Source organism: Tachyglossus aculeatus, chromosome 12 (assembly GCF_015852505.1).
Source record: "Tachyglossus aculeatus isolate mTacAcu1 chromosome 12, mTacAcu1.pri, whole genome shotgun sequence".
In the NCBI taxonomy this organism is placed as follows: domain Eukaryota; kingdom Metazoa; phylum Chordata; class Mammalia; order Monotremata; family Tachyglossidae; genus Tachyglossus; species Tachyglossus aculeatus.
This window is the reverse complement of record NC_052077.1, coordinates 18160895-18232809: the sequence shown is the minus strand read 5'-3', so window position 1 is coordinate 18232809 and position 71915 is coordinate 18160895. Positions and strand designations below refer to the sequence as shown.

At 43.2% G+C, this 71915-nt stretch overlaps 2 protein-coding genes across 8 annotated transcripts; both read right to left on the bottom strand.

Annotated features, from left to right (window-relative positions):
• Positions 1-127: 127 nt before the first annotated feature.
• On the bottom strand, positions 128-23389 carry C12H4orf51 (chromosome 12 C4orf51 homolog). Of its 2 annotated transcripts, XM_038755264.1 has the most exons (7): positions 22767-23389; positions 19262-19338; positions 12181-12239; positions 9006-9063; positions 8314-8387; positions 1920-2008; positions 128-348 (listed from the first exon to the last, which is right to left on the bottom strand). In XM_038755264.1, the coding sequence occupies exons 1-6, from the start codon at positions 22997-22999 to the stop codon at positions 1964-1966; spliced, it is 546 nt and encodes a 181-aa protein (XP_038611192.1). In that variant the 5' UTR covers positions 23000-23389; the 3' UTR covers positions 128-348; positions 1920-1963. The 2 variants fall into 2 exon arrangements, with proteins under 2 accessions (XP_038611192.1, XP_038611191.1); XM_038755263.1 differs by lacking the exon at positions 1920-2008 and having other exon boundaries at positions 22767-23379.
• Positions 23390-31895: 8506 nt separating this feature from the next.
• On the bottom strand, positions 31896-59894 carry MMAA (metabolism of cobalamin associated A). 6 transcript variants are annotated; one of them, XM_038755428.1, is made up of 7 exons: positions 59777-59894; positions 41687-42187; positions 38574-38696; positions 37468-37638; positions 37205-37290; positions 34709-34858; positions 31896-32257 (listed from the first exon to the last, which is right to left on the bottom strand). In XM_038755428.1, exons 2-7 carry the CDS (start codon positions 42129-42131, stop codon positions 31970-31972), a joined length of 1263 nt encoding a protein of 420 aa, XP_038611356.1. In that variant the 5' UTR covers positions 42132-42187; positions 59777-59894; the 3' UTR covers positions 31896-31969. The 6 variants fall into 6 exon arrangements, with proteins under 6 accessions (XP_038611356.1, XP_038611361.1, XP_038611357.1 ...); XM_038755433.1 differs by having other exon boundaries at positions 37205-37224; XM_038755429.1 differs by having other exon boundaries at positions 41687-42183.
• Between the last annotated feature and the right edge of the window lie 12021 nt (positions 59895-71915).

The following is a 71915-nucleotide window of genomic DNA, read 5'->3' as shown; positions in this document are numbered from 1 at the left end:
CACTTTGTAGAATTTGATTAAGGAGGAAAATTAGACTCCAGGAAGATCCTTGGGAGAACCACCAGCCCCCTTTGCTTGGAGCTGGCACTGGGGGAGACTGTTCACAAGCCAGATGGGGAATATGTTCTGAGAGTGGTGCTGTTTACTACCCAACAAGTCCCCAGAAGCAGCCCCTCCGGTTAGCCGTGAGCTCAGGACCCCAACTGACTCCTAGGCCTGAATTGGTTGAGCGTTATTCTCCCTCTCTTCAGGTTGCACTTATCTTTGCTTGGTCTCACACTAAAGGCATCATTTCTTCCTAAAAGATGGCACTTCACCTGCAACGTTCACTCTTTTGAGCACCTGGGTCTGTAAGACAGCAAAAGGCAAACAACTGCTCACATGGCCGTTGGAGTCGCATTAAAAATAAGTGAACTGAATAGAGAAAACCACTCCTTCCTGCCTTTGGAACTACTTCTGGGCACAACTCACCTAGGCTCTAGGTAGCTACTTGTCCCCCCCAGGAAAACATTCTCTGTTTCATCAGAGGGGGGGTCGGCCAAACCCTAGGATTTCCCTCCAGCTATCCTGACAGAAGGGCAGCTTCTCTAATTAAGTGGCACAGCCCAGTGATCCAGTTGGGGATTTCAAGCTGCTGCTGGTGCTTCAGCTCTTCCTAATCCCAAAGGACCTTTGTGATCCTGAGAGGGAAGGTAGCAGAGGAAAAGTGGGCTCAGGAGCCATCCAGTCCTCCTTGTAGCCAGCCTCTCCAGCCAAGGCTACAATCTGTGGTGTCCAAATGGGCTCTGGACCCCTAAAAAAAACCCTTTCTTGGCCTCTGAACACAGATGCTGCACTTGCTTGGCCCGAGGAAGTGGCTGTGCGAGGGCGACTGGGCCTATCCTGTCCCTGGGCTGGAGCACGGGCTTTGGCGTCAGAGGTCATGGGTTCAAACCCCGGCTCCACCACTTGTCAGCTGTGTGACTTTGGGCAAGTCACTTAACTTCTCTGGGCCTCAGTTACCTCATCTGTAAAATGGGGATGAAGACTGTGAGCCCCCCATGGGACAACCTGATCACCTTGTAACCTCCCCAGTGCTTAGAACAGTGCTTTCCACATAGTAAGCGCTTAATAAATGCTATCAAAAAAAGTGAGGGAGGGGGTAAGAAGATGGGGGAGGAATGCGCTTTCAGTCTCTCTTGAATCTTTCTCTTTTTCTCTGTACCATCCCCAGACTGAGCCCAGTTTCTTATGGACTGGCAGAAAGCAGCTAAGGGGCGCATGGATTATCAGCAACCCAACCGAGCATTTAGACCACAGCCGAAGTACACAACACCTTGAATGGAGAAATCCACCAGCTCCCCCTCCCCACACCGCCTGCCCAGCCTCCAGCACCATCTCAGTGCCATGCTTTGATCATCCTAAACCCTAGATGCAGAAGGAAACTTTTGTTAGTCGAAGTGCTTTCAGCACATAAATGGATGAGATTAAGGGCTAAAATAAGCCCAATTCATATCGCCCCTGACCACCTTGAATTCTGCCATCAAACCGGGATGGTGTGGGTTTGTAGCCTCACAGGTGATGGGACCAGCAATAGGGCAGGGCTGGCGGTTTTTGTGCCAAGCTTAAGAAAAGGCAAGTCAAGACAGGCAGAAGTGCCAGCTTTTCGTTCTGGGGGAAATGGGAAGAGAACAGGACGCAAAGAGCAGTGGAGCAGAGGACCACCAACTGGGATCCTTTTAGCCCTGACTGGAAATTTTCAGATCTGCTCAGGGGGTTGGTGAGCTCAAAGAAGTCGGGGGTCCCTGTGGCTTGGGCACCTACACATCAGTGAGAACAGAATTAGCTACGAAAACATCAGACAGGAGCCATTCGAAGAGCTCCAAGAGACACAAATAGGTGAAGCTTCTGCTTTTCAAGTGGGCAGAAAAATCACTTACTGCCAACAAAGGCCTTTCCAGGTTGGCTAAGGAGGAGCAGCGTGTCAACAGACAGCCGCTGGCCCAGGGCATGCACTCTGCTGCCGAATCTGCCAACAAATCAGAGACAAAAAGAATAAAAGAATGGGAGGAGTTTTCTGGATGGCAGCTATTTGGACCAGAAACTGTGGTGGGCAGCTGGCCGGCTTGGAGGGGGGTCTATCAGGTTGACAGGCCTCAGAAGCAAGAACCTTAGGGGAAAGCGGAAAAGCTACGGCCGACACCAGGCCTTGCCCTTTAGCTACGTGGGAGGCTGGCTTCGTGAGAATGCCTGTGGCCACACCTGCGCAACAATCCACTGGACAATCCTGCTCCCCAAGATACTGGCCTGAAATGACCTCAGTGATTGCTCACCGGGTCCAGGGCTTATTTGGAGCACACGGTAAGGTCTAGAGAGGAGGGGCCAGGGGCCTGTCGGGGCAGGGGCAAGCCAGCAAAAGAGTTTAGGCTTCATCAGGGATTCGGTTGGGAGTTTCACCAAGCTATTGCCTGGGTCATCGGCAGTAAATTTAGGGCTTGGAATCTGTCGCTTGAACTTGTTTTCTTCAACTGGGTGCCAAGCAACTACAGCTGCCAGAAAGTGGACATTTTCCTGCCTCTAAAAATAAAGGGTTGGCGAAGTCACATTTCCCTTTTCCCTGCCCTTCCACCTCCTGGGTTCTGCAGTAGTGGCCTGGTGGGGCTGGGGCAAGTGAGGAGGCCCAGCAAGTGGAGAACAGGTCTCTGCTCAAAAATCTCCAGTGGCTACCAATCTGCGCATCAGGCAGAAACTCCTCACCCTGGGCTTCAAGGCTGTCCATCACCTTGCCCCCTCCTACCTCACCTCCCTTCTCTCCTTCTTTAGCCCAGCCCACACCCTCCACTTCTCTACTGCTAATCTCCTCACCGTACCTCGTTTTCGCCTGTCCCGCCATCGACCCCCGGCCCATGTCATCCCCTGGGCCTGGAATGCCCTCCCTCTGCCCATCCGCCAAGCTAGCTCTCTTCCTCCCTTCAAGGCCCTACTGAGAGCTCACCTCCTCCAGGAGGCCTTCCCAGACTGAGCCCCTTCCCTCCTCTCCCCCTCGTCCCCCTCTCCATCCCCCCCATCTTACCTCCTTCCCTTCCCCACAGCACCTGTATATATGTATGTTTGTACATATTTATTACTCTATTTATTTTATTTGTACATATCTATTCTATTTATTTTATTTTGTTAGTATGTTTGGTTTTGTTCTCTGTCTCCCCCTTTTAGACTGTGAGCCCACTGTTGGGCAGGGACTGTCTCTATATGTTGCCAACTGTACTTCCCAAGCGCTTAGTACAGTGCTCTGCACACAGTAAGCGCTCCATAAATACGATGATGATGATGATAGGCCCAGCACACCAGCCTCTGAACCTACCTGAAGCCCACTCACAAGGCTGCAGGCAGCCAGAGGTGGCCTGCATTCCTCAGTGAGACAGAAATTGGAAGGGGAGGGAGGAAAACCCCAGTAGCAAGGAGAGGCCTCCCCATGCTATCAGGGCCCGGCCTTCTCCTTCTTATTTCCCCATCCCAGAAACCAAAAACAGGGAGCCAAATACAAGGGCCGGCCAGGGGGAGAGCGTATCCACCCGCTCCCACTTGACCCAACACAATATTCTGTGGCAAGATAAGCATGACCGTCCAGGGGGTCTCTGGGTGCCACTTGCCCACTCTAATCGCTCCCACCCAGTTCCCTGTGGCGGCCTTGAAGCTGGGGCCATTTTAGAGCCAAGTCCTCTCTGTTCACACGCTCCTCCCCACTGCTAGGGCCGGGCTGCTCACAATGACTTTATGAAAGCTGGTTCAGAGACACACAGGGCTGAAGGGATGGGGGCGGGAGACCGGGACAGGGGGAGGGAAGGGAACTAAATATAGCAAATATTTGCAGGCATAATCACTCCATAAACATGTCACCCCGGACTGGAGCGCTAGGCAGGCCCAGACGACGTGTGTCACTCACACAAGTGTCACATCATAAATGAAACTGAATAAGCCCATTCTCCCATGGAACCAGAGTGACGCCTGTTCGCGCTATAAATATTTATGAAGTCGCCATCCTTCAGAGACTTTCTGTTTTTCAGGTGAGTAGGATTTAATGAAAAAGCCAAGCAGGACTGTTCCTGCAATTAAGGAATAGTCCATGTAGGGGGGTTTTTTTCTTTCTTTTTTTTTTTTAAATGGGCAATACCCGAAATGGAAAAGAATAATCAAGCAAAGGTGTTGCTCAGAGCTGCTTTGCCAGTCAAGACTCCTCCTCATTTGGAATGTGACAGCCTTCTCTAGGCAAGAGGGGGCCGGGAAGAGTAATCTTGGGCCCGTTCAAACCAGGCAGATGTAATTAGGGACCACAAACAGGTTGCTGTCACTTGTATTCACACTCCTCCCACCAAGGCACGGAGAAGCATTTCCTGAGCTTGTTTCTTAGCCTCTGTCTCAGAAATTGTGAGTACAATGAATCCCTCACCTCAGTACTGCCTGAAGGAAAGTTAAGAGAAAGAGAGAGAGAGTGTGCGTGTGTGTGTGTGTGTGTGTGTGTGTGTGTGTGTGTGTGTGTGTGAGTGTGTGTCCCCATGTGTTTATGCACAGCACAGGCCAATTTCTTCCCTCTACCACTCCTACTGATATAATAATAATAATAATCATGGCATTTATTAAGCGCTTACTATGTGCTGAGCACTGTTCTAAGCGCTGGGGAGGTTACAAGGCAATCAGGTTGTCCCACAGGGGGCTCACATTCTTAACCCCCATTTTACAGATGAGGTAACTGAGGCCCAGAGAAGTTAAGTGACTTGCCCAAAGTCACACAGCTGGCAATTGGCGGAGCTAGGATTTGAACCCATGACCTCTGACTCCAAAGCCCGGGCTCTTTCCACTGAAAAACGCTGCTTCTCTCTCTCTATATATATGATATATTTAGGAAAGGCATTCATGAAACCAAAGACTCAATTTGACTACTTTTTTCTCACTTCACAAAGTAGTATGGGCCGGAACAAGCACCTTTGGCTTTCAGCAGTGCATATACTTCCATTCCAAAGCAATCGGGCGCCCAAGTGCATAAAAATGTTCCAAGTTATTTACAGCAAATTAGTGGGTGATCATTTGTTTGTATAGTATTTGCATTATTAATTTAATGTCAAATGCACCCAAATTTCCCACCTAATGCCCCTCTCCCCAGATTCTCCACAGTGCCGTTGAACCCTGGCCCTTTCCCACAATTCGTGGTTCAGTGGAAAGAGCACGGGCTTGGGGGTCAGAGGTCATGGGTTCAAATCCAGGCTCCACCCGTCAACTGTGTGACTTTGGGGAAGTCACTTAACTTCGCTGTGCCTCAGTTGCCTCACCTATAAAATGGGGATTATGTGAGCCCCACATGGGACAACCTGATCACCTTGTATCCACCCCAGTACTTAGAACAGTGCTCTGCACATAGTGTGCGCTTAAGTACCAAAATTATTATTATTATATCCTCAGGCCTTGCCCCTTTCCCAGCAGGTATGCCACCCCCGTTGACCCTACCAGATACCCCCAGCCCCTCCTGTGACTAGTGGACTGACCCAACCTGGAAATACTTCTCCTTTCTCCACATAGGGCAGGTTGCCATGGGGAATGGGGAAGAGGCTGGGAACCTGGAAGTATAAAGCTAATTACCCAGACAATAAACAAAATAAACATTGCTATTAAACAACATTATTTTGAGGGCCAGCAAAGAACAAGTCCTCTAGTTTGGTGGTCCAGTCCAGGGTCTTTCATTCACCAGATAGTGAATCCCCTGAGCTAGAAGGTCTGTCTCCTGTGCTATTTCCCTCCTGGAGTCTGCGCCCACTGCCAACCCCCACATTTTTTTTTTTGCCTCTGGCCAGGATAGCCTTAGTCATGGATTTCAGGACATTCCTCATGGGTTGGGTAGTCTCTTATTATTCCAGAACTTCAGTTTGGTTTGTACTACACCTGGTTTCATTTTAAAAAACCAAATAAAAATCTCTGGTTATGAGAGGCAGAAGAATGCCAGAATCAAGCTAAGCAGAAAGTGAGGAAGGAATGGAAGGGAGAATATTCAACAGGGAGAAAAAAATAGTTTTGCATCATAAAGAGGAATAAAAACAGGGCTGGACTTTTGCTCCTCATGCTGAAAGGAGCTGTGAAAATGAGCCCATGGGGGCCTAAAATCTGTGGCCAATCTGTTTATACTGACTCTACCCCCATGCTCATTTCAATGTTGGCACATAGTAATCACTTAATAAATATCATAATTATTATTATTAGAGTCTCATAGCAGCACGTTGGTCCAATCGAGTACCTGGTCTGTGGAAAGTCAGGGAGAACCAAAGAGACCCTGTGAATGTGCTGTCTCATCTCTGGTTTGGTTTTTCCTGGGATCAGTGTTGGTTATGGGTGGGGAAGCTGAGAGAATCATCAGCAGGCAATGTGCATGTTCCTCTAGCCTGGAAAGGAGGTGGAAATGACCGAGAGGAAATTGGTGGATGTAGGCAGGGCTGATGTAAAATTTGTTGGTTGAATAGAATCTGGGCAGGCGAATGTTTGAAACTATTTGCCAGGCTACAGAATAAAGGTTTAATCGACCATTGACATTTATTGAGCTCTTACTGTGAGCAACGCACTATACTAAGAGCTTAGGAAAGTCCAGTACAACAGAGTTGTTAGACATGTTCCCTGCCCACAAACAGCTTACAGCTCAAGGTAAGGAGGCTGCAGGAAGCAAGCTGTAATTAAGGTAGACAAAATCAGTTCTTATCTGAGTGTTCGGGCACAGGAAGTGAGGGGATGCTCAGAGAAGCCTGAAGCAGGCACATGCCCAAGGCAGATACTCAGTGGTTAGCAGAGATTGCAGGGCCTTGGGTTATTAAAGAAAATGAAGGCTGAAAGGGATCAGAGCAACTGGACCACCTCTTATGTGGCCAGGAAGAGGTGGGAGAAAAAAGACAAAAAACAAAAAACACCCAGCTGGTATGGCAGGTGGGATTTTTAATTCCCCTTTTGTTCTTGGAAGGGTGTAAGAAATGCAGAGGAAACATACACCCTGTTGGCTTTAATGAAAGGTAGTTGGGTATGCAAGTCAGACTCATTACAACTGTTGTCCTCCCCACCCAAGGACATGGATCTGGAGATAGAGCCCCTGCTGCATAAGGCAGGCGTTTGGGAGAGGGGAGGCAGAAGGAGAAGATTGACTACTTCCAGGTACTCTTTAGTGCTCAAAAAATTGATTGAAATGTGAGGCCTCAAGACCATTGGCCCTGGGATGTAATCTGAATGTAATCCTTGGAGCAGAAGTTGACTTCCCTAGGTTTGTGTGAAGAGGGGAGAAAAGAGTGACAGCTTTTCCCCACGTACACTCCTCACTAGATACTGCTACCCTCTCCCACAACTTGTCCCAACCCATACCAGTCCTGAAAAAGCAAGGCCCCAGCCCTGACTTGTCCCATCTGCCATGACAGTTCTTCCCACTCGCCTTCTGCCCCTGGGGAGCAGGAAGGGTAGGGTGCTGGAGCCCTAGGAATTTAACCGCCCTCTTGGGCAGGTATCCCTTCAGTCCCCACTGGGCCAGGGGAAGCTGGAAAGATCGTTAGATGCTTGTACCCCACCCTCCTTATGTGGAGCCGTACACCCTACCGCACTCAGAAGGCCCATGAGCATTTACCACACGAGTGATGGCTAGAATTCCCCCATGCATGTTCACTCTTTTGTGAACACAGACCAACTCAATAACAACCACCTCTACTGGAAAAACCATTTGAACTGAACACATTCACACCGGAATTAAAAATGATGGTGGCAGGAATGATCAAAGTCATCTACCATCTACTGTAAACAAGCCAAGTCATATAAGGCCAATTCCAACACTCGCTGAAACTTCTTTCACATTAAGAATACATGAAATGGTAGAATATTCTACATGAAATGGTAGAATATAGGTGCACAGAGACCATTTGATCATCCCACAGTTATTGACCAACTACTCCATGGCTCCACTATGAAACAGAAAATGGTGGTTGCAGTCACTCCTTCGTGATCGCAGGGATTCCTTGCTCCTAAAACGACCTACTCTCCCTGCAGGATTCCTTGCTCTGAAAAATCCTTAACAAAGAAAGGAACCCTCCCTTTTCCCCTGTCCCACTTCTACATGATTTATCGGAATACATAAATCCCTTTCCCAACCCTTCCACAAACATCCCCGTGTGTAATCACACATGAACTATTCTCACTGTTCGATTATAGTCCATCACCCCCACTGCCACAGTGCTACTTCTGTACTTATGGTTAGATATAGGAAAATGTCTCTTGGGGAAAAAACTGCAAAAATGAAGGTTTTGAAAGCAGAGGACAATTTCTTACTTGATTCAGAAGAGTCTTCCTTTTTGGCAAGCCGCTTCTGAGGTTTTCACTTTCACAGCTTCTCATCTTCACGTCTAAAGTAAAACAACAGTCGATGCTCAATTATTGGTGGAGGTGGAGGAGACCAGCAAAAGAGAAAAGGGGAGCCCTAATATTCCAAATCCCCAAATTCATTTGGGTTGGGGAGAGCCTAAAACTGGGCTTAAATGAGATTATCGGTTGCTTATCTCAGAGGAAGGGGTTGAGAGTCAATCAGAAATGGCTGAAAAGATGGCCAGTGAAGCCAAGTCCACTGAGGTGGTTAGGGAGCCTCAGAGAGTGGATGCTATGGAAGCCATACAGAGGCTAAACTCTGATGTTCAAGAGCCAAAAATTGCTCAAGGGGCACAAACTGAGCCATTTATTTATTAAGTCAGTTGTTTCAAACATTTTGTCAACCAAATCCCTTAAGTTGCAACATTCACTGTGAGTTTCACCTCCATTTCTCCTGAGCATCTGCTGGTGGAGATATTAATGAGCTATGACAGGGCAAACAGACAGGTCAGTTGAGGAAATTAGAGGCTCAGACCACCCACAAATAGGAAAATCAACCCTTGAATAATCAAGGGTCATCTCTCACTCTCAGTGGAGGATTACTCAAACAACTAGCCCAGGAAGGGGCTCTAGACTGTTGAGTTAAGTTATGGACTCACTTGATCTTCTACAAATTGAAGGCTTCGCTGAAACCCCCCCAAACATAGTCTGGTGTGCCTGAAAAGAGACACTTATAAATCATTCTATAAATAAATCCAATAACATTTCTAGCCCACCCCTTCCCATGGCATGAGACCAGATAAAATGAACATAATACTCCTTTTTTAAATGTCAGCAGAGAATGCTACAGAGCAAGCGCAAATCCTCACAGAGCCAGTGAAGATCATTTAAGGTCATCTAACTTTTCCAATAATTTAGACAATGTGGCCTGGTGGACAAGTCATTATTCCAAGAATGGATTATGCATTTATCCTCCTCTCACCCCCAGTTCCAGCCCCAATCCCAGCCCAAGCCCCCATAATCAAAACAGAATGTCTACTGGCCCTGCCATGGCTGGGTTCCGCAATTCTACTTGGGATGGCTTTGGAGGAGAGAGGACTCAGGAATGGAGGATGCCTCCTTACTAAGCCAAAGTGCCTTTGGGGTCAGGTTTCTATTCTGGGAGCTATAGTATTGAGAGGAGTGGCATTCGATAGCATGACTATTGCCAGGACATTGGCAGAATTCCAGGTGAAACTGTTGGTGAGCCCAGCCCACCCATCTTAAAAGTCCCTTATGCAACTGGAACAGGAAAGGGAGAGGAAAAATAAAGATGGAGACCTTCCTCCCCATTTTGCCTGGCCTAAACCTAATGCAGAAAGTCCAGGAACAAGGAAGTAATAGTAATAATAATAATGATGGTATTTGTTAAGCGCTTACTATGTGCCAAGCACTGTTCTTAGCACTGGGGGGGAATAATCAGGTTGTCCCACGTGGAGCTCAGAGTCTTCATCCCCATTTTACAGATGAGGGAACTGAGGCACAGAGAAGTGAAGTGACTTGACCAAAGTCACACAGCTGACAAGCGGCAGAGCCAGGATTAGAACCCACGACCTCTGACTCCCAAGCCCGGGATCTTTCCACTGAGCCATGCTGTTTCTCCAAGTAGCCTTGGTCACAGAGCTGTTCATGGCAGGCATGGGATCAACAGCCCAGGAGATCTTCTTGGGCCCTCGATACTGTTAAGTTCATTCTGGGCAGGGAACCTATCCACTAATTCTGTTGTATTATACTCTCCAAAGCACTGAATGCAATGATCTGCATGTAGTAAGCACTCAATAAATACTATTGATTGATTGACTGGGGCTCCAGTTTTCCTGCCTGTCCAATGGGGAGAAGATATCTGCCTCCTTCCTCTCTCATGAGAATCCGGGATCCAATTCTTCTGCCAGAGTTCCCCAGCTCCCCCGAATAAGAAGGAGATCAACCTTCCTCTGCTTCTTTCCCCGGCTCTCCCTCCCCTGGCTCCCCCAGGCCTCCGCTCTCTGCCACCCCCTCCACGATGGGTTCTGGAGTGGTGGGCTGCTTGGTAGGACTACTGAAGCTAGTTCTGCTGTTACCCCAACATCTCAATCTGCAGACATGAGCCAATCTGTTCAACCTTTCTACTGGGAGAGACTCGGCCGCCTTGTGAGGTCAAATGGGATGGTCATAATAATGATGTTATTCACTAAATGCGTACTATTCATTCATTCAATCGTATTTATTGAGTGCTTACTGTGTGCAGAACACTGTACTAAGCGCTTGGGAAGTACAAATTGGCAACATATGGAGACGGTCCCTACCCAACAGCGGGCTCACACTGGGATAGCTATAAGAGTATCAGATTGAACAAAGTTCCCATGTTTGAAACATGTATTTCAACCCAATTTTATAGGAAAGGAGGCATAGAAAAGTGAAGTAACTTGACCCAGGTCACACAGCAGGCAAGTGGCAGAGACAGAACTAGAATTGGAGTCTCCTGACTTCCAGTCCTGTGCTCTTCCCAACTAGACCTGGTCGCCTGTAAGTGTGAAGCCTCTGAGCTCAGGAGAAGCAAAATGTCCCATATATGTCCAGTGTGTCCTGTTCAAGTGAGACCATCTTCATTTCTTATTCAAAATTAAAGCAAAGGGGGAAAAACTGCCAGAAGAAGCAGGAGTTTGGCACTGGCCAGGGAAGTGGGCGCTATAGCCTGGGACCACTGTGAAATATTTGTGTCCTCAAAAAGACAAATCCAGAATTTAGTGAGTGGTTTTACCAATCAGGAGCAGCTGAAGCCCAGTTAGGTCCCTGGCTCTATCTCTCTTGCCCTTTTGCCATCTGCTCTCCCCAAGATTTCCAATGGCCCTTCCTCTGCTTTAGGCCTTATTTCTGCTTCCTCTCCCACCAACCCCTAAAACTATAGAAGCAGCAGCTGACCCAGGCTGGTTCATCCAGCTGTTCCAGGACCAGGGGAGGGAAGATAGTAGTAGTAATACTACTACTTATTAAGCAATGAGCACATAATTAAGCACTGGAAAAGAATCCACAGGTGGGAATTAGACAGGGTCTCTGGCCCTCAAAAGATTCAAAACTTAAGGTTACAAAAGTCCGAACTAGCTCACTTTCATCTGGTTTTCATTTAGTTATGCCACAGATACCACCTATTCCGTATCAGTTCTGGGCTATGCTGCCTTTCTGTACCTAGAACCTTCATTATCCCATCAAAGAGAAAATTAAACAAGTAGGTTTTCATTAAGAACCCAAGTTACCATTAGCGATCACCTTATTCTCCTCTGCCAGCTTAATACATAGATTGCTTTGTTAATATACCTAGTCATTTCATCAAATTTGGATCCTGGGCTGGATGGGCCATTGATCTGACCTAGTAATGGCACTTCTTTATGTTCTCAAGTTGAGTGCCTCAGGCTCCTCTGTTTTTCCCTTGTTAAAAGAGTTTAAATTAGATGAATTCCCATTTTGAGAGGAAAAAAAAAAGGCCAGGAAATGTGCTTTCAGCCCACACTAAGCCATGACCTGCTTGCTCATTACCTTCAGTATCTATTAAAAACAATTGCCAATCATTTGGCTATTTCCAACAAATACCATCATTAGTATTACTATATGTTAGGATGGGGAGAAGACTAAATACGGGGAGGAACTGGTGAAGAAACAGAGGTGTACTGTATTATTCCTGATACCTCTGCTTATTTTCACCTAAGAATGAATACCCTCGGCTTCTTCCATTAAATGCACACATACCATATACATTCTGTTTTCATCTCAGTGCCCTTCCAAGGAGGAATTATAAAATAGCAACAACTTTTTACTTACCACTAAGTGCTTGACATGAACCATATCTTCAAAGAAACGGGTTAAGTCAGGAGATTGACCTACAAGGAAAATGAAGAAGGAATAAAGGGGGATGATTTTTTATGGTATTTCTTGAGTGCTTACTATGATCCAGGCACTGTTCTAGACACTGTTCTTAGTGCTTGGGTAGACTCAAGGTAATAAGGTTGGACACAGTCCCACTCACACATGGGGCTCAATCTTAATCCTCATTTTACAGATGAGGTAACTGGGACACAGAAAAGTCACATGACTTCCCCAAGGTCATACAGCAGATAAGTGGCAGAGCCAGGACTAGAACCCAGGTCCTTCTGACTCCCAAGCCTGTGCTCTATTCACTAGGCCATGCTGCTTCTCGCTCTCAGCACATAGTTCCTTCAATTTCCTTGAAATCCCCTGTAGGTTAATGCTAAGAAGCTGGATGCTTCTCTCACATACAAACTACTGAAGGAAAATACACTTTCATCCTGTGACACAGAGCTGCAACTAAGATTAAAGTATCCAGTAGGTTCTCAGTCTCCCAGTGGAAGCCCGCTCCATTCTCCCTTGCCCATCAATGAGGAAATCTTGTTGGGTCATCTGGTTCAACCCAAGTCAGGGCTACCAGCCTCAGAACTTTTCAAACTGTAGGCAGGTGAAATGCATGATGCCTTGCTAAACACAGGACTCAAAACACTACAAAATACTCACCTTTATTTAACAATAGGCCATGCTTTTATAGGCAAATAGAAACAGAGTTACTGTGCCTGATTCAAACCTCCCGCAAATGAAGCCAGGGAAGAAGCCAGCTTGAAACTCACTACCTAACTCTAGATAGAGCTCACCTGGCCTTTACCTCTTTCACAGCTGCCTTTCAGCCACCTGATTAGTTCCTGGCCAAAAAGATGGTTTCCTCAGCTGAATACTTTTGGCAGGCAGCCCACCGCTGATTACCTTGGACTTCATCTATTAGGGTTTCCCCACCCACAGCCATGATCCAGGAAATAAATGTTGAGACAGCCCACCAGTGAATATCATATGCATATAATGATGATGGAATTTATTAAGTGCTTATTATGGGTCAAGCACTGTTATGAGCACTGGAGTAGATACAAATTTATCACCCAAGGGGCTCACAGTTTCAGTGGGAGAGAGAGCATGTATTGAATCAATCATTTTACAGTTGAAGGAACTGAGGCACAGAGAAGTTAAGTGACTTGCCCAAGGTCACCCAGCTGGCAAGTGCCAGAGCCTGGATTAGAACCCAGGTCCACAAGGGGCTCACAGTCTCAGTGGGAGAGAGATTATGAATTGGGGTGATCAGTTTACAGATGAAGAAACTGAGGCACAGAAAAGTTAAGTGAACTGCCCAAGGTCACACAGCAGGCAAATGGCAGAGCTGGATTAGAACCCAGGTCCTCCGACTCCCAAGTCCGTGCTTTTCCCATTACGCCACGCCCCTTCCCTGGTGAAGTTCAGTGTGTGGGGCTGAAGAGGTCATTGCATGATCCCCAGTCCCAGCCACAATAGGCACCAAATGAGATCCAAGTCTGTCACTTGTGGTTCCCTAGGGCTCCTGGGGCTGTTTTCTCTTTTGTCTCCTTGCTTCTTATTTCTTGTGATGCTTTTGCCAAAGAAAAGCCACTCCTCTTTTAATGCAGTATACCATGCTGGTCTCCATTCCAGGGCCTACATGGAGCAGGTGCTCCAGGCTCTCAGCCCTAGTCCTTTACCCCCTCTAGAATTGGTACATTTTTTTTGTGATGGTAAGCAAGGGGTTCAGTTCAGCTGCCACAACCCTGCCCGAGGCTTTACCTAGCTAGCTGTAGTTCTCACGCCAAAGATGATTCAATAATGAATGAGATCATTCTAAAATACTGAAGTTTGGGGAAAACAATTTTGTGGTATTTGATGCAGCTTGAAGTAATAGAAACTAAGACTCACACTCTATTACAAAAATAACATGAGGGCCATTTCCTGATCCCAAACTTGGTCATTTTTCCAATTGAGTGGGTGGAAGATGGCCTAAAGGTATGTATCCAATTTTTCTCAACCCCATTATAAAGATTTACACACCAGAACTCACAGTGTCCAACTACAGACAACGTTGCCATATAGGTTATCTAACAATTTCCCTCCAGAAGTTCACCAACAGCTTTCAAAATAAAATCCATATTAACAGCTTGAACTTTGTCTTTCCAGAAAGAATTCTACTTTCAGTTTACTGTTAATTAATGCAGTCCTGATGCTGGCACTTCTCCATCTTCTACCAACACACTTCTTACTCCAAGAACTGTAAAAGGGGTGACATCTTTCTTGAAACAAAAGAATAAAAACAAACCAAAAAAACCCCAGAGAAGTAGCCTGGCATAGGGAATAGAGCATAGGCCTGGGAGTTAGAAGGACCCGGGTTCTAATCCCAGCTTCACCACTGACCTTGGGCAAATATTTAACTTCTCTGTGCCTCAATTACCTTATCTGTAAAATGGGGACTAAGACTGAGCTTGATGTGGGACACGGACTGTGTCCAACCTGATTAGCTTGTACCCACCTCAGCACTCAGTGCAGTAAGCGCTTAACAAATACCACTTTTAAAAAAGCAAAAAAAGCATTATTTTGCCCACTCAGAAATATCTCTACAACTTCAGGGAAATCCCGTTATATTCTGGGGGGTCTACCAGGGTTCCAGTGAGGAGATGAAATTGGGCTTTCTAAATGAAATTGGCGGGATGGTGTGCACTATGGCCAGGGGGATTTGTTGGGCAGAAGTTGCCTTAGGTTCTAGTCCTGGCTCTGTCTACAATCAATCAATCAATCAATCAATCATATTTATTGAGTGCTTACTGTGTGCAGAGCACTGTACTAAGCGCTTGGGAAGTACAAGTTGGCAACATATAGAGACAGTCCCTACCCAACAGTGGGCTCACAGTCTAAAAGGGGGAGACGGAGAACAAAACCAAAGAAGTTGCTTAACAGTGCTCTGCATACAGCGCTTAATAAATACGACTGAATGAACTTAAGACCTTCTGTGCTTCGATTTCCCTTTTTGTAAAATGGACATAATTGTATCAACACCTCTCTCAGAGGGATTAACTACTGTCTGTAAAGAGCTCTAAACCTCTTAGAAAGAGACCCTCCATAGAACCCAAAATCCCACTAAGGATTATTATACCCAGGCCAGAACTAGTTATTCTCAGTCTCCTGGAGAGTGCAAAATAGGAATGAGGGATAAGAACTGCATCAAGCACAAGGAAGGGTTTCTGAAGGGAACCTCTCCCATTGTACAGATGGGTAAACCTTGTACTGGAGCCAAGAGATTAGCCCAGGAACATAAAGTTCCCAGTCAGAACAGCCAAAGGGCAGTAAGGATCAGTCAGTTCTGGGGACCAAAAGGCCTCTCTGACTAGACCATCATTTCACCCATTTGCCTTCCCTTCAACATTGCCTATGTACTTGGAACATCTACACCACTGAAGCACTTGATATTCACCCCACCCCATCAGCATTTAAGTGCAGCTCAAGCAATGGTATTTACTAATGCTCACTGTGCAGAGCACTGCCCTAAGTGCTTGGAAGGGTACAGTACAACAGAGTTGCTAGACATATTCCCTGCCCACAACAAGCTAACAGTCTACAGGGGGAGACAGACATTAATATAAACCAATAATTTATATATTTATTATAATTAAATAATAATAATATTATAATAATTAAATAATTTATGTATAAGTGCTGTGAGGTTGAGGGTGGAGTGAATGTCAAATGTCTAATAGGCATAGATCTCTACACTCTCCTATTCCCCCATTAGTAATTTATTTTAATGTTTGTCTCCCTCTCTGGACTGTGAACTCCTTGGGGACAGGAAATTTGTCTACCAACTCTCCTGTACTGTTCTCTCCTAAGTGCCTAGGACAGTGGTGAGTGCTGAATAAATACACCTAATTGATGGATAGTAAATCAGGATTTCTTTCAAGAACAGAATCTAGGAACCTGACTTCCACATCGCTAGCCTTCAACTCACTCTATTTCAGGTAAGCGCATATGCTAATCCAAAGGCCCACCAAAAAAAATGCTAGGCTTCAAGCTTAGAATGGAATAAAAATCAATTAATGCCATCCCTCCAGTTAGTGCTATCCTTTACATTAAATGCCTGGAGTAACAGATGGTATCCTGTGACCTTCTTAATAACAGGTGTGGCTGCCAATGTTAGTGGTGTCCACATTCCACAGGGAATTTAGAAACTGCTGTTTTCCACTCAACTATTTTTTTGCAGTAACATTGTAACCATTTATTAGCCACTCACAATAAGCAGGCTGCATAAACAGACGGGACTTTTCCAGCCTTAAGGCTGGGTGGGCGTGCCCTGAAGACAATCATCCATTTCTCTCAGCCAAGCTGAACTATCTAGTTTATCATTGGTTTTGCATGGTTGAAAATCTCAACCATACCTGTTTCCTTCATGGATTTATCAATTTATCAATTGGTGGCCAGAGAGCACAAAAGGTAACCTTCTAAGCAACGAGTCAGTAGCATTTATTGAGCACCTACTGGGTGAAGAGCACTGTACTAAGTGCTCAAAGCAACGTGGCCAAGTAAATAGAGCATAACCCAGGGGTCTGAAGGACCTGGGTTCTAATCCTGGGACCACCACTTGTCTTCTGTGTGACCTTGGGCAAGTTATTTCACTTCTCTGTGCCTCAGTTACCTCATCTGTAAAATGGGGATTAAGGCTGAGCCCCATTTGGGATAGGGACTGTGTCCAACCTGATTTGCTTGTATCCACCCGAACGTTTAGTACAGTTCCTGGCACAAAGTAAGTGCTTAACAAATACCACAATTACTGGGAGAGTACAATAGAGCTAGAAGGAGGGGAGGGCAGGTACTTAATAAGTTATAGAGAGGAGTAACAGAATATGTAAGAAATTTCACTGGGGTGTTGTAGAAAATTACTTAGGTGACAATCAAGGCTGAAATGGCAATTGGGAGATAGAAAGTGGGGAGATTAGAGATTAACTGGGGAAGGCCTCCAGGAAGAGGAATGATTTCAGAAGGGCTTTGAAGGTAAGGACATCGGTGGTTTGTTGGGTATGAAGGTAACAGAGTTCTTGGTGGCATGGAAAGCATGACCAAGAGGTAGGTGAAAAGAGAGAAGAAAATGAGTCATACTATGTGGGTTAGATTGAGAAAAACCAAGATTGTCAACTGGGGTCATAGTGGGAGAAGAAGAAGGATTATACAGGGTTCTTTTCTTTGACAAACACAACACCATCGTTTCTCACAGATGTGTCAAGATCCACAGATCCTGAGAAAGGAGTGGGATCTGTTTGAGGACTGGAGGAAATCAGTGCCAGCATGATAGTCTCCGGTGGAGGAATGTTAAATGGAGTCAAGGTTGTTTTTTGGGCCCCAAAGGGGTTATGGAATGTCACAGAAAGTAATTTGGGGAGAGAGACATGGGGCAGGCTGTATTAGAACTATGGTGGTGAAAGTAAAAGCAATGGAGACAAATTGCATGCAAATTCCTAGGCATCTCACTGGCTTTACCTGTTTGGGGACAGGGGTGTTTTGAAGAAGACTTTTGGTAGAAAAATGTTGCGGGTCTGATCTGCTTGTGGCAAGACTACAAGTATTGCCAACCTTATCTAAGCAGTGCCCAAGTACAAACATTAGGAAATCACACCCAAGCCTACAAATCAACCGGACAATTTTGACTTCAATAACTCTGTCCAACAGAGTTCAGTATGACAGAATTTTCCCTTTCCAGGCCTGCTCTGCTCCTCTGCCACCAGTCTAGATGGCCTCCTGGGGATCTGTGGAACCAGAAAGGTGGTGCAGTGTCAATCCTCAGGCAGCTGTCGATCAAGGAGATTGCCAGGGTAGCAAGGAAGGATGCATGAGGACCTCATCCAGAGGCATACCTGCCCTAACTTCAGAACTGTGACCTCTCATTTTTCAGCCCAACCAGCGAAAGGACTGGTAATAAATCCCTCTCTACTGCTGGCTCATTAACCCAAATCTTCCTTACCCTAATAAAAAAAATCCTCTCCAGACTCCTTTGCACCATTCAACTATCCACTATTATCTGCCCCCAACCCCCCACCACCATCCCTTCCCCATTACTATCCAAAGTCCTTGAAAGGATAATACACATCCCCTCATTCCACCGAGACCACTCTCTCCAAGGTCACCAAAAGCTCCATTGGTGTTAAGATACAACAAGGCCCCATGATTCTTTTCAGCCTACTGCCAATCTCACCTCATGCTGAAATGGATTTAGGATCTTCTTTCCACCCAGACTTACTGGAGATCTCTTCCTTCTCCTCCCACAGGAACCATAATTTTTCAAAGAAGGCTTTCCAAAAATTACAAGGCTCGCTAGATTTTAGACCCAATCTTTATCAAGTTTGTGGAGGGAAAAGAGGTTGGTAGGCCTTAACTGAGTTAATGACAAGTTAAGCAACAAGTCTTTGTCAGGGCTCAGCAGGGTAGGTGTGCTGAACAAGGCACATAGACTGAAAGCCCGTTGTGTCTGTTGTACTGTACTCTCCCAAGCGCTTAGTACAGTGCTCTGCACACAGTAAGTGCTCAATAAATATGATTGACTGACTACAATCACTTTCTTTTGCATGTGAGGTCTTTTGTTCTTTCTCACTAAATGGAGGCTGAGATACCACCTGAACAGGCAAGGTTTTTGTTGAAGGCATAAGCTCAAAGATGGGATCCATGGGGCCCTGAGGCACCCGGATGGAAAAGGTGACAGAAAAGTTGTATGCTAGATTAGTTTGCAAGCTTCTGGTGGGCAGTGAACATGCTTACCAACTGTTGTGAACTGTTGTGTTGTACTCTCCCAAGTGCTTGGTACAGTACTCTGAACACAGTAAGTGCTCAATAAATCCCATTCATTGAATGATAGCTAAAATTCCACCATCCTTAGAAGCAGCGTGGCAATTCTTCAACTCCTGACAATGGCATTCCTGCCTGAAGACGCAAGTGGAAATACATGCATCTTAACCAAGAATTCTAAAAATTACAAACCCAACCATAAGGGCAAAAGAATGGTCCTAGAAATATCTGATGCATTTACCTTTATTAGGGGCAGCTTCTTTTAATTGAGAGTTGTAATATCCAGGCATGCGATTGAGTTTGCTTACTAGAAATACTCTGGAGAATAAAAAATAGAAGAAAAGAACAGTACTTAAAAAACTGTCCAAGACTCATTTATTTCTATGTGACTTATGGAAGTTTAAATCATACCTTCTTTTCCTTTTGGTTTTTCTTTTTTTTCCCCCCCATAAATGATGACAAGTTGGCCTCCCATTTGGTCATCAGATGTACGTTTGTTCCCTAGCTAGGCAGAAAGGGGTAAATTTTGCGCAACGAGACAAGAGAGATCAACATTAAATCCATAACTGTTTAGCAGAATGTGGAAGCGTTTCTCCAGAGGCGAGTTTGCAAAATGAAATAAACACTGGGAATGGATCAGAAAAGATTAACATAATTATGTTAGTTTCCCTACTCAGCTTGTAAAAATATTTGTATGAATTTTATTACTCACTAAAGTCAAGGAGCTTAAACAGTTTTACATCAGTTCCCCAAAATAGCTTCTTTATATTGGGGATGATGGCCCTTGCTTTGGGGACATTAAGCCCAGTGCTGTAGGCATAGATGCATGGTACAACTAGCAACTAGACAGATAGACGGACACACACACACACCCATCCCAATAAGCTACTGGGGTCACTAAGTGTGTGGCCATCTCTGGACCATGAACTGATAATCCCCCCTGATCCAGCCTGGGCCACTAGAATGGGAGGGAATTCCATACCCTGATTCACTCAAGACCGTAGGAGATTGCCAGTCTGCAACCAGAAAATCCTCCTTCCTGGGTGGAAGAGTCAGAACTAGGAAGAAGGAACCTTGAACGAACTGCTACTAAAATATTCAACTAACATAACTGGCAGGAGTGGGCAGGGAATGTGTCTGTTTATTGCTGCAATGTACTCTCCCAAGCGCTTAATACAGTGCTCTGCACACAGTAAGCACTCAATAAATACAACTGAAAAAATGATGAAGGAACATAGTAAAAGAAAGGAAAAAGAATATATCCTTTGATCAAGTTGTAAACTTTAACGTGCAGCCAGCCCTGCTGAATAAATACTTTCCTATCTTGACACGGAAAGAATTCAATTTTCTGCATCAAGTTTCTGTACTTTCAGACCAGACCCTTTCAATCAATCAATGGTATTTATTAAATGCTCACTATGTGCAGAGCACTGAATTAAATGCTTGGGAGAGTACAACAGAGTTGGCAGATATCTTCTCTATCCATAATGAGCTTTACAGTCTGGAGGGGGAGGCAGAATAATATAAATAAATAATTTGTAGTACGTAATTTAAAGATACATATGTAAATGCTGGGAGGGGCAGGGGGTGGTAAGTGCAGAGAGGTGAATAGTAAATGCCCCAAGATCACAGATCCAAGTTCTCTCCTCAGCACAATAGTTCACTCAAACATTTTCACCCTGCAATATCCCTCCTATGGGCTCTCAAGAGCCTCCAGCTCCCCCAACCCCAACCCCACCACATCTCTCCACAAGTGTGGAAGAATTTCCATTCTTTTGAGAAGCAGAATAGTGACATTTTAGTTGTCCCACCCAGAAAAAAAAAGGCTAAGAGGGAAGGGAAGGGTAATAGTGAGAAGTTGCTATGAGAAGGGGAAGTAAGGAAGTAGATGTGACGGAAAGGAAAAAGGACAGCAGGGGTGACCATAATAATTGTGACTTGTTAAGTGCCATGTGCCAATCACTGTACTAAGCAGCGTACTACACAGTCCCTATCCCACATAGGGCTCACTAAGTTGGAGGGAGAACAGGTACCAAATCCTCACCTTAAAGAAGAGGAAACTGAGGCAGAGAACAGTTAAGTGACTTGCCCAAGAACACACAGCAGGCAAGTGGCAGAGTCAGGATTAGAACCCAGTTCCTCTGACTCCCAGGCTGGTGTTCTTTCCACTAGTCCAGGCTGCCTCTTTAAGCATGTGGGGAATTCCCCCCATGGAATCCACCACCCAGGGGAACTCTCTGCTAAACAAATCTAACTTCACAAAATAATCCCAGAAGTCACATCCCACTTCCACTCCCAGAGGGGCAAATTGTACTGCCCTCAAAAAAAAAAAAAATAGTGGACTGCTGGTACAAAAGTGTTATTTTTTTTTACACCTTCATGCAATTCTCACCCTGCCAGCTTTGTTCAGGCTTACTTGTCATTGGTCTACAGATTGGCAAAGAAAATTTCATCTCCAAAGCAATTTCAGAAAATTATTAGGGACTGAAAATGAAGCATGATCTGCCTTTCGAATTGAACTCTCTTGCTTGTTTCTTTGAACACCACAGGACAATCAGCAGCAGTGTTAGAGAACATTTCCAACTCTAAGTTTCCAGATACAGATACATCTCACAAGCTTATGTTGTCTTGTGGTTATGATGTCACCAGAACCCTTGGTTAGAATGATTCACGTGATGATCACATTCTGATTAGAAAAGCAATTCAAAAGGCCTTCACTATTTAACCACTGCTGTCATTTATTTTAAGGGTGACTGAGACATATTTCTTTCTATCCCTGATGAGTAGATTTTTGACTCTAATAATCACACAAGTGGGGAAAGGGAGTTATTTGCTCCAGCAGACTTAGGAGACTGGGTAAACATGCATACTGGAGTTTTTGTAATTAATATTGCTAGAAGCTCCCTCTCCCCTACCTAGCTTCATTCACCTCCTAGGATAAACCCAACCTGACACATCTAACTCCTCTAACACCAATCTACTCTCTGTACCTCAATCTCATCTATCTCAACACTCACCCCTTGCCCACATCCTCCCTTGGCCCTGAAACTCCCTCCCCCTTCATATCCAACAGTCCACCACTCTCCCCACCTTCAAAACCCTCCTAAAATCGTACCTTCTCCAAGAGGCCTTCCCAGACTAAGCCCTTTATCTCGCCCTCATGTCTGATTCAACTATGAACTTGGCTGTATACCCCTTAAACAATTTGATATTCAATCCAGCCCCACAATACTCATGTATATATTGTTATGCTCTATTATTTCCCCACCCTAATCTAATTAAATATGTCTCCCCCTGTAGATTATAAGCTTCCTGTGGACAGGGATCATGTCTTCCACTTGTTGTACTATGCTTTCCGAAATGCTTAGTATAGTACCCTGCACACAGAAAGTGCTCAATAGATACCATTAATTGATGGATTGACTGAAGTACTCCCAAGTGTTCCCATAATTTACGGCCAATAGACTACCACATTGGTCAAGAAGGAACTGTGGGCAAAACTTTACGTCCTTGGTGCAATGAAGAACATATTAACCTGATCTTGGCTAGTGACTCAGATAATTTAATGTCTAGACTCCACAGAAAAAAGTCACTCAGCTTCTTCAACTATAATCTCACTGCTCTGCTACAGGCTTCCCCTTTACTTCCTGCTTAAACCTCTCCCTTAATGCTTAGCTCATGAGAAGACTACGCCTGTTCTGTAGTAAAGAGTAACAGAGGCACCAGTAATTATGAAGAAGTCTTACTTAGGCAGGTGAGGGTTGTATAGTCTTGTTTTAGAGGAAGGGTTGAGGTAGGTAGTATCATCCAAAGCTTTTCTCCAGTATGCAGCCCTGTATGTTGTTAGACAGCTGTCTGACCATCGAGTTTCCCGTTTCCAAGATGCCCCAGCCTCACGTCTGATCCTGTGAAATTCTTGAGTTGTAAGCGGACTAAAAGGCAGAAGCACTTCAGGTGTCAAAAAGTAATAGTGGGACATACTTCCAGAAGGCACATTCAAAACATTGACTTTTCAAGTCCTCTGCATGGTTACAAATTAATTTCGGGTGGCAAGAAGTAATCATACATGACCACCAAGCTACCAAACTCTTCCCAGCATGCGCTTTTGAGGTATCGATGTCAGTTGCTAAAAGAACTCACTAATTCTAATGCAAGAGGACTTAACTGGGAGGGGATTGGTACGTTACCACCTCCCGGACTTTTGCTTTTGTGTAATTGCACAAACATGGCAAAGTATTAAATATAAATGCTTCTGAGGCATATAGTAGATGGCTTAGAGAATCCAGAAGATGTTAGCTTGAAGCTGGGGAAGAGAGGAGAAAGGCCAACCAATATTTGCTCCACCTATTTCCTGGTGTCATTGTCTCAGACATGAAAACAAGACCTGCTTGTGATGTCAACAATAGACTAGCCTGTGACTCAGCCTCCTGACTTTCCCACAGAGATCTAGATACAGTGTAATGGAAATACAAATAGTAACTTTGTTAACTAACATTCAGAAACACAAATAGAGAAATTGGATTTTGATAGAGGACAGTCTCACTTTAGATAACCTTGTTTCAGATCTCTCCCTTTTCTCAGGTCCAGTTCTTTAGAATTTTCAAACAGAACTGGAGCTTAAATCTACTCATAGAAACCAGGATTCAAACTGTATTTCACATTGAACTCTTGCTCTAGGCACTGACAAAGTACTCCCTATATAAGTTGGAAAGGAAAAAAGGGAGGAAATAAGCAGGGTAATTAGTTTAAAATTTGCTACATCTTGACCTGCCAGAATCCCTGGAGTTCCTGTAGATATTTCACACTTGTTCTTACTCCCGGCATTTCACTTTATACTGTTCTTCAGTCGACCACAGGAACCCCCAGCTAATTCTGGTTTGGAGCCTCCCTCCAGATGCTTCATAGCACATTCCGATTTGGGAATCCAAATTTTCCATCCCTGGAGAATGAATACAAAGACCTGGAAATTGTATTACCATCTTTGCCCTAGAAAATTCATTTTGGAAGAGAATCAAAATAAACTTTCTGATAGGGAAGTAACATATCATTGCTTTCCCTGATCTCCCCAATATCTTCCATGTAGCACTTTTTACGCTATTGCTCCTACCTGTAATTTATTTTAGTGTCTGCCTCCCCCACTGGATCATAAACTCCTTGAAGGTGGGGATCAAGTCTACTAATTCTACTCTTTTCTTCCAAGAGTTTTTTACAGTGCTCTCCCCACAGTAGGTACTCAATAAATACTAATGATTGATTGGTGGGAGGCCCATTGGCATCCGGGACTCAAGGAATCAAGGTTGCAAGAGAGAGTCCAAGAGGAGGACAAAGTTCTAAAAGGAAAAAAATAATTTGAGGAATGTCCTTCCACAAAGGCTTCCTTCCTATTATTTAAATTTTGCTTTTTTTCAATTGATGAATGAATGCGTGTGAAAAAGACCAATATATGACCACTTGCCTTTTCTTTAGTAAGTATCCTGTAATTTAGACTCAAAAAGCCCCGATTTTTGAGGGCCTCACTTTAGTCAGTGGGGAGTAGTGGAGAGAATCAGTTGAAGTGATGTCTGCTCTTGCCACCACTGAAGAGGAAGAGACGGTGGGCCTTCGTATAGGTGTGCCTTATTACCTGTTAGCTTGTGTGCACGTTTATTATTATTATGGTCTTTGTTAGGCGCTTACTATGTGCTAAGCACTGTTCTAAGCGCTGGGATAGATACAGGGTAATTAGATTGTCCCACATGGGACTCACCATTCTAATCCCCATTTTACAGATGAGGTAACTGAGGCACAGAGAAGTTAGTTAAATGGTTTGCAGACAAGTGGCAGAGCCGGGATTAGAATTAGAAGAGCCCGTGCTCTTTCCACTAAGCCACACTCCTTCTTTTATGTTTGGGTGCGTGGCTCCTGTCCACTGGTCCATTCCCCACACCCCACATCTCCGCCCCTTTAGGACCATTCCACATTCTCATCTGTCCTTCATATCCCTCCCTTCTCCTTCCCCGGTTTTTCTCTTTCCCTACTTCGACGTCTTTCCCCGGCTCGGCACTCTATCTTTGCAGTCTTTACGGACTTGCCCTAGTCCTATTTTGTGATTTCCCCAAATCTGGTCACCTTTCATCAAATACTTTAGTGTCAGGAATGTTGATGGTAGCAGTACTGCCTTTTCATCTGATAAGCAGCAGGGCATTTTTGCTCAAAAAGAGTTACGCTATCCCTGCTTCCTGTTAGGTGATCCTGTGTCGGTTCCCAACAGCCAACAATAGCAGTGCTGCATTGCTCAAGGTTGAGCTTCAAAGATTCTTTAGTATTTTCCTTCCTCCTTACTTGAAATTAGCTTCACTTCAGTGTCCCATACAGTAGCTATTTCTTTTGGAGTCGTAACTATACGCACCCACGCCATAGAGTTGTTAAAAAGAGGCTGCCCTCTATAGAATCTTCTACCTGTCCGGGATACTTCATGCTACTTAGAAGTAAAGAAATGATGTTGGTTCATAGTTTAAGACCCAGACAAGAAATAGAAATTTGAAAAAAAATGACCCTAGCCAAATTTTCATGTTACTCTGAACTTCTGTCGGGTTTCTGTTCATTTCAAAAAGAGGTTTACGACAAGGCAGCATTTTTGTTGCTCATCATTTAGGCCTAGGCTAAATTTCAATTTGAGGGTAGTCAGCAGTCATATGTGGTTTTACTAATAAACTGGTTACTGATTTGGAAAGTAGGGAGTCAAGGAAAGCTATAAGGTGATGGAACACAAGAATAACTGGCAATCTCTCAACATAGCTCATGTTCCATTAAACTTACATCTGAATAAAACAGCCCTGCAAATTAGCTCAAACCTTCTGCCCAAGAAATGCTAAATTGGGTCTAACAAAAATCACCCACTAGGCAAGTGCGATTTCAATAAGTTAAAATGATGACTCTCATTTAGCCAAGTATTTTTAGATAGCTGATTTATGCTACCCCTATTCTTAAAACAATGACAGTCAGGAAAAGATTATTTATATTTTTATGAATTTAAATATCTGAGGTGAATTTTTTAACAGGGTTGCAAAATATCATTACATATTTCCCACAGAGGCAGCTATCCACTTAATGATTGGAAAAGAAATGGCATTGCAATGAGATTATTCCTCACAGAAACTGAAGTAGAATTTGATTCTAAATCCTTGTTTCTCTTTCCTACATCCTAAATAGCTAAAATAAAATAGCTTTTATTAAAGGATGTCAAGTATAGATGAAACTTTCATTTTAAAAAAAATGGGGAAACATACATTCTGTAGGTTAAGTGACTTACCTAAGGCCATGCCATAGGATGAGAGGCAGATACTGGACTCAATGAAATTAACGGTATTTATTGAGCTCTAAGTGATAATTCTATTTATTCTGATGGTATTGACACCTGTCTACTTGTTTTGTTTTGTTGTTTGTCTCCCCCTTGTAGACTGTGAGCCCACTGTTGGGTAGGGACCGTCTCTATATGTTGCCAATTTGTACTTCCCAAGCATTTAGTACAGTGCTCTGCACACAGTAAGTGCTCAATAAATACAATTGAATGAATGAATGAATAAACACTGAACTAGACTGAAGCAGATTAAACCCCTTAAGGGTATCTTGACTTCTAACTCTAATGTACTCATCCAAGCACTGAATAATAATTATTATTCTTGCAATATTTGTTAAGCACTTAGTACATGCCAAGCACTGCACCAAGTGCTGGGGCAGACACAAAAAAATCACCTCAGACATCCCACATGTAGCAGACATTTGCGCGGAGTAAATGCTTAAACCCTACTGACTAAATAAATCAAGTCAGACGACGTTTGTGCTCTTTCCTTAGACTACCCTGTCTCAGATTATGGTTTCAAAAGTATTACAACACACTTAGAAAATCATTCTAAAACCATTGTCTAAACTGGATAAAGTCAAATTGGACTGAAGTGCTTATTCTGAAATCACTTTCCTTAAAAAGAAGTTCTTTTGCCGGATATGTTATCAAACATATCTTGGCCCAGAAACAGTAAAAGATGGACTATTTTCAACAGTGTAATTGTGGATAGCCTAGAAATTCCCCACACTTCAGAAGAAGAGGCGGCATCACCATCATCATTAACCATATCAGTACCTGCTTCAAGTAGAAAAAATGCAATGTCCATGGCTTATAATATTCACCCAACCAAAGTGCCCTTCTGGAAAAGGAAAAGTTAAGTGAATGCTGTTTGATTACCTTTTTGCAAAGATAAATTTGTCCAACCCATATGTCTTCAGACTTTATGAAATGAATGGAGGCAGATAATGTGGTAGGCTAAAGCAACAGACAATTCAGTATGTCAGGTTAGGTTTCATAAAGAAATGCACTAAAGACAGAGTGTCTTCTAGGTATTTTTTTCCACTGCATAACCAATGGTTCAGTGATAAAATAAGAATGGAAATATAACCTGAAACCTAACCACTTCAACATGCATTTCCAAAATAAGAATATCTTTAAATGACTGGATCTGAGGCTTAGAGATTAACTCTAACTCTTGGTGTATTATTTTTAATGTTGACAAGCTACTACTTCAGCAGTATGATAAATAGGCCTGTGAATCTCCCCATGTGGAGAACTTTAAAAACAGAAGACATTCATCTGCCCAGGATGGTTTGGATGTGGTTCCATCAGGAGCAGGAGAATGGCTTAGATGACCTGTTATCTATGCACCACAGTTCTAAGATATGAATATCCAATACCATAAATCCTTAAAAGTCTAGGAAAGGACACATATATTGCCATAAAGCAGTCCAGAAAATAAGTACAATGACTATGTCAAATTTTTTGCCATTTTCCAATTGGATGTTAATATTGCCAGGGACTTGGGATTTCTGAAATCAGTAGGGAAAACATTTACTCAATTCTCCTATACCATGGGGGTTTCTTTCTTATTGAGCCCCATGTTGATAACTCACATTATAGTACATAGCCCTGATGGATGCCAAACGCTTGCACTTTTTTTTCTGACAGCACACCACTTTCTATCCAGATAGATGCACATTATTAGAAGAACATTTTCTAATTCCCTAAACAGCATTCTCTCCCAAATGCATAGTGAAGAAAGAAAACATTACAGAAGAATTGTAGTTTCATGCTCTTGGAGGTCGGTTTACTCAAAGTTTTATATTTAAGCAGCTTAATGTGTAACATCAAATATTTGTAAGGTTCCTTTGGGTTTGAAGATGATGATTGCTTATTTGGGTGTAGGTGTGGCTGCCAAAGCAGTTGCATGGCTGAACAAATTTTTTTATGGCACTTGTTAAGCACCTATTATGCAGCCATTGTACTGGGCACTTAGTAAAGTGGGGGTAGATGTATGCTAACCTGGTTGGATACATTCCACGTCCCATATTCATTCATTCATTCATTCATTCAATCGTATTTATTGAGCCCTTACTGTGTGCAGAGCACAGGGCTCCCCATCCTAATCCCCATTTTACAAATGAGATAACTGAGGCACAGAGAAGTTAAGTAACTTGCCAAATAATAATAATAATGATGGCATTTGTTGAGCGCTTACTGTGTGCAAAGCACTGTTCTAAGCCAAAGGTCACATAGGAGACAAGTGGCAGACCCAGGATTAAAATGCAGGTCCTTCCAACTCCCAGGCCCGTGCTTCAGATCATGTTGCTTCTCTACAATTCCTTAAACACAAAGTTTTCATTTGCATTACTCTTTAGGTTCTATTTCCGGCTCCGCCACTTGTCTGCTGTGTGGCCTTGGGCAAGTCACAACTTCTCCGTGTCTTAGTTACCTTATCTGTAAAATGGGGACTGAGCGCTTAGTACAGTGCTCTGCACACAGTAAGCGCTCAATAAATACGATTGAATGAATGAATGATACTGTAAGCCCCAAGAGGGACAGGGACTGTGTCCAATCCTATTTGCTTGTATCCACTCCAGCGTTTAGTACAGTGCCTGGCACATAGTAAGTGCTTAACGAATACTATAATTAGTACCCTGCACTGCCTGGCAATGCTTTCCATTTTGTTTCTTCATGTATTGTTCTTTTCGAAGTTTCTGAGACAGGCTCTCCATTCCCAATCAGACTTGCAGCTGAAATATCCCAGTAGTTCACCACTATGTAGTATTGTTTGAAATCATGCTCCACGTTAACTGTAAATTTTTTCTTCTGTCTCCATTGTTTCTAACAGTTGCTGGGGGTATTTTGCTGTTTTCTCCATTGTTCTTATGCATTCAATCCAGTCGAATTGTGGTGCAACAATTGATGCTGGGAGACTGAATGTGTTTCAGGACAGCATTGCTTGTGATCTTAATCTTTGGAGGCGGAGAAATGCATGCAGATGAGACTAAGGTAGTAACTGCTCAAAAAGTTGGATGAAATATCTGAGGTAGATCCTGGTTTTACAGCCAAATAATAGAAGAGTGGACACAACTGTTCTACACTTTCAGTTTGGTCTGAAGCTCAATGTCATGTTGGCCCCACACGCTCAGTTTTCAAAGGATATATTGGCCTTTTGATATGGGTTTCCATTTCACAGTGTACTCCGGGTATTGTTGGACAATAAACAGGCTGGCTAGCACAATCAGGAACAGTATTCCTACAACTAAAGGAAGTGTTAAAAAGGAATCTAAGAACCAGTCTCACAGTTTAATGCATAGTAACTGAGAATTAATAAACAAATGGAGAAAGAATAGAGGCTGGGTTGGAAATTTTGATTTGTTCTTGAAAAAAGAAAATTAAAGAAATTGTGAGCTCTAATCTAGACCAAATACTTGCTAATTTTCTCCACTAGGACTTTGAAGATGAAATGAATTAAGCATTATGTGTTACTTACAATCTCAGCTTTCATACAGATACTTAATATTATTATTATGGTATTTTTACTTGCTTCCTATCAATCAATCAATAAATCAATTGTGTTTATTGAGCGCTTACTGTGTGCAGAGCACTGTACCAAGCGCATGGGAAGTCCAAGTTGGCAACACGTAGAGACAGTCCCCACCCAACAGTGGGCTCACAGTCTAAAAGGGGGAGACGGAGAACAAAACCTAACACACCAACAAAACAAAGCAAATAGAATAGATATGTCCAAGTAAAATAAATAAGTAAATAAATAGAGTAATAAATATGTACAGACATATATCCATCTATACAGGTGCTGTGGGGAAGGGAAGGAGGCAAGATGGGGGGGATGGAGAGGGGGACGAGGGGAGAGGAAGGAAGGGGCTCAGTCTGGGAAGGCCTCCTGGAGGCAACCTGCACCTCCCAGGCGCTTAGTCCAGTGCTCGGCACACAGTGAGCGCTCAATTTTGTACATATTTATTACTCTATTTATTTATTTATTTTCTTATGTGCAAAGCACTGTTCTAGTGCTGGTGTAGATACAAGTTAATCTAGGGGGACACAGACCCTGCCCCACATGGGGCTCACAGTTTATGACATACAGTATAGTTGTCCTTTGTGCTTGAAGACAATGCCAATAATGATGAGAAAACATCCGTGCCTTAGAAAGAGCTTCTCTTGCATATGGTGCCCAAGAAAATGTAGTGAGGGCCCCTTTTATGGCCCCATGTCACTTGGTTGAGCAATTCATCCTGAGGACAGCTTTTTACCATCTGGGAGAAAATCACAGACATTGCTGTCTCTCCTTCATTGTGAACCCACAATGGGGCTTCATAGCATATAACCACTAACGATGATGATGGTATTTGTTAAGCGCTTACCAGGTGCCAAGCACTGTTCCAAGCTCTGTGGTAGATTCAACGTTATCAGGTTGTCTCACGTGGCGATTACACTCTTAATCCCCATTTTACAAATGAGGTAACTGAGGCACAGAGAAGTTAAATGACTTGCCCAAAGTCACACAGCTGACAAGTGGTGGAGGCGGGATTAGAACTCATGAACTCCCAATCTAATCTAATGGTGAGATACAACCAATTCATAATAATGGATGGCACAGATATGGTCAATTGAAATCTGCAAAAAAAAAAATACCAAAGCTTCATCTTAGCCATGTTCCAACTTCCTCCTGCAAAAAAAAACCCCTCTCACTAGAACAACCAATAAGTGCAAAATTAAATGACTGCTTCATCCCCTCTCCCAGACTAATCAGCCTCTCACTGGAGATATTAACAAGATGTTTACAAACTGTGAAATAGACAAGAAGTAAGCACAACTGGATACTTGGCTCCGGAAAAACTGAGTCAATTATTTTGGTGCCCATCCTGGAACTCCAGAAGTTAACAACCTTGTATGCAATCCCCTTACTCCTACCGAAGCACTAGCACGAACAGAACTTCTGAATTGCATCATCCATCTTTCTCTCCCCTCTTACACTCATCTGATACTGGTCCTCCCTCGGACCGGGCAGGTGAGCTGGAATCAGCCGGCCGTGAAGGAAGCATTTATTTTTCTGCTGTTTATTAATTCTCCACCATCCATAAGGATTTCAGAAATTTCCAAAAGAACTTGGTGCTCATGAAATGTCACTCATGGTTTTTTAAGCCTTTTGAAGTCCACTGAGTAGTGGTCTGAGTCTTGAACTATAGCTTGAAAAATGGGTCCATTGTTGATGACCATATTTATCGCTGGAGCAGGAGGAAAGATATCTAAAGATTTTCTTCCGAATGCTTTTGCCACTTTTCTCCCTTTTGGCTCTCTGTTCCTGGTGGAGAACAGGATGTATCCTGGCTTTTGCGATGCCACTAGGTGGGTAGAGAGGAGACTAGCCAGGGAGTGGGAGTAGCAAAGTGAGAAGTAAAACAATTGTTTGCTTGTGCCTTAACCTATGCTCTTTGCAATTTACCTGGCCTTGCAACTTTGGCCTCCTCGGGCCATCAAACATTCTTCAGAAATGGTATTTGTCATAAAAGTGAACTGCTGAAACTTCAGATATGTTGTGGTTTTTAATATTAAAATACTTTGTGCAAACACAGAGGAATACTGGCAAAATAAATCACATTAATCTCTGCTTTTAAATGCTTTCAATAATAAGTCAGCAGCTAGTCCTGGAGACAGGGCCCCACAGAGGACTTTTTCTTCCAGAAGAGGAATCTGGTCTCTCACGGTGGGACGACTCCGGAAATGTTCTAGCACACTTTCCTGGATTAGATTCCACATCCAAACTTTCTGCTGCTTCTGCCGTTTGGCAATCAGCTCCCCACTGGCAAGCAGGAGGTCCTGGAATTCTCTCATCTTGTCCCAAATTTCAGTGATGCCCTCTCCAGTTTTGGCTGAGATGCGCATTACCTATTGCAGTTGGAAGAACAGACTCATTTAAAATGTTCATAATAATTCACGCTTGTCCAAGGGCTCTGAACACTTTAAGGTCTTTTCTCATTAATTCTTCCAGATTTATGAGAAGCAGCAAATATATATATAAGGCTCATTTTACAGTTATGGAAAAAGCAGCACATGTAGGTCAACTTGACTTGTCAGAGATTACTCAGTAAATTTCTGCCAGGGCCAAGAAATGAATTTAGATCCCAACTTCCAGTCCAATGCTACATCTACTAGATCATGATCAGTGGAAGAAACCTAAATCAGAGAGACAGCAATTTTAACCAGCCACAAAAATTGGCATCAACACTCTGTCCCAAACAAATCGGGCTAGATTTAAAGAAGCAGATTTAAAAGAAATTGAATAACAAAGAAATAATATATTCCGCACTTCTTAATTATTTTTGTTAGGATTTAATGGGAATATAAGTTTTTTGGGAAATTCTCAGTGTACTTTTTACAAAGCAAAAACATGCTCCTTTAGACTTGGGGAAAATGGAGAAGTAGGACCCAGCAGGATTTAAAGTGAAGTCAGACTATCAATCAATGGCGGTATGTATGATTTCTGTGGGTTTGTGAAAATTTTGAGGATTTAAAAGTAGTTTGAAAATATGTAAAGGCAGGTAATAATTGAACACACAAGGCACGGGATGGGTAGAAACTGGCAGCATTCATGTGGCCCCACAGTTCAAATGGCAGTGCCTAAGGCAGTAGCACCTCCTCAGCAGCCATCACTGGGGAGAAGTGTGCTCCTGCAAGAAGCTATCAGCCCAGAGCTTTCCTTCAATCAATCAATCAATAATATTTATTGAGCGCTTACTGTGTGCAGAGCACTGTACTAAGCACTTGGGAAGTACAAGTTGGCAACATATATAGACAGTCCCTACCCAACAGTGGGTTCACAGTCTAAAAGGGGGAGATAGAGAACAAAACCAAACATACTAACAAAATAAAATAAATAGAATAGATATGTACAAATAAAATAGAGTAATAAATATGTACAAACATATATGCATATATACAGGTGCCGCGGGGAAGGGAAGGAGGTAAGATGGGGGGGATGGAGAGGGGGACGAGGGGGAGAGGAAGGAAGGGGCTCAGTCTGGAAAGGCCTCCTGGAGGAGGTGAGCTCTCAGTAGGGCCTTGAAGGGAGGAAGAGAGCTAGCTTGGCTTGTAGATGTGAACTGTGGTTGCTTTTACTAAACTTGCCTGGTTATTTCTTTCCTGGTGGGACTGACCTCCCCCATAACCTTTAGACTCTCAGTCCCCTGTGGGCCAGGGACCAGGGCTGATGAAATACCCCCTACTATTCTCCAGTGCATAGTACAATGCTTGGCAAAGGTATGTGCTTATAAGTGTCAGAAATAATCAATCATTTTTATTGAGAGCTTACTGTGTGCAAAATCCTGTACTAAGCACTAGGGAGAGTACACTCTAACAGAGTTGGTAGACATGCTCCCTGCCTAGGAGTTTACATAATGATGTGCAGTTTAAATCAATGCTAATTTATACACTGACCTCATTTTCTAGTATTTGTAATTCTGGTTGCTTATTTTTTCAAATCAATGGTATTTATTGAGCACAGACTGTGCACGGCACCCTGAACTAAGCGCTTGAGAGAGTTCAATACAATAGGGGTGGTGGACACAACCTGATCGCAAAAATCGGCTCCCTCATGAAAGAGATCATTGGTTCTACAAATTTTTTATTCCTTTACTTTCAAAAAAAAAAAAGCTATACAATGAAGAAAACCATGAAGAAAACAGTTATACCATGAAGAAAATTGAAGAATCATACTACAAGTCTTTCCTCTTGCATTTTCATCTCAATCCAGAAATTTGAAACACTAACTGGTTTGTAATCGTGGAGGTTCATTACAGTCACACTGGATTTGCTACCCGTGAGAATGACCAAAACCAAACATCAGGAAATCTAATCCGTTGAGATTCACTTTCGGAAGCCCTGCAACTTTGATATACAGTAAGCCTAGTGATTTCATTTAAGAATCTTAATACAGGCACTAGCTTTGTCACATTTTAAAAACCCTCTCTTCACCCAGAAACCATAAGATTGTACAAGAAGCAGCGTGGCCTAGTAGATTGAGTGCAGGCGTGGGAGTCAGAAGGACCTGGGTTCTAATCCCAGCTCTCCCAGTTGTCTGCTGTGTGACCGTGGGGAAGTCACTTCACTTCTCTGTGCCTCAGTTACCTCACACCGTAAAATGGGGATGAAGACTGTGACCCCCTTTGGGACAGGGACTGTGTCCAACCTGATTAGCTTGCATCTACCCCAGCACTTAGTACAGTGCCTGGCAAATAGTAAGTACTTAACAAATACCATTTGAAAAAATCGTCTGTTATTGTTAAGACTTAGGTCTTTTCAAGTTACTTGCCCAATTCACTACAATGGAATCATGCTCACCTTTGGGCTCCAGACCTTGGAGCGCTTGCGGAGTAATTTCAGGGCACTCACATACTCTGCTTGTATCCTTCGAGCTGGCACGATCAAATCCCCATCAGCTTTCGTTACGATGACTAGATCTGCCATCTCAATTATACCCCGCTTGATACCCTGGATGAAGAAAGTACAAAAAGAAGAAATTGAAAAGAGAAAGTGATCTATTAAAAGTGTGAGCAAAGGTTAAATAACCAATATTGCTTATATAAGGTAATTCACTTCATTAGCTTATCTGCTTTCCAGGCCTCAAGTTTTGGATGCAAGGGATAAAAATTCTTGACGTGAATTGCTTAACATGCAGAGTTCAGCTGTGATAGCTCTGATTTTTGCAATTACCATTTTAAAATACACTTAGAATTGGAGCACATGGCATCAGATAGCAACAACGTTCGGTTAAGTCCATTCATACTGTCACATAATAAGCTTAAAGGTCAGCAAACTAACATATTTTAGTGGTTATCCAGGGAAAAAGCAAAGCACTAATATATGTGGTGGCTATTGAGTGTTTTATAAGCAAAGCTCAAATTCAATTCAAATCCAAGTGGTTAATAATAATCACTATGATGGTATTTATTAAGCACCTACTATGTGCCAAGCACTGATAGACGTTAGGGAATCAGAGTGGACACAATCCCCGCCTCACACAGGACCCACATTCTAGGACGGAGGGCAGGTATTTTATCCCCATTTTGCAGATGATGAAACTGAGGACCTAAGTGGGCAGTGAGGTGATTCACTAAAGGTGATAGCAGGCCAAAGGTAGAGCTAAGATTAGATCTCAAATCTCCTGATCCACTGTCCGTTTCTCTTCCCACATGCCAATACCAAAACTATCAAAAATAAAATATTCTGAATTCTCAGAAATTCTTAACACGGAGAGATATTATGAAAATTCAAATAAGAAACAATTTCATATTTTCAGACACCTGCTTTCATAACTTCAGGTAAACTCAAATGGCTGATGGTTTCCAAGAAAGAACAACACTGATTAGTTCCACTACAAAATTATATATTTAGTCCTTATTTTGTGCAAAAATATATTGGCACTTGGGAAAATACAAGAGAAATAAAAGATATGTATCACAACCCTTGAGTACCTTAAAATCTTATTGTCCTATCTATCAAGGTAAAGGGGTAAAGGATTAAAAAAATCCAAATCAATAGCATTTATTGAGTACTTACTCTGTCCAGAGCATTGTACTTAAGCGTTTGGGAAAGGACAGTCCCTTCCCTCAAGCAGCTTAAAATCTAATTGGGGGAGATAAACACTAAAAGGGATATTGCTAGTGGAGAACCTTGAATATTAGAAATTTGCATTTTATGTGAGCATAGAAAGCCACTGGAAATTTTGGAGAAGGGGAGTAAGGACTAACATTCACTCTGGAATGAAGATAAAACAGGCTCAAATTGTGTCAGTTTTTGGATAAATTGATTCCAAAAAATCAGTTTGCTTACGTTTTGGTTTTTTTTTTTTGCAAGGGATTATAACTATGGTTTTCCAGATACATTTCAGGGCTGCTGAATAAAACAAATTATTGAACCAAATATACTGTAACAGAAACAAACGACCCTCAGAGCCACTTGTAGATTAATACTGATCATGATACCGCATTCCCATTTGACCGGTGAAGAAAATGAGTAACACGTTAAATGACTTGTTCAAAGACAAGCGTATGTCATGTCTTCAAGGGGGGAAATTACACAGGCTTCAGGGGTACTCTCCACTCTACTTAGAGGTCACAATAGTGAGCAACAGCCAAACTCACAACTGGGCACATTCACAATTCATTCAAGATGAGCAGAACCAGTAACGAGTTTACTCAAATCTCACTCCTCTGAATGACAAATATCTGAAGTACAACCCAAGTTCATTTTACTCCACTGACTGGTGGAAACAGTGTTTCTGCAAATCAGTAACAACTAGTGACAATGATAAAGACAGTACAATGCTCTCTTTCCTGCAAGGGTCAATGCATCTCTGCTTCTTCACTTCTGCCATATCCATGGTGTATAGTCATCATAATAAATACTTGAAATTTTGGGGGTTATCTTTATCATCTTGAGAAGCAGCTTGTCCTAGTGAATAGAACAGGCCTGGATCATCATCAATCGTATTTATTGAGTGCTTACTAAATACGATTTAGCCTGGATGTCAGAAGGACCTAGGTTCTATCCCTAGCTCCACCATTTCGCTGTTGTGTCACCTTGGGCAAGACATTAATGCTCTGTGCCTCAGTTACCTCATCTGTAAAATGGACAATAAGACTCTGAGCCTCACGAAGGACCTGGACTGAGTCCAACTTGATTACCTTGTACATACCCCAGCACTTAGTACAGTCTTTGCACATAGTAAGCGCTTAATAGATGCCATTATTATTATTACAGTGTCTGGCACATAGTAAGTGCTTAAATAATGTTAAAAAAAATCATTTCAAAGGAAAAGATATGGGAAGAAGTTACCTGCAGTTCATCTCCTCCAGCTGGTGGTAGTAATAAAACAAACAAGTCAACCATGTCTGCAACAGCAAATTCTGACTGTCCCACACCTGAAGAAGTTCAAAAGCGATAATATGTTCAAATAGGCTAGTCAAAGCTCATCTTAACAGCAGCTACTGGAAAACACAAGATAGCAGGCCTCTCTTCTCAATGAAGGAAGCTGATTACAACAGTGTGGGAGTTAAACTCTAACTCTTGGCTCTATAAAACAGAAGAAACACTCATACCTACAGTCTCAATAAGAAGAATGTTGTATCCTCCTCCTTCACATAACAGAATAGCTTCATTTGTGGTCCTTGTCACACCCCCTAAAGTCCCACTGGTAGGTGATGGTCTGATATAAGCATTCATGTCTCTTGATAACTCAGTCATCCGTGTTTTATCCCCCAAAAGTGAACCTACAAGAGAAAAGCTACTTTGAAAAGACTGTCATAATTAATTATACCTGAATATAAAGCAGTGGATTTCCAAGGAGCGCACTTTGTGAAACTCCACTCAAAAGCTGGAGTTTCATTTTAAAGTGGTGATATAACTCAGAGAGGAAGACTTGGATCTTTATATCCTCTTACAGATACAGTGTTATTTGAGGATGACCAATACAGCTTCCTTGGTATTTGTTCGGGGAGAAAGGAAGCAGGAAGGAAGGGGCCATTTGTGAAGACCCAGGAGTAAGCGATGGGCCTGCACAGTCTCTGTTCCGATCCCCAGGTTCATTCCATTGACAAGATCTCTTATGTAAAAGGAAAAAATAAAACCACGCGAGAAACCTAAAGCCCATCCTCTGCTTTCTTGCGATCCTTTTCAAGTGCATTTGCCAAATTATCTCTCTTCATTCAATGATCTCCTCAAGCCTCATTACTATGAAATCTTCCTTTAACAATTACCCTCTCCTTTCCCAAGTTCTCTACCTGTATAAGCTCACATACTTCAGACCCCTGAACCTTAAGTGGCAACAGAATGAGGTTGCCACTCACATAAAATGTAACCTGAAATCCATGGCTCTCCAAAACAAAACGAATGTAAAAGAAGCCAAAACATACATGAACCATACCACAAACCAATTTAAGTTAATTAGAAGATGTGTTTAACCAGTTTTGCCTCAAGCACATAAATTCAAGAAAAGGGGCCCTTATCTTGCATTCATTTTTTTTTCTTTACTGTGCAGACCCTTAATACATGCAGGGGGCCTGGGCCCCTCACTCTTGGTCTGGGCTGGGATCACTTCTAATCCAGCTAGACCCACAGTAGTCTTAGATGTTCAACAATGTACAGAAGGGTAATATGTTCTGTACAATCACCAGAAAGTCACACATTTTTCATTAGACGTACTCACCACCACTTGTGCAAGACGATGGGTCGACAGCCAGCACAGCCACTTTATGTCCTTGCTCAGTAAGCATCTTCCCAAAACATTCTATAAATGTGGACTTTCCAGCTCCAGGGGGCCCAGACAATCCTAAAATAGAAAGAAATCCTCCAACTGAATAATTTAAATCGGCTCCTTAGCAACGTAATACCATCTATTTGATCTAATATTAAACTACCCTTTGTTTTTCGCTCATTAAGGCAGCCATATGCCCTGTATCCAATTCTAACATTCGCACTTTAATCCAGCTCAAAATTACTTCTTTACTGACAAGCAACTACAAACGAAGGAAAACCATTCTTATGCAAAACCCATTATGCAAAAGATGTTTTATTTTATAAATTTATTTAAACTGTTTTTACCCAAGGTTTGCACATTTCGTCTTCCCTCACAAGCAATAAAAAACAGCACAACTCTAAGAAGTTCACACAGGGAGAAATTATGATTCTGTATTTTTTAAAGATAATACCTGATCTTTGCCAGAAAAGCTACTACTTTTCACCCCCACTGAAATGTGAATTGAGGCTTAGGCCACCCTGAAGAGATATTCCTTTAAAGAGATCTTCAAAACAATAGGTAGTCACTTTTCCAAGGTAGGCAGAAATTTTCTCCGCTCCAGAAAAAACTTTAGATTATAGATGGGTTGACCCATATGGACCACATTTCTGGCCAAGCAGTGGAGTTCAAGAAGGTTCAATAGCTCCTATCCCCTGAGGACCAGTTTTTTTCAACCAGCCACCCCCCTTCAAAGAGCTGAGCTGCTATCAAGGCAAGCCATAACTGGGCCCTATTTCTTGCCCAGTGAATTTTAGGGAGGATCCCTCAAAGCTCCTCCTGGTTAAGTCCTACAGCATCTGGTTGGGATTTGGCTGTTATTTACCATAACTGAATGAAAAAGCTTGAAAACTTCAAACATCAGCCATATCCAATACGGGTGAATATTGACAATGATAATAATAATAATATGCTATTTCTTAAGTGCTTGCTATGTTCCAGGCACCATTCTAAGTAATGGGATAGATACAAGCTAATTAGGTTGGACACAGTCCCTGTCTTACGTGGGGTTCACAGTCATAATCCTCGTTTTTCAGATGAGGTAACAGGCAGAGAGGTAAAGTGTTTCGCCCAAGGTCACTCAGCAAACAAGTGGCAGAGCCGGGATTAGAACCCACATCTTTCCAACTCCCAGGCCTGGGCTCTATCCCCTAGACCACGCTGAGTAATTTTTTAGCAAGTTAAAAGGCTGTGACTAATGTGTGCCTTTTTAGCTTAGTTGCTGAAACTGGTTCTAAAGTAACTAAATGAACTCCCCACAACACATACACCCTTTTGCTTTCTAAGATCTTGGAGGGGAGGGTGGACGGTTACAGTAACAACAGGAGATGGAAACAGATTTGGTTACTAGCCAGTTTAGGCCTGGCCCCAAATACTTTGGGATGATATGGTTCCTTAAAAGTATTCCCTCTCCCAGGAGAAACTTGAGATATCTTATTCTTTTCCCTACCTTTAAAATAATAGATTAATTTTAATTTGGGGGCTCTTCAAGTGCTCATTATTTGAAAAAAAGAGTTATGGTATTTAAGCACTTCGTATGTGCCAGGCACTGTACTAACTGCTAGGGTAGATACAAGCAAATCAGGTTGGACACAGTTCCCGTCCTACATAGGCCTCACAGTATTAATCCCCATTTTACAGATGAGATAACTGAGGCACAGAGAAGTTAAGTGACTTCCCTATGGTCAAACAGAATATAAGGGCAGAGCCAGAAACAGAATCCAGGTCCTCTGACACCCAAGGCTGTACTCTTTCCATTAGGGCACACTGTTTCTCAAAAGAAATGCAGCAAATTAGCTGTGGGTAGGTGAATTGGAGGAAACTGTGGACTAGTGAACATTTTTCTTGGCAGGAAACAAATTATTTCTAAAGGTATCATAACATTTCATTCTTCTAGTTACAAGCTTTAAAAATTATGGATTATATTTTAACTGCTAATTCTGTTGTACTGTACTCTCCAAACACTTACTACAGTGCTCTACACATAGTAAGCACTCAAATACAATCGACTGATTAACCTGAAAGTCTCCAACACAGTGAGTACATCTTACTCTAGAGTTTATTCTAATTTATTTGCAACCAGATCCCTAAAAGCTTTACTATTCTATTTCTTTACTCTACAATACAAATTTGATTAGTTCTAGTCCCTCCATCTGGCAAGAGATATCTAAACTGCTTAAAAAAATATATTTTGCGTTTTTTCTAAAACAGGTCAATTTCCACTAAGAGGAGCTCCACAGATTTATTATGAATTGACAGCAAAATAAGATAGTGTTCTCTGGATCCATTTAAAAGCATTCTTAGAGAACTGCCCCGACAATGTAGGGAGAGAATCTAAAGAAAGCTATCCTGTTCTATGGGGTGAATAATGGATTTCTTTGGGAAGATTTTATTTCCTTTGTATGAGATAAACAAAGAAAGAAACAAACAAAAAAAACCCACTTTGGAATAAAGAAGCAGAGTGGCCTAGATTATAGGCACGGGCCTGGGAGTTAGGAGGATCTGGGTTCTAATCCCAGCTCCGCCACTTATCTGCTGTGTGACCTTGGGCAAGTCATTTCAGTTCTCTGTGCCTCAGTTACCTCATCTGTAAAACAGGGATTAAGACTGTGAGGACGATGTGGGACATGAATGTGTTCAACCTGATTAGCTTGTATCTATCCCAGCGCTTAGTACAGTGCCTGGCACATAGTAAGCACTTAAATACCATTAAAAAAAACATAGGCTTAATCTTCTTCCTATGCAGATCTCCATCAACAGGGGCAATTAACAGTGACCTGAGTCTCTCCGGACAAAACTGAATTTCTCAGAAGAAATCTTTCATTACCCTCTGAAAATGCAAATAGAATGCTTTAAGACAAGATATGTATTCTAGAAAAAGAATTTAATATTAGTCTGGAATTTCTGAGAGATCAGGCACAGTATACTAGCTGAATTTGTACAAGACAAGACTTAATAATGGGAGAGAAAATTTAGCAACAGAAAACTCAAAATATTTTCTGGACAGACAAAAAAAAAAGACTGACCCACTCTAAATGCTAGTGGTTTTCCTCTATTTAATTGCTGTTGCTCTCTGTGGTAAGATAATACCTTCTGAAGAAGTACTTGGGCTATCTCTTTTTTCCTGCTGTGAGCTGATTCTATGAGGGTAATGGCCTCTGCTAAGCAGGCTCTTTGCCCTTGGATTAAACCAGTGTAAAGTTTATCTACAAATCTTCTTTCTTTGTCAGAAAGTCCCTCTGTGTGTTGCTTGAAGGTTGTCTGAACGCATAGCTTTCTCTTAAAATCCTTTGACAGCAGCATCCACTTTGTACAGTACTGTTGAAGAGAATTAAATGGTCGACCATATGAGAATCCTGATGCAGTACGAGTACTTGAATGAAAGATGAAGTAGGAGCTCTGGAAGGATGGTTTCAAGAGGCCTCGAAGAAAACGTTGATGAGGAAATTGTAGCAGCATTGCCATGCTCATTTTACTTGAAAGGTATAAATTTGTGAAGCTTCGGTTCAAGTTGAATTGGGATCTCCCTAGAAAAGAGAAAAGGATTATTTGCCACACTTAAATATTGAAATTAGTGAAAGCTAATATTGTAATAGTTTTACACACATTACTATTTCCTTTGCTTCCAATACAATTAGTAACAGAACTGGGTAAAAATTTATTTCATTTAACATTTTGAATGTGGTACTGGGACTTTTTAAAGTTGGGAAAAGGCTCCTTGCCTACTGCATCAGCCTCGTTACTGACCACCCTGCCTCTCCCCGCTCCAGTCCATACTTCACTCTGCTGCCTGGATCATTTTTCTTAAAAAAAAAAAAAAATCAGTACGCATCTCCCCACTCCTTAGGAACATCCACCTCCAAATCAGACAGAAGCACTTTACCAGTTGGCTTTAAAGCACTCATTCAGTTCACCTCCCCCACCCTCCTTGGCTGATTTCCTAGTACAAATCAGAGCGCGCACTTGGCTCCTCTAACACCAACCTACTCACTGTACTTTGATCTCAATCTATCTCACCACTGACACCTTGCTCAGATTCTACCTCTACCTAAGTCTCCCTCCCCTTTCATATATGACAAACCCCCACTTTCCCCACTTTCCAAATATTAGTAAAATCACATTTTCTCCAAGAGGACATCCCTGGCCAAGCCCTCAGTTCCCCTTCTCCTTGAGTTGTCTTAAGCATTTGGATCTGTACCCTGGAAACACTTGACATTCACCTCACCCAACGCACTTAATACCCACAATTTATGTTACTGTCATTCTCCCCCTCTAGACTGTAAGTTCCTGGTGGGCAGGGAGGGAATGTGTCTAGCGACTGTTGTACTGTACTTTTCCAAATGCTGAGTACAGTGCTCTGCACAGGCTGCTCCAAAAATATCACTGACTGATATACTGATTCAGAAGGTAGAGTTGGGAGGGAGTGGAGTGGAGGAAGCACAGTGAGACTGGGTTAGAAAAAATGAGGCACACACATACAGTACTGGGGAAGTGGCCGGACACACAACAAATACACAAACAACAAGGGGAAAGGCTGATGTACGCACGGCTATGGGGACATTCAGAGAAAGTGGACACAACTCAGACAACGCTTTTCCTGCTTGAGGCAGAAGATGAGACGAGTTCGACTAGGTAGGTGCTCCAGCCCACATCCTACCGGGGTGGAGGGATCAGACCAAAAAGCTCGGTGGGGACCCTTGGAGATGAAGCACCATTAAGAGAGGGTTCAATTACATGCCATCACATCAGGAGCCATTTCATCGGACACTGACAACTGATCCATTGCCTAAGTTAACAAATGTAATCAAAGTTAACCCAAACCACCCGGTGCTCAGTGAGTGCTCAGTAAATACCACTGATCGATCGATCAACCAGAACCTTGAAAATAGTAAAAGTCTTGTCACTTAGAGAACAACTTTCTTTTAAATCTCAAGACGAAAAGATCTTAGTGAATTGGAAACTGCATTTCACTCGTCTCCCTTTCCCTGTGCAGAAGATCTTATATTCATCCCAAGAATTTCCTCTGGTCAGGTCTGCCCTGGCCTGAAATTCATATAGAAAAAGGAAGAAAGAGAATCTCTCAGGAGCTGGCCTTTTATTCCTTTTTCTATAGAAGAAGGGGGTGCGATAAGTGATATGGGAGTTGGAGCACAAGTTTTGGTACATGAATTTATTCAACAGACTAGCATGGGAACCTGACACACCCTGAGAATGGTTAAGTGAAAAAGGCCATTTCGAGTGACTTGTGGGGCTCTGAGCCAGGAGCTTCCTGCCAGATTTATTTGCAGCCACGCGGTCAGGCTTCTTTTCTTAGCTTCACTGATCTTCCCTCCATCTAATTGTAGCACAAAAGTAATTCCTGCACTGGAAATCGGTTTATAAAAGTTTAGTGACGGCCAGGTCATACGGCCTTCTGGTTTCCACGGCAGAATGCTAAATTACGGACACATGACACTCAAATTTTAACTATCACTCAGTTGCCTTAGGAAGAATTCACTTTGAATTGCAACAAAGGTTGAGGGAAAATAAGAAGAGCAGACCCCTATCAGTAACATCATCGACTGTGCTTAAACCTACTGAGCACAGATCACTAAACTAAGTGAGCTTGGGAACATACACAAGTAGTGAAAAGCTTTGTGTCCTGATGCCACTTGATCGAAAAGATTCTTCCAAGAAGATTCATATGAGTTGCACTTACACTGACAAGAAGAAAAAATACGGTGGATGTGTTTTAATGTGGTTTTTTTTCTGGTATTTATTGAGTGCTTACTATGTGCCAGGCACTGTACTAAGCACAGGTTGAATGCAGTTCATGTCCCACATAGGGCTCACAGTCTTAATCCCCATTTTACGGATGAGGTAACTGAGGTACAGAGAAGTTATGTGACTTGTCCAAGGTCACACAGCAGACAAGTGGCAGAGCTAGTCCTTCTGACTCCCAGGACTGTGCTCTATCCACTAGCCCACGCTGCCTATGGCTTAATCAGGATTCATTTTTGGAGATGATCGGGAGATTAAAATAGCAAATTTAAGCTTGTCATACACAGCTAAGCCCCAAACCTTCTTTCAGTTGGTGATTTGGGGTTTTATATGGCTTTAGGCAAAATTAAGTTAACCCCAAAAATCTAACAGCACATTTTACAATTAAATACAGACACCTTCATATTAACAACCGCATTTACGAAACAGCAAGGCATCAGGACACTGGAAGTAGAGAAATCATTCTTATAGTTCTTTTCAAGAACTTTTTTAATTCCCCCAAAGTTCAGAGTTCACCCAACTGTGAAAAAGCAATTTGACTTAGAAGAGCATCTATGAAAATACTCCTAATCTTATTCACTTATCCAAAGGACCAGATACAATGCATTCCTTCCTTTCTGGGCCTCTGTAAATTACTTAAGAAAAAGAGAAAGAACCTTTTGGTTAATAAATTGAAAAAACATTTAACCCTCGAGAAATAAAGACGGACTGGCTTGTTAGCCATCTTAAAATGAAGAGCAAGGGAACTGGGACAGAGAATATTTAAGCTGTCTAATCAAGTTATAGTTTCCCAGAAAATGTCTCATCATGTGTAGTTAGGAAGATAATCTAAAACTTTCTTTTTTTTTCTGTTCTAGGACTAGATTTTACCATGACAGCTTTACCTGCCACCAAAAATACCACCTGAAACACATATACAAACATACAAACACACAAAGAGAAAAATGTCACGACTGTTATTTTCCACCCGCTAACATGTCCTATCAACTATGTTATCTAGCATCTTGCTGATGCTAGAATGAAAATGCAAGCTCAACTCACCTATTCCAAACTCCTAAAGTCCAGCTGGGCCAGAAAAAGCAGTGTGGCCTAGTGGAAAGAGAACCTGGGTTGGGAATCCGAGAACCTGAGTTCTAATCCTGGGCTCTGCCATCTGTCTACTGGGTGACCTTGGGCAAGTCACTCAACTTTTTTGTGCCTCAGTTACTTCATTTACTTCATTAATCCACCATATTTACTGAGCACTTACTAGTTACAATATAACACAGTTGGTAGAAACATTCCCAGCCCACAGCTATGAGCTCCATGTGGGACACAGACCGTGTCCAACTTGATTAGAGTTTGTTTTTTAATGGTTTTTCTTCAGCACTTCCTATGCGCCAGACACTAAGTGCTGGGGTAGAAACAAGCTAATCGATTGGACAACATCCACGTCCCACGTGGAGCTCATAGTCTCAATCCCCATTTTACAGTTGAGGTAACTGAGGCACAGAGAAGTTCAATGACTAACCTAAGGTCATACAGCAGACAAGTGGCAGAGCCAGAATTAGAACCCTCTCCCATGATCTTTCCACTACACTGCTTGGATTTACTCCAGCACTAATGAGGGTGCCTGGCACACAATAAGCGATTAACAAACATCATTTTAAAAAATATCTGGGTGGGCTTGGACTGAGTCTGGGAGCTCCCTCAATTTCAGTGGGGAAGGGAGAGGAGTGAGATGGGGCCTGTAATGTAGCTGGGTGTCACTGAAAAGGAAGTGTTCTGGACTCATATCCAGGGGTGGGACTTTATCCTCTGGAATAATCCTGGGTCAGCTCCGCCTGGCCTTCCTGCCCCATGACCTTTAAACATGTTTAGAGCCATTAACCGGTGTAGTGCAAACCAAGGGCAGGGAGGAAAATGTTGCACAGAACATGCAATGAACGAGGCAACGGCAGCCTCCAGGAGCTTCCCCGATTGGGGCAGAAAGACCACCAGAAAGTAAACCTTTCTGCCCTCGATCAATCAATAAATGGTATTTATTAAGTGCTTACTGTGTGCAGAGCTGTACTAGTGTTGTGAGAGAACAGTATAACAGAGTTGGTAGATGCATTCCTTGTCAGTCAATCATATTTATTGAGCACTTACTGTGTGCAGAGCACTGTACTAAGCGCTTGGGAAGTACAAGTTGGCAACATACAGAGACAGTCCCTACCCCACAGTGGGCTCACAGTCCACAATGAGCTTACAGTCTAGATGATGTGGTTACAATCTAAAGGATCACACACATATGGTCAGAGAACCCTGGGCCCAAAGTACATATCATTTTACCTAGGGGGAATTGAGCCACAGGGCCCCACTCCAACCCATAAACAGATGGCTGCCCTTTCCATCAGTTCCTCTTTTTACAATTTACCCACGTATTTTCCCGTCCACCTCCACATGGCTATAGGAGTGATAATATTGTCTATTCTCTGGGTGTTAGAGACAACCTATGCCCCTAGGGAATCCATGATGAGTAAGTGGAGAAATGGAGACTGAGAGTTGGGCCTCGCCACTGCCCCATCTCCTGTCCTCTCTGACCTGGAACTCTTGACTTCTAAATATGGCTTCTACTTAATCCAACTGTTCCCCATGGGCACAGGCAAAAGTGTTATGCCTGAATCTGCACTTAGGAGTTTGGTGAAAGCATGCGTGTATTGTGTTTGAGCACATATTAATATGTAGGGGGGAAAGGGGATGAATTTGCTGATAGTCCACGCTCTCCTGTTGAGTCCTGGTCAGACCTCTTCCCACAGTCAAAATCCCACCTCCTCCAACAAGCTTTCCCCGATTAATTTCTGAACACTCCGTGTCCTATAAATCAATCAGCCAACTCAAGCACTTATAAACTTATTTGTAACCATTCTCAGCACTCTTGTATATACAGGCATTTAACTGTCATTCAATTATTTGATATTATTTTTATGTATGTCACATATTAGAGTGGATATTCCTTGAGTTGGGGACATGTTACTTCTTTAATCTGAACTTTCCAAAAGCCTAGTAGAGAGAGCTGCACCAAGTGACGGCTCAATAACTTCTAATGCTGGATTATGTTGCCGACTTGTACTTCCCAAATGCTTAGTACAGTAATCTGCACACAGTAAGCGCTCAATAAATATGACTGACTGAATTAATGAATGGATCAATTCGATGACCTGCGCTTTACAAACGCCATTCTTATTATGGAGAATGGGTGCTCATCATTTTTGGTAAAACTTGGCTGGGGAGAGAAGAAAAGGTATAGTTTACAGTGAGGCAAGGAAACAGCTCAGTGTGGCAACGGGTTAAGAGCCCTGCCTTGGGAAAGCAGGTCTGTTCCTTCTCCCCTGCACTAATATATAGCCCACATCTACCCTCTCTCTACATTACAGCAAGCAGTCGGAGAGCCCAGGACTTCAGTGATGGAGAGATGGGATGGACTGGGTTTTAATTTGCCTCAATTCTTGGACAGCAAATTGTACACCTGCCAAAATACCCCCTTTGAATGATTCTAAGCCAAGACAGATACTGGCTAGCAGCCCTCTGGCACATTACTGTACAACCTCAACATTCAAACACAGGTCGGCAAACATATTATCCATTTGCTTAATAAGAGTTATGAGGGAAATACAAACAGCCAGGGTTGGCCATGAGATGTGAGGTGAGAATGCACATCGCTAGCACTAAATGACAGTTGGGTAATCTATGGGGTTCATTTCAGACACATTGTTCAATAAACCATAAATCGTCAGCAAGAGACTGGCAAGTGAGTGCACCTAACCCACTTCCCTCTGCTGCTTCCAACCTGTCCACTGCTCTACTGGATCAGCTACCTCTGGAGCTGGGATACTTATAAAATGCTTTTCTGAGAAAGGATCTCTGAGATGAAGCAATGTGCACCCTAGGTGGAATTTCCTGGGATCAGGATCAGAAAGGGGGGGTGGGAAGAGCCACTGTGAGCCCACACAGTACCACCAAAGCCACAGTTTCATGGGACCTCCCCCGGTCCCAAAGTAGCCTGGTGTCAGGTCCCTGGAGCCACGGGAAGCAAAAAGCTGTAGCAATAAGACATGGGGCACCCAAACCCAGGATAGGCCATGTTGGCAGTAGATGGAATGATCTTAGGGAGCATTTGCAGTTGGGGCCTCCTCCAGAGCTAGGATAGCTAAGGACTTCTGTATCCCTGGCTGGGGATCCTGTTGGCTGAAGGACTAGAGATCCCAGGCTTCTCCAATCCAAGTCAGTTGGCCGACTACCTTGCCTTGAGAACAGCTAAGCTCATGGCGGAGTATCAGGTGTAACCACCTGGGGAGGCAGCAATGATACAAAGGTGAGGGCCGGGCTCACCCTGCTCCAAAACACCTAACAAAAGTGCAATTTTCAAGCTACAGTGCATCTAGTTTTTTTAATTTTCATGCTGCAAACAAGTGACCTAAACTCCAAAATCCAGGGTCTCGAAAAAAGGCAACAAGAATTTAAATAAGAATGACAAAAGGTACAATCAATAGTATTTATTAAGTGTTAGAGAAGCAGCGTGGCTCAGTGGAAAGAGCCCGGGCTTTGGAGTCAGAGGTCATGGGTTCAAACCCCAGCTCCGCCAATTGTCAGCTGTGTGACTTTGGGCAAGTCACTTCACTTCTCTGTGCCTCAGTTACCTCATCTGTAAAATGGGGATGAAGACTGTGAGCCCCCCGAGGGACAACCTGATCACCTTGTAACCTCCCCAGCACTTAGAACAGTGCTTTGCACATAGTAAGCGCTTAATAAATGCCATGATTATTATTATTATTGTTTACTATGTGCAGAGCACTGTAATTGAGCGCTTGGGAGAATACAGTGCAATAGAATTGGGAGACATGTTCCTTACCCACAGACTGGAGGGGGAGACAGACTTGGAAGAAATTCCAGAGGTATATGTACATAAGTGCTGTTGGGGAGGGGTGGAAATCAAAGTTCTTAAGGGATATACAGTTCCAAGTGCATAGGCATCACAGAAGGGACGGAGCCCGTTGTTGGGTAGGGACTGTCCCTAGCTGTTGCCGAACTGTACTTTCCAAGTGCTTAGTACAGTGCTCTGCACACAGTAAGTGCTCAATAAATATGACTGAATGAATGAAATAGGGGAAGTGAGGGTGAAGACGAATAGCCCGACTCTCAGTTGTAACAGTGTGATGTTGGTTAAGTGTGCTAATAACTGGCAAAAAAACATTGATGTGGTAAAGTCTTGAGGCTCGGTAGTTACAAATCTGTTAATCTACTCATTTCAACACTTAGCATGCACCTCTATGTCACAAAGAAAGCTGGGGTCAGGGCCATGTTTACTCCTGGGTTCCAAGGGTCTAAATTAAGATCATACTTTAACCCCTTCTGAGTCCTATTTAAAATCATGCATTTGCCTAAACTTAAGCAGTACATATTTCTAGATTAGTAGAGGGACCTGATTACAAGGTAATATACACCTCAATAGGAAAAAAATCATACTTTGAGTATTTTTAACTCGCAAACCTCTATTACGAAAAAGATACAGGAACTCTAAATTCTAAACAGATGTGTCAACAAAACCTTATATAGCAGTTTCACTCTAACACCGACAGGTATGTTCTTTAAAGCTCATTATTAGCAAAACTGCCACAAGAAAAGATTGTTAGAAACAGAAATAGGCAAAGCAGTCAAATTTCCTACATCAGTCTCCCTCCTGCAACCATATGCGTGTTCTTGAGAATTTATGTAAAATAGTCCCTTATTTTAGTATGATTTCACAGGAATTCATTCAATCATATTCATTCAATCATATTTATTGAGCGCTTACTGTGTGCAGAGCACTGTACAAAGCGCTTGGGAAGTACAAGAATACGTTTAATACAATAAAAAGGGTGCTCTATTAAGTATAGCCTTACACCCAAGAAGTTGTTGACAGAGGTCAAAGATAACGCCACCAGTAAACGGTATTGGGGTGGTGGGTAATGAAGTACTTTCTGGATCATCGCCAACCACAGTGATAAAGTCGCTATGAGTAAGTGAACTGGAACAGGTTTAATCCCAGTTGAAACTGAAAGAAAAGCATATTAACATTGGAGTCGGTGTGACTGAAAAAGTGCTCTAGAGTTCATTTCCTTTGTGTTCCTTTTTTGGTTTGTAATTTGATATACTGCAATAACCTCTATTATCTTTCTCATTCAATTCCACTCCAGGTTTGGCTCGATTTGTACTGCAACCTTAATTTTTTGCCTTCTCTAGCAATTCGGGAAGGATCTTAACTGATATTTTCTATTCCACCTTTTCTCTGCTTTCTGTCTTCCCTTGCACAAATTGGCGTTAATTCTTCCTGTGCCGGTACCGGCTCTTAAAGACTCATCTCTTTTGGTTCATTTGATCAATTCCAAAGCCTTGCTCAGTTTGGTATGTGAGCTACATCATTGCCTCATTTAATAATAATAATAATAATGGCATTTATTAAGCACTTACTATGTGCAAAGCACTGTTCTAAGCACTGAGCACTGTTCATTTCTCCTATCTACAAGAGCTCAGAACTTCCCAAGCCCTACTCTAGTTCCCACCGTGCTATGATGTATGTAGCTGGCAGGGAGGTCTATGTGTGTGAATGTGGCTGAAAAGTTCAACTCTTGCTTGATACACTCCTTCACATTGTTTATAAATAAGAATAGATCCCTACTGGTCTAGTGGGTTTGTCCCATATTGGGCCTGCCCGTTTTGACTTCTGCCTCAGGTCCAATCTCTACAGAGCCATTGCTCTGAGAGCCACCCTTCTCCTTGATTCCTAGCCGGCCAGATTTCCAAGGAAAACCACCAGGAATCCCTATGCTCCTCCCCCTATGCTATCCAGGGCCTTCACTCCCAATATGTCCTGCACTTGTGGGGCTATGAAAGAGTCAGGCAACAACAGCAGGAGGCCTCTTCAAATTTTAATACGTCGAGAAGGCTTTACCTTGATTCTCGATGAACGCTAGACTGTCAACTTGTTGTGGGCAGCGAATGTGTCTATTGTTATACTGTACTCTCCCAAGCCCTTAGTACAGTGCTCTGCACACAGTGAGCGCTCAATGAATACAACTGAATGAATGACCTGGGCAGCAGTGTCATGAGCCCCTGCCGGTCCCCTTTGCCACTGGACTCAGACTTTCAGCTTTATCTTTTTTAAAAAAAATGGTATTTGCTAAGTGCTTACTATGTGCCAAGCACCGTACTAAGCGCTGGGGTAGATACAAGCTAATCAAGTTGGACACGGTCAATGCTCCACTTGAGGCTCACAGTCTTAATTCCCATTTTAAAGATGGGGAAAGTGAGGCAAAGAAAAGTTCACTGACTTACCCAAGGTCACACAGTAGACATGAGGCGGAGCCAGGATTAAAAGCCCGATCCTTCTGATGCCCAGGCCATACTGCTTCACCTCTTATTTTCTGTTTCTATTGTTTTCACCTTTCCTTATGTATCTGTCACCAAACCCTTCCCCCACCTTATCCTTGGATTGTGAATGCCAGAAGGACCAATTCCCGTTGTTTTGTTGGGTAGGGACCGTCTCTATATGTTGCCGACTTGTACTTCCCAAGCGCTTAGCACAGTGCTCTGCACACAGTGAGTGCTCAATAAATATGATTGAATGAATGAATGAATTGGAATTCATTGGGTGCAGACCACTATTCTAAGCACTTGGGAAAGTATACTACAATGGAACTGGTAGCCACACGGGAAGCCTGCCCTCAAGGAGCTTAAACTCTGGAGTAGGAGACCAGACTTTAAAATAAATTCAGATGGGGAGAAATGGCGGAGTGTAAAGATATGTGCTGTGGGGCCCGAGATGGGGTGAATAGCAAGTGCTTAAGAGGCACCGCTGGTATTTCTAATTTTTTCCCTTTTAGACTGTGAGCCCAATGTTGGGTAGGGACTGCCTCTATATGTTGCCAACTTGTACCTCCCAAGCGCTTAGTACAGTGCTCTGCACACAGTAAGCGCTCAATAAATACGATTGATGATGATGATGATGATTGCAGAGGTGACACAGAGAAGAATGCGGGCTAGGGAGATGAGGGTTTGGGTTTGGAAGGCCTCTTGGAGATGTGATTTTTGGAGGGTGAAGGACCATTTCTACTTTTCTCTCATGTACCTTTCTCAGTGCTTAACACAGTGCTTTACCCCCATTAGCCATTTAATAAGCACTATAACTACAGTTTCTGCTCCCTGGGCTGGTCTGTCTGCTGTAGTGGTCTCTCAGGAATCCACTGCTAGATCATCTGGTTGCTAGATTCACTCACGTTATACGTTCAGCCAAAAGCTAAAACAGTTCCATCATTCCTTGACTTCTGCATCAACGAATGCAGAAGCTGCACTTGCTAATGAAAATAACTTACTTTGCTTTCTATTAGTATTTTCTGATCAAGTTAGTTTACATTCTTTTTGTTACCACCATGCTACTTTTAGAGGTGCTGAATGCTGAATACTGTAAAACAAAAACAAAACCCTGGAAAAGACACACACCAGATTCAACTTGACCCATTTGCTAATTAGTTCACCTTTCATCTACAATCGCTCTCCTTTTGCCGTTGAAGCATGTACATAACTGCAATTCTTATTAAGGTTTTTTAAAGCTTTCATGCTTCTTTCCCCCCTCAAACTGTTCAAGTGCAAATTCTCCTTATATATGACACATTTTGGCATTACAAAGTAAATTTCTCAGAGATGAAATGATATTTAGCCTCGTTTCTGTAAGAAACTATAGAACTGCATAACCAACTTTATTATCAAAGTCTATGATCTAAAAATTTAATCAGCAGGGATAATAGGATTCTTTTCCAACTCCAACTTTACCAACTAGTATCATATGGCTTCCTATTTTGTAAGCAGATAGAAAGAAATCCAGAAAGTCAAGTTTTCTAGATGGTTTCAGCATAGTTCTTCCAAAATTTTGTCTACCTTAAAATTAAAATCAATCAATCAATCGTATTTATTGAGCGCTTACTGTGTGCAGAGCACTGTACTAAGCGCTTGGGAAGTACAAGCTGGCAACATATAGAGACAGTCCCTACCCAACAGTGGGCTCACAGTCTAGAAGGGGGTGACAGAGAACAAAACCAAACATATTAACAAAATAAAATAAATAGAATAGATAGGTAAAAGTAAAATAAATAGAGTAATAAATATGTACAAACACATATACATATATACAGGTGCTGTGGGGAAGGGAAGGAGGTAAGATGGGGGGTGAGACCTAAATGAAATAACAAAGAACCCCATATGCTCATTTATAAAAATCAGAATTTTGCAACCTTATAGCAAGGGCACAAATCAGTTCCACCAACTTTAAAATGAACATACTAAACCTGATTCTTTAGAGTATGAAAATACCTTGACAATTCATTCATTCAATTGTATTTATTGAGTACTTACTGTGTGCACAGCACTGTAGTAGGCCCTTTGGAGAGTACATTACAACAATAAACACTCACCTTCCCTGCCTACAACCAGCTTACAGTCTGGGAGGGGCGGGGGAGAGACATCAATACAAATAAATAAAATAAAATTACAGCTATGTACATAATTGCTGGGAGGGGGAAAGAGCAAAGAGAGCAAGTCGGGGTGATGCAGATGGGAGTGGGAGATAAGGAAAATTGGGGCTTAGTCTGGGAAGGCCTCTTGGAGGAGATGGGCCTTCAATAAGACAAAGGGAAGGTGCTGTTCTCCCATTATCCCAACTACCGAAACCAACTATTGTTTTTCAATTTTTCTTGTTTGTTAGGGAAGCAGCGTGGCCTAGTGGAATGAGCACAGGGCTGGGAGTCAGAAGGCCCTGAGTTCTAATCCCACCTCAACCATTTGTCTGCCGTGACCTCGGCAAGTCACTTCTCTCTGTGCCTCGGCTACCTCATCTGTGAAATGCGGATTAACACTTTGAGCCCCATGTGGGCCATGGGCTATGTCCAACCTGATTAGCTTGCATCGGACCCAGTGCTTAGCACAGTGTCTGTCACAGAGTAAGTACCAAGAAAAAAAAAAAAAAGCCAGAGGACCGCGGTTCTAACCTCAGCTCCACCACTTGTCCACTGTGTGACCTTGAGTAAGTCACTTCACTTCTAAGCCTCAGTTCCCTCAACTGTAAAATGGGGGATTAAGTCTGTGAGCCCACATGGGTCATGGACTGTGTCCAATCTGATTAGTTTCTATCTACCCCAGTGCTTAGTACGGTGCCTGGGACATAGTAAGTACTTAAATACCATAAAAAAGAGTATATGCATGGGATCCAGAGGACCTCAGTTCTAATCCCAGCTCTGCCCTTTGTCTGCCAGGTGACCTTGAGCAAGTCACTGCATTTCTCTGTGCCTCATTTCCCTCATCTCAAAATGGGAATTCAATAATAATAATAATAATATTGTTGGTATTTGTTAAGCGCTTACTATGTGCCAAGCACTGTTCTAAACACTGGGGTAGATACAAGGTAATCAGGTTGTCAAACGTGGGGCTCACAGTCTTCATCCCACTTTACAGATGAGGGAACTGAGGCCCAGAGAGGTTAAGTGACTTGCCCACGGTCACACAGCTGACAAGTGGCAGAGCCAGAATTAGAACCCGTGACCTCTGGCTCCCCAGCCCGTCCTCTTTCCACTGAGCCACGCTGCTTTTCTAATACCTGCTCTCCCTCCCACTTAGACTGTGAGCTCCGTGTGGGTCTTGATTATCTTGTATTTACCACTGAGCTTACTATTATTAATATTAATAATAATAATTATAATTGTGGAATTCGTTAAATGCTTACTCTGTGCCAGGCACCGTACTAAGCACTGGGGTAGATGCAAGCAAATCAGTCCCTGTTCCACGTGGGGCTCATAGTTTCAGTCCCCATTTTACAGATGAGATAGCTGAGGCACAGCAAAGTGACTTGCCCAAGATCACAGAGCAGACAAGTGGCTTAGCAAATATCATTATTTAGTGTCTTTATTAAATGGATTACTCCTTCCCGAAGCCTGATAGACACCTCACTGTGATGGGACAGTGGGACAGCCTTAAATAAGGGAATGCCTACTACTGCGGCAACAGTCAGTAGAGGTGAAGTTTCCGACTAAAGAATCACCTAGGACATTCCTCGAGGTGAACAGGCTCAGGAATAATCCTGAAAAACAGTTGGTTTACTGTGGTGGCAAAGACCACAATGCCTACAGAGGCAACTCTCTTCTGGTTGTTCTCTGGTGCTATGGAACAGCATCAGTACTATGCTGTAGCCACTTTGGCCCCAATTCTTGTAGGAACTTCGCAATGTGCTACACTCTTGCCCAGCTATTCGCTTGCGGCCCCCACAACTCCAGGATGAACGTGGCAGGGAAGAGAATGTAATCAATCAATCAATCAATCGTATTTATTGAGCGCTTACTGTGGGCAGAGCACTGTACTAAGCGCTTGGGAAGTACAAGTCGGCATACACCACTAGCCCGATAATTTCACTGAGCAGGTTTTCATCCCAACATCTTCAAAATGGCACTGAGGCTTGTCCGTCCATCATTAATAAAAGGAGACTCCTTCGTATTGTGTTGCAAATACTGAACTTTTATTTTATGTCTAAGAATAATCTGTTCAAGATTTGGAGAGGGGAGTCCTGTTGTAAATATTGTTTCTTTCCCTCTATTTTTGGAATTTTCTTTTCAACACTGCTCATCAGCAGCCAGGATTCCTTTGGAAAATTTGTCCTGAAAGCATTCCAGTGCATAGTCTCTATTTCAGTAACTACCCTGGCATGAAAGTGTGAGCAACAGTTGAAAAAAATCATTATATTAGGTTGGTGACTTGGGAATAGCCGGTTCCACAGAGGTAACAAAGTTTAATAATAATGATGGCTTTTATTAAGCACTTACTATGTGCAAAGCACGGTTCTAAGCGCTGGGGAGGTTACAAGGTGAGTTACAAGGTGATCGGGTTGTCCCACGGGGAGCTTACAGTCTTAATCCCCATCTTACAGATGAGGTAACTAAGGCACAGAGAAGTTAAGTGACTTGCCCAAAGTCACACAGCTGACAATTGGCGGAGCGGGGATTTGAACCTATGAACTCTGACTCCAAAGCCCATACTCCTTCCGCTGCTTCTCTAAGCATGCCCATTTTCACTGCTAACCATTAGTGATTAGAAGATGACCAGTCGGGTGACATGAGTTGTCACCCCTTTCCCCTCCCTAAGAGTTTCAATTTTCTTCCTTTAGTAGCACGTATTTACTATTCTATTTATTTTGTTAATGATGTGCACATAGCTTTAATTCTATTTCCTCTGACGATTTTGACACCCGTCTACATGTTCTGTTTTGTTGTCTGTCTCCCCCTTCTAGACTGTGAGCCCGTTATTGGGTAGGGACCATCTCTGTATGTTGCCATGTACTTCCCAAGCGCTTGGTACAGTGCTCTGCACACGGTAAGCGCTCAATAAATACGGCTGAATGAATGAATGAATGGTGCCATACCCGTTTCCGATGGTCTGATTTTCCTTCCTGAGTTGCTGGAATTTGAGCTCTGCCAGCGGCTGTTCACATTTGGAGGTTGGCGGTGTCTTTCCTGGCTGGGCTGGAGCCTGGGCAAGAGCCGGGGGCCTGTGCCAGCAATCCTAAAACTAGTCACTCCAGGCCTTCACTCAAGGCCTTTCCCAGGGGAACGCTCCCCCAGCCCAAAGGCTTCGTCTTTCCCACCTGCTCGAGCCTGGAAAGCGGATGGTCATGGGTCCGAATCCCGGATCCGCCACTCGTCTGCTCTGGGACCCTGGTCAAGTCACTTAACTTCTCTGTGCCTCAGTTACCTCATCTGTAAAATTGAGATTAAGACTTTTAGACTGTGAGCCCACTGTTGGGTAGGGACCGTCTCTATATGTCGCCAACTTGGACTTCCCAAATGCTTAGTACAGTGCTCTGCACACAGTAAGCGCTCAATATGATTGATTGATTGATTGATTGACTGTGAACCCCAAATGGGACAGGGACTGTTTCCAACCTGATTACCTTGTGTCTACCCCAGCGCTTAGAACAGTGCTTGGCACATAGTAAGCGCTTAACAAATGCAATCAATATTATTAAATAGGACAGGGATTGTGCCCAACCTGATTACCTTGTGTCTACCCCAGTGCTTAGAACAATGTTTGGCACATAGTAAGCTCTTCACAAATACCATCATTATTATTAAATGGGACAGGGACTGTGTCCAACCTGATTACCTTGTGTCTACCCCAGCACTTAGAACCATGTTTAGCACATAGTAAGCGCTTAACAAATACCACTGTTATTATTAAGACTGTGAGCCCACTGTTGGGTAGGGACTGTCTCTATATGTTGCCAACTTGGACTTCCCAAGCGCTTAGTACAGTGCTCTGCACACAGTAAGCGCTCAATAAATATGATTGATTGATTGATTAAATGGAACAAACACTGTGTCCAACCTGATTACCTTGTATCTACCCCAGTGCTTAGAACAGCACTTGGCACATAGTAAGTTGTTAACAAATACCATCATTATTCTTATTCTACTCTCCCAAGGCACTGTGTACAGTGCTCTGCACACAGTAAGCGCTCAATAAGTGGACTGATTGACCTTGCTCCGCTATTCAACCACCACCACGCGGCTCAGTGGAAAGAGCCTGGGCTTGGGAATCAGAGGTCATGGGTTCAAATCCCAGCTCCGCCACTTGTCAGCTGTGTGACTTTGGGCAAGTCACTTAACTTCTCTGTTCCTCAGTTCCCTCATCTGTAAAATGAGGATTAAGATTGTAAACCCCGCGTGAGACAACCTGATCACCTTGTATCCACCCCGTGGTTAGAACAGTGCTTTGCACATAGTAAGCGCTTAACAAATGCTATTATTATTATTATTATTGTCAGCTGTGTGACTTTGGGCAAGTCACTTCTCTGATCCTCAGTGACCTCATCTGTAAAACGAGGATTAAGATTGTGAGCCCCATGTGGGACAAACTGATCACCTTGTATCCTCCCCAGTGCTTGGAATAGTGCTTGGCACATAGTGCTTAACAAATGCTACTATTATTATTCTCAGCTGTGTGACTTTGGGAAAGTCACTTCACTGGGCCTCAATTCCCTCATCTGTCAAATGGGGTGAAGATTGTGAGCCCCGCGTGGGACAACCTGATCACCTTGTACCCTCCCCAGCACTTAGAACAGTGTTTTTCACTAAGTAAGCACTTAACAAATGCTATCATTATTATTATTATTATTATTATTATTATTATTGTCAGATGTGTGACTTTGGGCAAGTCACTTCACTGGGCCTCAGCTCCCTCATCTGTCAAATGGGGATGAAGACAGTGAGCCCCACGTGGGACAACCTGATCACCTTGTATCCCCCCCCAGCGCTTAGAACAGTGCTTGACACATAGTAAGCGCTTAACAAATGCCATTATTATTATTATTATTATTTTCAGCTGTGTGACTTTGGGCAAGTCACTTCACTGGGCCTCAGCTCCCTCATCTGTCAAATGGGGATGAAGACTGTGAGCCCCACGTGGGACAACCTGATTACCTTGTATCCCCTGCAGCACTTAGAACAGTGCTTAACACATAGTAAGCGCTTAACGAATGCCATTATTATTATTATTGTCAGCTGTGTGACTTTGGGCAAGTCACTTCACTGGGCCTCAGCTCCCTCATCTGTCAAATGGGGATGAAGACGGTGTGCCCCATGTGGGACAACCTGATCACCCTGTATCCCCCCCCCCCCAGTGCTTAGAACAGTGCTTGACACATAGTAAGTACTCAATAAATACCATTATTATTATTATCAGCTGTGTGACTTTGGGCAAGTCACTTCACTGGGCCTCAGTTCCCTCATCCGTCAAATGGGGATGAAGACGGTGCACCCCACGTGGGACAACCTGATCACCCTGTATCCCCTCCAGCACTTAGAACAGTGCTTGACACATAGTAAGCACTCAATAAATACCATTATTATTATTATTATTGTCAGCTGTGTGACTTTGGGCAAGTCACTTCACTAGGCCTCAGTTCCCTCATCTGCCAAATGGGGATGAAGACTGTGAACCCCACGTGGGACAACCTGATCACCTTGTATCCTCCCCAGCGCTTAGAACAGTGCTTTCCACATAGTAATTGCTTAACAAATGCCATTATTATTATTAATTATTAATAATATTAATAACAGGCAGGCTCCCACATCCACCCTGACGAGGCCCACGCGCCACCCCACCGGGGTCACGTGACCCCAACGGACAGCCCCGCCCTCTCGCGCGCGCCCCCTGCCGCCCGCCGCGCGTGCGCAGGCCGCTCCCGCCCAGTCCCCCCCCCCAGCCCCCGCGCGGCCGGGCGGCCTCTTGCACTCATTCGTTCATATTTATTGAGCGCTTACTGTGTGCAGAGCACCGTACTAAGCGCTTGGGAAGGACAAGTTCCCTCCTCGTCGTCCCCGCCCCCAGGGGGCGCCAGAGGGCGGGGGTCGAGTCGGCGGCCCCCGACTCTCTCGACCCGGCCGCGGCCACCGGAGCCTCGCCTCTTCCGCCCCTCGCGCGCAGGCGCAGCGCGGAGACGCCGGCGCCTGTGGACGTGGCCTTCGGCCTCGCGCAGGGCGGGGAGGCGGAGCGCGCATGCGTGGGAAGGGATCCTCCTCTCCTCAGCGCCTTAGGGCCGCCCACGCTTTAAGGTGGAAGTGAGAGGCTTCCACAAGGGGAGAACCGCCCTAATAATAATAATTATTATTACAAGGGGCGAACCGCCCTAATAATAATAATAATAATAATAATAATAATAATAATAATTCATTCAGTCAGTCGTATTTATTGAGCGATTACTGTGTGGAGAGCACTATACTAAGCGCTTGGGAAGTCCAAGATGGGGACGTCTAGAGAAAGTCCCTACCCAACAACAGGCTCACAGTCTAGAAGGGGGAGACAGACAACAAAACAAAACACGTGGATAGGTGTCAAGTCATCAGAATAAATAGAAATAAATCTACATGCACATCATTAACAAAATAAATAGAATAGTGCTTGGGAAGTACAAGTCGGCAACATATAGAGACGGTCCCTACCCACCAATGGGCTCACAGTCTTGAAGGGGGAGACAGACAACAAAACAAAGCACGTGGATAGGTGTCAAGTCATCAGAATAAATAGAAATAAAGCTAGGTGCACATCTTTAACAAAATAAATAGAATAGTGCTTGGGAAGTACAAGTCGGCAACATATAGAGACGATCCCTACCCGACAATGGGTTCATGGTCTAGAAGGGGGAGACAGACAACAAAACAAAACATGTGGATAGGTGTCAAGTCATCAGAATAAATAGAAATAAAGCTAGGTGCACATCTTTAACAAAATAAATAGAATAGTGCTTGGGAAGTACAAGTCGGCAACATATAGAGACAGTCCCTACCCAACAATGGGCTCACAGTCTTGAAGGGGGAGACAGACAACAAAACAAAGCACGTGGATAGGTGTCAAGTCATCAGAATAAATAGAAATAAAGCAAGGTGCACATCACTAACAAAATAAATAGAATAGTGCTTGGGAAGTACAAGTCGGCAACATATAGAGACGGTCCCTACCCGACAATGGGCTCACAGTCTAGAAGGGGGAGACAGACAACAAAACAAAACATGTGGACAGGTGTCAAGTCATCAGAATAAATAGAAATAAAGCTAGGTGCACATCTTTAACAAAATAAATAGAATAGTGCTTGGGAAGTACAAGTTGGCAACAGATAGAGACAGTCCCTACCCGACAGTGGGCTCACAGTCTAGAAGGGGGAGATAGAGAACAAAACCAAACATATTAACAAAATAAAATAAATAGAATAGATATGTACAAGTAAAATAAATAAATAGAGTAATAAATATGTACAAACATATATACAGGTGCTGTGGGGAAGGGAAGGAGATAAGATGGGGGGATGGAGAGGGGGACAAGGGGGAGAGGAAGGAGGGAGCTCAGTCTGGGAAGGCCTCCTGGAGGAGGTGAGCTCTCAGTAGGGCCTTGAAGGGAGGAAGAGAGCTAGCTTGGCGGATGGGCAGAGGGAGGGCATTCCAGGCCCGGGGGATGACGTGGGCCGGGGGTCGACGGCGGGACAGGCGAGAACGAGGCACGGTGAGGAGATTAGCGGCAGAGGAGCGGAGGGTGCAGGCTGGGCTGGAGAAGGAGAGAAGGGAGGTGAGGTAGGAGGGGGCGAGGTGACGGACAGCCTTGAAGCCGAGGATGAGGAGTTTCTGCCTGATGCGCAGATTGACTGGTAGCCACTGGAGATTTTTGAGGAGGGGAGTAACATGCCCAGAGCATTTATGGACAAAGACAATCCGGGCAGCAGTGATTATATGTTCTCCAAGCATCTACTATAGTACTCTGCAAATTCTGCTTCTCAAAACAAATGGGCTACATCTTAGGTTGGAAGCTAAGAGCTGTAAGAAACAACTTAACTTAGGCAGTTTCAAGAAGTGCTTTTCTGGGAAAGTCCAATATGTTTCAACTCAGAGCCATTCAGTACAGTATTTGGACAGCTTTTCCCCAGAAGTCTTTACTGAGACCAATCCTGAGGTGGTAATTGTGGAACAACAGCTTGCTTTTACTGGCCTGCTTCAGAATCTTTAGATATCTCTTTTGGTCATTTTTTTAAAAAGATAAACCCAATGGAACTACCAGTCCAGGACTGTTTTCCTCTTATAAATGAGAAGGCTGTCTTAGAATTTCCCCACTTGATTTTAAAATATAGTTAAGGTCAAATTTGGAATCCCAAAGTCTCAGAATTCTTTTAAGTAATAAAATATGACGGACGGTACATGGGGGGACAGTTAGACTATGAGGCAGCAATGGAATGCCTGGAGACATGAACAACTCTAGGAAATGTAATAATTCCCTTAAATATTCACTACAGATCAGGTATGCAGTGAATAGGCAAAATACAGGTGAGATATGGTGGTTCAAACTGAAATTTTTAAAAGCTATTGTTACAAAGCACTTGGGATGGTTTCGGGATTCTCATTTGACCCCCTTTAAGCCAAATGTTTCTGTTGGCTTTATTAGATTTCCCTAGGTTGGAAAATCTCTCCTTGGTCAAAAAAACAAAAAACCCTTGTCAGTTCTTCCTGAATTGAAAAAATAGACTGTAAGAAGGCACTGCCTAGGAAATTATCTCTATAGTTGAATGTTTTTTATCTCCTTAGGATTGGCTGAGGCAAAGTAGCAAGATGTAATAATTGATGAGACAATAATAACTTTGGTTTAAGTGCTTAGTATGTACAAAGCACTGTATGAAGCATTAGGATAGGTACAGGATAATGAGACCAGACAGTCCCCATCTCACATGAGGCTCACAGTCTGAGATGGAGAACAGGTATTTAATGCCCATTTAACAGATTAGCAAACTGAGGCACAGTGAAGTTACTTTCCTAAAGTCACACAGCAGGCAAGTGGTGGAGCTGAAATACTCTATCCACTAGGCAACACTGCTCTCTCTTTAGGATAGACAAAGGCTCAGGTGACTTGGGTTCAATTCTTTGTTGCTGTCTTTGTGAAAAATAATTTACTTCATATTCTTTGTATTTTTCCATTTGTAAAATAGGGGTAGCCATACAATACTAACAGGAGTCTTTTGAAGGAGAATGAGATGAGCTCCTTTGGGAAAGGCATAATGGCACTATAATAAACACGTGTTTTGTATTTCAGGAATGCATATGACATAATACCAAAGTGGACTGTAAAAGTAAGGCTCCTTGAGTTTTTTTCAGTTTATCTTGAGACATTGTCATAGTTATAGACAGAGTTGGAACATTTCTTTAGTGCTTATATGTGCAACATGCTGTAAACTAAGAGCTAAGAGGAATTAAAATGCTAAGAAAAACTGGAAACCTCTAGCAGTGAAAATGAGAGGAGGTACGTGCACTGATATTACAGATGAGGTCGTTAGGGTTGAAGAAGGTGAGGAATATTAATTGTATTACTATTTTATTACATTAACATTTATTGAGCACCTATTTGGAAACAATATGCTGTAATAGGTACAAAACAAAGTAGCAGCATGTTTTCTGCCCTCAAGGATCTTACACTGTAACTGAGAAGACATACAGAAAAGTTTTCACAGATAGAGTCATCAGGATAAACAACTGAATGCACAATGGAATAACTATGTACAGAAGTGCTCAGGATGGGTATAAATACATTTATAAGTGCTAGAATTGTCTGATGGGTTTATGTGATTTAGGGTGTTGGGGCTGAATTTGGGAAGAGGAAGAGCAGTGAATACAGAAGTGTCTGGGATGAAGGCACCATGACTCACTGGGGAAGTCTAGCTTGTCCCTGGACACCCCTAAAACTTGAATCGGTTTCAGGGGTCACCTACAGCAGGAGAGAGAGAGAGAAAACATCAAAGACTGTCCTTTGCAATTGGGACATCTGGTAACCTTGTGACTCTAAAGATATTTTGTGTTTTCTAATAAACCAAAGCTACTGAGACAGCCTAAACAAGTAACCGTGCTCAAATAAATAAAATGTTTACGCAACATATCAATCAATCAGTGATATTTATGGAGCACTTACTAGGTACAGGGCACTGTACTAAGCACTTGGGAAAGCACAATCTCCACTCTAGGATGCTAAGACAACATATAGTTGATTGCTAAAATAGATTAGTTGCCCTGAATTTAGGTGAAGGTAGCGCCTGCAGAAAATTGCAGGCCAGGATCAAATTATATTTTAAGGATCTAATCTTCTTATCATCTGGGAGAAAGACGAAATTTCCCTCCTGTATATTACTGCATAAGTTGGTGGATTATGGGGGATTTTACACCTTCCCTAAGTAACTGGCAGCATAGATTCTTCCTAGAAAGGCAGTGAAATAAATGGTTAATGGGTCTTTTTTCATTTTAACGATATTATTTCAATCACTTTAACCTCAAAGACTATTTCTGAGATTGAAACGAGTCACTTAGAAAATATTAAAGGGCAGTCCGGTTTCAGAACTAGAAACTGTCGATGGGACGGATTCCTTAAATGTTTCTGGTTTGGAACTTTCTGTGCTCTGTTTATTTAGGCCGCTCCCTGGGACTGCACTGGGCTAGTTCTCTGTATGTTTATATTTGAAGCTTGCCTAGCTATATGTGCTATGAGTTGATACGATAAATCCGGATTTCTGCGGGACACCTCGGTTATTTTCCATTTTCCATTTTCTAGGATGGGCCGTATCCTCCTCTCCACTTTGAGACAGGCAGTCGACTTCAACCCCCCAGCAGATGGCAGCAAATTAATATTGGAGAAGGGGTGGGTTGTTTGCTAAATGCAAAAACACCTTTGGTTTATCAATCAATCTTATTTATCATCTTTTGGTTCATCTTAGAGTAAAACACAGCGGAGAGTTTGGCCTTGTCGGTTAAGTTTTGGCCCTTCATTTCTCAGTCATAACCTACTAGTGTGACTGAATGTCTTTATAGTAATAGTAATGGCATTTATTAAGCGCCTACTATGTGCAAAACACTGTTCTAAGCGCTGGGGAGGTTACAAGTCAATCAGTTGGTCCCACAGGGGGCTCACAGTCATCATCATCATCATCATCAACCGTATTTATTGAGCGCTTACTGTACTAAGCGCTTGGGAAGTACAAATTGGCAACATATAGTGGGCTCACAGTCTAGAAGGGGGAGACAGAGAACAAAACACATTCACAAAATAAAATAAATAGAATCTGTACAAATAAACTAAATAAAGAGTAATAAACGCGTACAAACATATATACGTCTATACAGGTGCTGGGGGGGGTGGGGAGAGGAAGGAGGGGGCTGAGTCTGGGCAGGCCTCCTGGAGGGGGCGAGGTGTCAGTCAGTCGGGTGACCGGGCCGTGGCTCACGGTCTTCATCCCCATTTTACAGATGAGGTAACTGAGGCACAGAGAAGTGAAGTGACTTGCCCAAAGTCCCACAGCTGACAATTGGCAGAGCCGGGATTTGAACCCATGACCTCCGACTCCAAAGCCACTGAGCCATGCTGCTTTCAGAGCAATCCCGCTCCTAACTACCAGTTTCTCATACTCCAAAGGTTTCAGCCCAAAATAATTCTCCAAACCACATTCATTAATTCCCTCCTCCGCCCACAAGGTACATCTCCCTCTATTTGGCCAAGTCTGCAAAAGACAAATGGAAGAGTACTTGGAAAATACTTCATGAGGTCCTTTTTTGGCCAGCTAATGTCTGGGGTGGTTCAATCATTTGGAGTTTGGGGAGTGTTGTTGAGATTCAGGGTGGTAGAACCCAAAAGCATTAGGTTGAGGATAACTATGAAGTTGTGTTTGGACACTTCTCTTGGCTCATTTGGAGCCTGCTTTGATGACAACTGGATTTTTAAATACCACTGATTGATTGATTGAAGGCAGCCCTTTGCTTCCCTAGGTAAATAATGAGCTGTGTGAGGAAAGGGCTGGTGGATGGAAAAGGGTGAAATATTCTCTGCTGATGTCAGGATTCCCGTGGCAAGCTTTGGCATCAGGTAGACCTGGGCTTATAATTCCACTCTGCCAGTGGGCTGCTATGGACCTCAGTCAAGTCACATAACCTCTCTCTTGGCCTGTTTCCTGATCTGTAAAATGGGGATAATAAATAAAGCCTGCATCTCCCTCCCTCACGAGGGATGTTCTGAAGGTAAAATAAGGTAATTGATGTGAAAGCTCTATGGAAAGTGTTATACAATACAAGTTCCAGATATTTTTATTATTGGGTTGGCACTGAATTTTATATTTATCCCCTTTTTCAATGTTATTTGTAAAGCACATTTCTACATGCCAGATACTGTACTAAGCACTGCAGTAAGTACAAGATAATTAGGTTGGATACAGACCCCGTTCCACCTTGGGCTCACGGTCTTATCCCCATTTTATAGATGAGGTAACTGAGGTACAGAGAAGTGAAGTGATTTGCCCAAAGTCACACATAGACAGTTGTGGAGCTGGGATTAGAACCCAGGTCCTCTGACTCCCAGACTCATGCTCTTTCCAGTAGGCCAGGGTGCTTCCCATGTCTCTTTGAATCAATCAATCAGTGTTATTTATTGAGCACTGTGTGCAGAGCACCGTACTGAGTGCTTGGGAGAGTACAATACAACAGAGTTGATAGACACAATCTCTGCCCCAAAGGACCTTACAGTCTAGAAAATACTTTGAAATTGAGTAGTATACATATCTTTTACCCCAGTTATATGTATATAGCTGTTCTTTATCATTAAAGATGTTCTGTTGACAGTCCTATCTCTGTGAGGCTCAAATAAAGCATGTATGCTTTTATGGTACTTGTTAAGCACTTACTATATGCCAGGCACTGAGCTAAGCACTGGGATAGATCCCAGATAATCAAGTTAGACACAGCCCCTGTCCCACATAGGGCTCCTAGTCTCAATCCCCATTTTGCAGATGAGGCAACTGAGGCACAGAGAAGTGATGTGACTTGTCTAAGGCAGACAAGGGGCAAAGCCAGGCCTGGGCTCTATTCATTATGCCATGCTGCTTCCTTGGCTCACTTTCCTCTAATTCTCTGGACCCCACTGCACCATCAAGCTTTCATCCCAACTCCTTCCTCCCAGTCTTGTCCAAATTCCTAGAACAGGTTGGGCACACCCACACTACCTCTCCTCTGACCCCAAACTTCACCCTCTAAAGTGTGGATTTCATCCCCTTCATTCCACTGAGACCAGCCTCTCCAAGGACTGCCTTACCAATTTTTTTATGGTATTTGTTAAGCGTTTACTATGTGCCAGGCACTGTACGAAGTACTGGGCTAGAATATAATGGAATCTACCCTGTCCTAATTCTCCTCTGACCTCTCAACATTGTGGACTACTCCCTTCTCCCAGAAACACTAACCAACTTTGTTTTTTCTGACTAAGCTCTCTCCTGGTTCTTCCCTTACCGCTCTGGCTAATCTTTCCCTGGCTCTCCTTCAGTCTCACACCTCCTCAACTATGGGTTGTCTATTGAATCTCTGTTCTGAGCCCCCTTTCTCAATTTATCCTTCCCCACCAGGGAGCTCATCCACTCCCACAGTTTCAAGTGCCATTGCTTTGTGAATGACTCACAAATCTTCCTTGCTGCTTGACTTCTCTCCTCCACTGTGATTTTGGATCTCTTCCTGCTTCTAGAACGTTTTTACTTATATGGCTGCCTCCCTGGCAGCTCGAGATCATTGTGAACAAAATGGAATACCTCATCTTTCCCTTCAAATCCCCTCCTCCACCTAACTTTCCCATCCAAGTTGACAATCAATCAATCAATCAGTGGTATTTATTGAGCATTTACTAAGCATTTGGGAGAGAACAATCCAACAGTTAGCAGACATGTTCCCTGTCTACAATGAGCACACCACCAACATCACCTTCCCCTCTTTCAACCCCCACATTAAGTCCATCACCAAATCCTGTCACATCAGTTAGCTCATCCACTAAACTGTAAACTCACTGTGGGCAGGTAATGTATCTACCAACTCTTGTTATAATTGTACTCTCCCAAGTGCTTAGTACAATGCTCTGCACACGGTAAGTGTTCAACTAAATACCACTGATTGACTGATCCGAATGGCCACAATACTGGTCCTGGCAATATCATTTCTTGACTTGACTACTGTATCAGTCTCCCCTCTGATCCCCTTCCCTCTAAGTCTCTTCCCTCTCCAGTTCAGACTTCACATCCCTGCCCAGATCATTTTTCTAAAATATCTTTTGGTCCACGTCTCCTCATTCCTCAAAAATCCACAATGGTTACCCAGTCCTTTCCATATCAAGCGGAAAATCCTACCCATTGGATTTAAGGCAGTCAATAAGCTCTCTCCCTCCTATTTATTTTCTCCCTTCCCCCACTACATCCCAGCTCTCCCTTTTCATTCCTCTGAAGTTAACTCTCTCATTGTGCCCCATTCGCACCTTTTCCACTACTGACCTCTTCGTCACATCTTCTTCCCCGTCTGGAACCCCTTTCCCCTTCATAACCAGCTTTCCCCATCTTCAAAGCCCTTCCAAAAATCACATTTTCTCCGGGAGATCTTTCTCAATTAATTTCTAATTTCCCCATCATAAATCACTCAACTGCCGTTCCAACCCTTCCCAATCACCTGAATACTAAAGTACAAGCCCCCATAGCAATTATGTTCAAATCTTTAGGCTCTATTACATCCACTTAGCTCTAATTTATTTTAATTTCTGTCTGCCTCATTAGATTGTAAGGCCTTGAGGGCAGGGATCATGTCCTCAAATCTATTGCATTCTCCTAAGCACTTAGTACACTGTTCTGCACATAGTAGGTATTCAAGGAATACTATTGATTGATTGATTGATTGATTAACTAATTAACCTCTTGACCAATTAATTAACCTTTTCACCAGCCAACCTCTTGACCCCTTGGCTATTCTGCATCAGGCTAAGCATAATATTTTGAAGGAAACTCTATTTTCTGCTGGAAAATTCCCTGTTCAGATCTGATCCCCTAGACTGTAAGCTCATTATAGGCAGGAAACAAGTCTTACTTCTGTTGTATTGTACTCTCCCAAGCACTTAGTACAGTGTTCTGCACATAGTAAGCTCTCAATAAATACCACTGATTGATTGATTGCTTGATTGATCCTTCACTGGGGCAAACCTAATAATAATGATAACAGTCATATTTGTCAAAGCTTATTTAGTGCCAAGCTCTACACCAAGCGCTGGGGTAAATACAGGATAATCAGGTCAGATACAGTCCCTGTCCCTCAAGGGGCTCACAGTCTAAGTAGGAAGGAGAATAGAATATTGATCCCTGTTTTTTCAGGTGAGGAAACTGAGTCACAGATGTCCAAACTGACACAGCAGTAAAGTAATAGAGCCAGGATTAGGACTCCCATCCTCTGACACCCAGGCCTGTGCTCTTTCCACTAGGCCGTGCTAATGTGTTGGGGTGATTCTGCTATGCAGACAGGGCCAATGTTCCTGAGGCCACATAGCACCCATTATTTAATGTGTCGGTAATTGGGAAGCCTACTATAGGTCTATCTTACCTGAGGTCTTTCAAACTGTAGTCATCATCAATCATCAATCGTATTTATTGAGCGCTTACTGTGTGCGGAGCACTGTACTAAGCGCTTGGGAAGTACAAGTTGGTAACATATAGAGACAGTCCCTACCCAGCAGTGGGCTCACAGTCTAAAAGATGACAATAATAATAATAATGGCATTTATTAAATGCTTACTATGCGCAAAGCACTGTTCCAAGCGCTGGGGAGGTTACAAGTGATCAGGTTGTCCCACAGGGGGCTCACAGTCTTCATCCCCATTTTACAGATGAGGTAACAGGCACAGAGAAGTTAAGTGACTTGCCCAAAGTCACACAGCTGACAATTGGCAGAGCCGGGATTTGAACCCATGACCTCTGACTCCAGAGCCCGTGCTCTTTCCACTAAGCCTGCCAAACTGGGTGTTTGAGGGCTGCTCTCATTAGGGTTGGTGGTGGCAAATCCTCGCAACACAGCTAGCAATATTCTTTCTACCTGCCTCAATTCTCCAGCTGGCCTAGGATCCAGAGGCCAAACCAAGCGTCAGCTTGAAACTAATTTCTAAATTCTGTTGTTTCTTAATGCAACCTGCGTCATTCAGCTAAAGAAAGATTTGCTTCTGGAACTTTTTTTGTAATTCGGCATTCTAGAAGAGGGCTTTAAATAATGTTGGGCGTTCTCGTTTTTCCCCAGGGAGATTAATTCCTCATGCAAACTTCCTAATTAGCCGAGTTCACCTTATTGACAGTTGTTCTCCGGGGTTCTATGCCACTCCCATTTCCCTACTGCCAAGCTTTCTACACCCTGGAACTGCCTCAGTGACAGTGGGTAGCAGGGTAAGGAAACAGAGCAGGGAGAGAAAATGCCCTGTCAATAAGGCAGACACACTTATGTGCATCTGAATTGGTATGTGGTTTCAGAAATACTAATTTCATCCCCTTGGACCAACTACTGCTAGCACTAGCTTAGCGCTTCTTAACAATAATGATAATATAATAATAACAATAATAATAAAAATAAGAATAACAGTGTTTTTAACACTATGTATTAAACCCTGAGGTAGATATAAGAAAATGAGGGGGGAGACAGTCCCTGTCCCACATGGGGCCCAAGTCTAAGTAGGAAGGAGAACAGATATTGAATTCCCATTTTATAGATGAGGAAATTGAGGCACTGAGAAGTTAAATGAATTTTCCAATGTCATATAGAAGGGAAGCGATGGTGTCCGGATTAGAACACTGGTTCTTCCAGGCCCATGCTCTTTCCACTGGGCCACGCCACTTGCTCAAAGAAAAGTTTGCTTCCCACAAACGTGAAACAAAAGGGAATTTTTCTTTAGGACATTCCTTTCAAACGTTTGCTTGGCCCCATGCAGAACTGACTGTTATTTCCTATTAATAGGAGGGTGACATTTCCACTTGTCATCTCTGCCCTGGTTCTCCTGGGAAAACAGTCTCCAAACATGTTGCTTTTCTCTTCCCTTTTGATGGAAAATCTCTGTGCATTTTGAGGTAGCAGAGGAAGTGCACATCAAGTTAAACAAACAGTCAGGGGGCTTTGAGACAGCATCATTCTTCCAACAAAATCCCAGTGTAGGAGGTAAGTTAGATCAACGCATAAAAGAAAAGAAATTCAATAAGTGCTTTACATCAATAACCAGTCTTGAGGCCTTGCCCTTCCTATCTCTAAAGGCTTTTTAATACACTCTTCTAAAGTCATGAAGACCTATGGGTAAATGAGAGGCGAACAAACTAGAGGCTCCCACAGTAATGCCCTTCCTGACACAAAGCTACAGTGATATTCAAAAAAACGCTGGCAGTGTGGGTGGACCAGCCTGTTTTTAGACCAGTACTACTGCCTTTACAGATGCTCAGGAAAGAAACCTCATAAAGACGTTTTGGAAAAAGATGTCATAAACCACTTCTGAGATCATTGAAAATCACTTAAGAATAAGTACGCAGAGCAGCCAAATACTTGAATTCCGCAGTGAAATGGCATTAGCGTACACTTAAAACTCACTGGTGTTGTGTGCAAGGGACAAGTGAATGACTGGAAATGGGGTTTTCTTGTATAAAATGCCCTCCTGACCTACCTCGTCTCATGTCCAGTGTGCTGCTGAGTGTCAACCAGTATTTTCATAGCCGTAGGTGAAGCAAGAGCCAAGTAGGGGGGCCGACTACATTGTCTAAATCCTGTATCTTTAAGGGCCAACCAATGTATTTGGCTTGCTTCTGAAGGAATTGAACATCTCTCTGACCTTGCCCCCCTTAAATTCATTCTTATCTGCTTCAATTCCATCCTCTCCTTTTCCTGACAATACATCTCCTTCCTAAATCACTCCCATACTCACTGCCCCAACCAGCTGTTCCAGACTATCTGTCTGCTGCTTCACTGCCCATACTAACCTGATGTTTTCAGCCCCAGTGCTTCAGGGTTTTGCTGGCCCATTGGACAGAGCCCACAACTGGTTTTTTAGGTTTTTAATTGGAGACCCTGTATCTCTAAAAAG

What these genes read in the sequence shown, in the direction of transcription:
- C12H4orf51 (XM_038755263.1), bottom strand. Translation starts at nt 22,999, where the DNA reads ATGTCCCACTATTACTTTTTGACACCTGAAGTGCTTCTGCCTTTTAGT. An exon ending in AGAAGCTGCCCCTAATAAAG is followed by an intron (nt 12,240 to 19,261) that starts GTAAATGCATCA and finishes TTTTCCTTGTAG; the next exon opens with GTCAATCTCCTGACTTAACC. An exon ending in TTCATGTCAAGCACTTAGTG is followed by an intron (nt 9,064 to 12,180) that starts GTAAGTAAAAAG and finishes GTCTCTTTTCAG; the next exon opens with GCACACCAGACTATGTTTGG.
- MMAA (XM_038755428.1), bottom strand. Translation starts at nt 42,131, where the DNA reads ATGAGCATGGCAATGCTGCTACAATTTCCTCATCAACGTTTTCTTCGA. An exon ending in ATCGTCTTGCACAAGTGGTG is followed by an intron (nt 37,639 to 38,573) that starts GTGAGTACGTCT and finishes TTTCTCTTGTAG; the next exon opens with GTTCACTTTTGGGGGATAAA. An exon ending in TCTTCTTATTGAGACTGTAG is followed by an intron (nt 37,291 to 37,467) that starts GTATGAGTGTTT and finishes GAACTTCTTCAG; the next exon opens with GTGTGGGACAGTCAGAATTT.